The sequence below is a fragment of the Balaenoptera ricei genome, chromosome 19 (genome assembly GCF_028023285.1).
Source record: "Balaenoptera ricei isolate mBalRic1 chromosome 19, mBalRic1.hap2, whole genome shotgun sequence".
NCBI classification, from domain to species: Eukaryota; Metazoa; Chordata; class Mammalia; order Artiodactyla; family Balaenopteridae; genus Balaenoptera; species Balaenoptera ricei.
Window position 1 is genome coordinate 15,983,735 of NC_082657.1, and position 72,089 is coordinate 16,055,823.

The window sequence follows — 72,089 nt, forward strand, 5'->3', positions numbered from 1 at the left end:
CCATAGACATCACCAGCTGATCCACCCAAAATCTCTGAGCAGCTAGTCTGTGAAGGGTTTTCACTACTAAAGCCAGTCTGTAAAGACTGGAAGAGATGCCTCTTCTTCAAATGTGCAGACACCAATGCAAATCCACAAGGGCCACAAATAATCAGGGAAACATGACACCACCATAGTAACAAAATAAAGCATGAGTAACCAACCCAAAAGAAATAGAGATCTTTAAACCGCCTGACAAAGAATTCAAAATAATCATCTTAAAGAAGCTCAGTGAGCTACAAGAAAGCTAAACAAAATCAGGAAAACAATACAAGAACAAAATGAGACAGGACAAAGAGCTAGAAACCATAAAAAAGAACCAAATAGAAATTCTATACTTGAGAAACACAATGACTACATTTTAAAATGCCAGCACATCAGTAGGAGACTTGATCAAGCAGAAGAAAGAATCAGTGAGTTCTAAGACTTGCTGTTCATTTGAAATCACCCAGTCAGAGGACCAAAAGAAAGTCTACAGGAATTATGGGGTACCAGCAAAGGTATCAATATATGCATTATGGGAATCCCAGAAGAGGCAGAGAAAGAGAAAGAGGAAGACAGGTTATTTAAAATATAAAAATAGAAAACGTCCCTAATCTGGAGAGGGAAATGAACACCCATATCCATGCAGCCTAAATAACTCCAAATAATTATAATCAAACTCTTAAGAGTTGAAGACAAAGAGAATTTTGAAAGCAGCAATAGAAAAGCAACTCATCATATCCAAGGGCACCCCCCTAAGACTATTAACAGATGTCTCATCAGAAACCTTGCAAGCCAAGAGAGAGAGGCATAATATCTTCAAAGTGCTGAAAGAAAAAAGACTGCAACCAAGAAAACTATACCCGGCAAAGCTGTCATTCAGAAATGAAGAGGGAAAAAAAATTCCCATACAAACAAAAGCTTGAGGGAGTTTACCACTGGACCACCTTACAAGAAATGCTAAAGGGGGTTCTTCAAGTTGAAATGAACAGATGCTAAGTAACAACTTGAAAACATATGAAAGTATAAAACTCAGTGGTAAAAGTAAAGTCAGAATACTCTACTATAGTACAGTGGCATGTTAATAACAAAACTTTAGTATAAAGATTAAAGGACAAAGTATTAAAAATAACTGTAACTAAAATTTATTATTGATACACGAAATAAAGAAATGTAAATTGTGATATCAATTAACATTAAAGGTGGGGGGAGGAGAAGTTAAATCATAGAGATTTTGTATGTGGTCAAAGTTAAGTTCTTAGCTTGAAATAAACAGTTATGTTTTATGTAAGCCTCATGGTAACCACAAAGAAAAAATGTGCAGTAGATACACAAAAGATAGAGAAAGGGATCAGTGCATTGCACTATAAAAAAAGCATCAAATTATAAAGGAAGATAGCAAAGAAAGGAAAAAAGGGACACACACAAAAAACGAAAACAATGAACAAAATGGCAATAAAAAGACCTTACCGGGCTTCCCTGGTGGCGCAGTGGTTGAGAATCTGCCTGCCAATGCAGGGGACACGGGTTCGAGCCCTGGTTTGGGAAGATCCCACATGCCGTGGAGCAACTGGGCCCGTGAGCCACAATTACTGAGCCTGCGCGTCTGGAGCCTGTGCTCCGCAACAAGAGAGGTCGTGATAGTGAGAGGCCCGCGCGCACCACGATGAAGAGTGGCCCCCACTTGCCACAACTAGAGAAAGCCCTCGCACAGAAACGAAGATCCAACACAGCAAAAAATAAATTAATTGTGGTGGCCCCCAAGCTGTAAGCTTATTCAGCTTTCTGCTTTGTGGAGAACTGCTTGTCTCTTTCTTGGTATGCACTCCTGACGCTGCGGTATTGAGCGTAAAAAAGGAAAATGGCTTGCGGCCAGTTTCGTTCCAGGTGCCTGCTCTGGATCTAAGAGCCCCTGGTTGTTCCCCAGAAGAAGGACGTGCTGCCCTGAGGGGGAAGTCTGTATCTCCAAAGAACGGCCCATAAGGCATGCTGACGCATAGATAGTGGTGCATAGATAGTGGTGCATAGATAGTGGCGCATAGATAATGGCGCATAGATAATGGCGCATAGATAGTGGTGACAGAATTATGTGGAAATACAAGGTTTGCTGATTTGTTGTCTGGTATTCGTTCCGTACTAAACCTATATATACATTCATGCTCTTTGAATAAACTTGCCTTGCAACCATCAGTTGTCTTGGCCCTTCTGACCCCATACTGGTGCTTTTCAGTTCCTTACCCCTCACCGCCAGGAACTTCTAGCTTTCTGCAGCCGGTCTGCGGCAATTAATTAATTAATTATTTTAAAAAAGAGCCTCTTATAAAAAAAAAAAGACCTTACCTATCAATAATTACTTTAAATGTAAATGAAATAAATTATTTAATCCAAAGATAGTAGAGTAGCTGAATCAATCAGTAGAGTAGTTGAAGGGATTGAAAAACAGATCCAACTTTTTGCTACCAACCAGAGACTCACTTTAAGGATATCCATAGGCTGAAAGTGAAAGGATGGAAAAAGATATCCCATGCAAATGGTAACCAAAAGAGAGCTGGGATGGCTATACTTATATCAGACAAAATAGAATTTCAGTTGAAATCTTTCACAGAGAATAAAAAAGGTCACTATTATGATGTGGCCAATTCATAAAGAAGATATAATAATTGTAAATATATATGCACCTAACATCTGGGCACTTAAATATATAAGGCAAATATTAACAGAACTGAACAGAGAAATAAACAGTAATACAGTAGTAGTAGGGAACTTCAATACCCCATTATCAACAATGGATAGTTCATCCAGACAGAAAACACTACAGAACAAATGAACATAACAGACACACATAGAACATTCCATCCAACAGCAGCAGAATAAATATTTTTTCTCAAGAACACACGGAACATTCTCCAGGATAGATCATATGTTATGGCACAAAACAAATCTTAACACATTTAAGAAGACTGAAATCATATCAAGTATCCTTTTGACCACAATATTATGAAACTAAAAATCATTAACAGGAGGAAAATTGGAAAATTCACAGATAACATGAAAATTAAACACACTCCTTAACAATCAATGGATCAGAAAAGAAATCAAAAGGGAAATCAAAAAGTATCTTGAGAAAAATGAAAATAGAAGCAAAACATACAAAAGCAGATGGGATAAAGCAAATATAGTTTCAAGAGGGAAGTTTATAGAGATAAAAGCCTACATTTTTTTAAAAAAGAAAGATCTTAAGTAAACTACCTAACTTTATGCCTTAAGAAACTTGAAAAAGAAGAATTAAGGCCAAAATCTGCAGGTGGAAAAAAAGATAACATTAGAGCAGATATAAATGAAATAAAGACTAGAAAGACAATAGAAAAGATCAATAAAACTGAGTTGGTCCTTTGAAAATATGAAGCTGAAAAATTTTTAGCTAGTCTAATCAAGTAAAAAAAGAAAGATAGGACTCAAATAAATGTTATAAACAAGAGAGAAGAGTTCCAATATTGCAGAGCAGGCAATGAAGAATTTGGAGCAGAAAGGCAGTAAATAGTTGGTACAATGTTTATAAATCCCTCTAATACATTAAAATTAAATAAAAGTAGGCTAAATGTGGACTGATGAGAACATCATGAATCTTGGATTATGATTAATCCACTTTTGTCCAAAGAATTTTAAAAATTTAATTCCTGGAAGAATACAAAAGAAGTGACAGCTATAGTTACCCCTGTGTAGGGAAAGCAGATGGTTATAGGACTAGATATTAGGGAAGATTTTATTTTCAAGTTATTTTGGGTAATTTTTGGATTTTTATAGTATCTGTTTTTATTTCCCATTTTTTTAAACTACAAAATTAATGTAACATCAGAACATACACACACTTTCATGGTTGGGAATCTACCAATAGAAACATAAGAATGACAATCTAAGAATGTTTATTGCACGATCATTTCTGGTGAAAAAAGTAGACACAATTTGAATGTCTACAGTAGGGAATGGTTCAAAATACTGGCATACATCCCATACTAGAAATATTCTGAAACTTTAAAAAGAATGAGTCAGATCTACAGTATTGACCTGGGAAAATGTCCATGATTATTTAAGTGTAAAGGGCAAAATGCCACGAAATATGTCACTATGGGGGTAAAACCTTTCACAGACATGCAATAAACCCTTCACATGTGCAGATATGCTTGAGCACGAAGGAAGAAGCAACACACACACATATTGGTTATTTCAGGGATTTGTGGGAGGGGAAGAAATTGTTTTCATTTTATTTCTGCCCCACTTCACTGGTTTCAGTGAAAACAAATAGTTTTATAAAATTTATTTCCAGTACTGATCATTACAATAATTCAGAAACAGCACTGATACCAGAGCAATTTTCATTTTAATAACTTTTCCATTTTCTCACTTGAAAAAAAAAAGAGTTCAAAGATTACTAAAATAAATCAATACTAATGAAACCCAGTATTTTACCAACATTTTCCTTAAAGAAAAAAAAAAGTATATCTCCAAAAATAATTTCATGATGCTAGACTAGGATGGGGAGAGAGGAAAATTTACTGAAGTCTCAACCGTATAAAGTGTCTGATGTACATTAAATTGCAAGCCATCATTAATGGCCTTCCCACATTCATATGGTTTCTTCCCAGAATGAATTCTCTGATGGTGTGAGAAGCTCGAATGATAGCTAAAGGTCTTTCCACATTCCTTACATTCAAAGGGCTTCTCACCAGTATGAATTCTCTGATGTTGAATAAGGTGTGAATGAAGTCTAAAGGCCTTACCACATATCATACATTCATGAGGTTTCTCACCAGTGTGAATTATCTGATGTCTTTTGAGGTGTGAGCACTGTCTGAAAGTCTTCCCACATTCCTTACACTCATAGGGTTTCTCACCAGTATGAATCCTCCGATGTAGTGTAAGTTGTAAGCCATCACAAAAGGCCTTCCCACATTCACTACATTCATAAGGTTTTTTGCCAGAATGAATTTTCTGATGGTGAGAGAAGCTTGAGTGATAGCTAAAGGCCTTTCCACATTCTCTACATTCATAGGGTTTCTCACCAGTGTGAATTCTCTGGTGTATTGTAAGGTGTGATCGATGTCTGAAAGTCTTTCCACATTCTTTACATTCATAGGGTTTCTCACCAGTATGGAGTCGCAGATGTTCAGTAAGTTGAAAGCCACGAATAAAAGCCTTCCCACATTGCTTACATTCATAGGGTTTTTCACCAGTATGAAGTCTCTGATGTTGAGTAAGCTGTGATCGCTGCCTAAATGCCTTCCCACATTCCTTACATTCATAAGGTTTCTCACCAGTGTGAATTCTCTGATGTAGAATAAGTTCTGAGCCATAATTAAAGGCCTTCCCACATTCTTTACACTCATAGGGTTTCTCATGAGTATGAAGTCTCTGATGTATGGTAGGGGATGATCGATGCCTGAAAGTCTTTCCACATTCTTTACATTCAAAGGGTTTCTCACCAGTATGGAGGTGCAGATGTTCAGTAAGTTGAAAGCCACAAATAAAAGCCTTCCCACATTGCTTATATTCATAGGGTTTTTCACCAGTATGAAGTCTCTGATGTTGAGTAAATTGTGATAGCTGCATAAAGGCCTTCTCACATTCCTTACATTCATTGGGTTTCTCACCAGTGTGAATTCTCTGATGTAGAATAAGTTCTGAGCCATAATAAAAGGCCTTGCCACATTCTTTACATTCATAGTGTTTTTCACCTTTATGAATTCTCAAATGTTGTATAAGTTGTGAGTAATGAATAAAGGCCTTCCAACATTCCTTACATTCATTGCATTTGTTACTATTTTGAATTCTCTGTTGTTTAGTAAGGTATGATGTATCAACAGTTTCTGCACATACCTTACATTCAGGAAGTTTTTCTTTAGAATGAGTTTTGTGATGACTAAAGAATAAATGGTAACTGAAGTTTTTTCTACATTCTTTACATTCAAAGATTTTCTGTCTATTGTAAAATTCCTGAGCGAACAATATATGTTGGCTAAAAATGGGCATGTGTTCATGGTTGATAATAAATTGCCTGAAATAGCCCTTCTGTTTTCCCTGTTGTCTCTCAAACTGACTTTTGCATGCCCAAATATCTCTGAAAATGGATTTCTCAGGACTATGGCTTTTAAATGGTTCCATGATAGCCCATTGGGATGATTCTGTCTCATAAATGTTTCTTTTTGGAGATAACTTCTTGGACTCACACTTGGACACCAAGTCTGAAAGATAAGAAACACATTTTAATTGCTAGTTTTGTGTTACAAAGGAAATGAAATATCTCTGGTAAAAAAGAGAGAGAATTGAAAATAATTCACATAAGAAATGAAAGGCTTGGGGAGCTCTTAAATACCATCATGCAATTGAATGAAAATAGAGTAAGGAGAATGCAAAGAAATGAAAGCTCATGAAAGAAAAGTGAGGGAGTTAATTAACAAGTCAAGTCAGTGGTTCTGAAATTTTGATCCACTTCAGAATCACCTTGGGAATTTGTTGTAATTATGGATGTTTACAAAACATTCTAGGTCACCTGAATCAGAGTCTACGAGAGTCTGTATATTTTAACACTCTCCACCAGGCCAAAGGATTATGTGCTATCTGCTAGTTGTCCCCAAACATCTATTATTCCCCTTTTGTACACTGAACCCTTGGTTTTTAGTTGAGAACAGGCTGCCCAATATAAACATTGCACTTCCCAGGACCCTTTGCAGCAGAACATGCCATGTAACTGGATTCTGCCTAAAGAAATGCAGAAGTATTATGTAGTAGCTTCTGAGAACTTTTTTTTTTATTATTTTTAAAATTTTTTATTTATTTATTTTTGACTGCCTTGGTCTTCATTTCTGCCATGGGCTTTCTCTAGTTGCGGTGAGCGGGGACTACTCTTCGTCACAGTGTGCGGGCTTCTCAGTCCGGTAGCTTCTCTTGTTGCAGAGCACGGGCTCTAGGTGCGTGGGCTTCAGTAGTTGTGGAACGCGGGCTTAGCAGTTGTGGCTCGCGGGCTCTAGAGCGCAGGCTCAGTAGTTGTGGCGCATGGGCTTAGCTGCTCTGTGGCATGTGGGATCTTCCCAGACCGGGGCTCAAACCCGTGTCCCCTGCATTGGCAGGCGGATTCTTAACCACTGCACCACCAGGGAAGTCCTGAGAACTTTCTTAAGAGTCAGCTTGCCCACACCCTATATCCGTTATTCTTCTGATTCCTCAGCAAAGCCAGCTGCAATGTGCATTTGATGTCATGTCTGTCACAGATGGTTTTGCAGAACAGAGTTGCCACTCCAGCCTGGACTTTAATGAAAGAGAAAATTAACCCTCTATATAGTTTAAACTACAATTATTTGGGGGTCTCTGTCACATACAGCCAAACCTATATCCAAACTAATACAGCCTTCCATTGAACTGTTTGAGACCAACAGCTACATAAAGCATTCTATGCTAACACAATTTATTTTTCCATTTTCCTAACGATGATCATTTGGGTTGTTTCCAGTTGTTGGCTATTATGGTTAGTACTGCTATCAACATCCATGCACATTTCTTTTGGTGGAAACAGGACTGCTTTCTGCTAGGTGTGAAATTACTGCATCAGATGATATGCATTTGTTCAGCTTCAGTTGACACTATGCAACAGTTTTCTAATTTACAATTCCATCAAACTCTAAAAGAGTTCCTGTTCTTCATATCCTCAGCAACACTTGTTATTGTCAATCTTCTTATATTTAAGCATCCTGGCAGATGTGTTGTGATACTGGATTGTGGTTTAATTTGTAATTTTGCAAGCTGAATACTTTGCCATATGTTTATTGGCCAACTGGATATCTTCTTTAATAAGTTGCCTATGGAGGTATTTTGTCCATTTTTATTAATTTTTGGGGCAATAAAATACATATAAAATCCACCATTTTAACCATTTTGAAGCATACAATTCAGTAACTTATAGTACATTCCCACTGTTGTGCAACCATCTGATCTCTAATTCCAGAATATTTTCATCATGCCAGAAAGAAACCTCACACACATGATCATGTTCTATTCTCCTCCCCCCCCACCCCCAGCAACCACCAATCTGCTTTATGTCTCTGAATTTGTCAAGAAATTTCATAAATATGAAATCATACAATATATGACCTTTTGTCTCTGTTCTTACTCAGTATGTTTTCAAGTTTCAATGATGCTGTAGCACGTACCAGTATTTCATTTCTTTTTATGGCTGAGTTATATTTTATTGTACAGATAACCATATTTTGTTTATCCATTCTCCAGTTGAGGGACATTTGGGTAGTTTCTGGGTTGTATTCTTCTTTTTGATTTGTAGGAATTCTTAATTTATTCTGGATATAACCAACTACATAATGCAAGTATCTTTTCCCACTCTGGGGCTGGCCCTTTCACTCTCTTAATACTATGTTTTGATAAACAGAAATTCTTAACTTTAAGGTAGTATAATCCCAAGTTCATAAAAATATACTCATATAATCTTCTAGAAGCTTTTACTATTTTACCTTTCATATTTAGATCTATAATCCACCTAGTGTGAGGTAGAAATCAAGATTCTTATTTTTCAGTAGATATCAGCACCACTTACTGAAAAGACCATCCTTTCCCTGACTCTGTGTTATATCAAATGACTTTGTTTGTTAGTCATTTTCTCTGTAATCCACTCCAATAAATATTTCAACTCCCATAGCTCTGTTGAAACATTTCTAGCTAAAGTAACTAACAAAATTACTTTACCAAAATCAGTGCTCAAATGCCAGTCAACACTCTATTTGACTCATTAGTAGCATTTGACACAACTGATCAATCCCTTTGCTTCCTGTATACCATATTCTCCTGGTTATCCTCCTACCTCTCTACTTATATTCAGTTCCCCTTAATGCATTCTCCTCCACTTCCTGACCTCTAAATATTGGAATGTCCCAGAACTCTGACTCTGGCCAGCCCTCAATCTACACTCTTTCCCTTAATAGCAGTCTGGCTTAAATATCAATCATATAATGCTAAGTCTTAAATTTATACCTCTAAAAAAATTTTTTTAATTGTGATAAAATATGCATAACATAAAATTTACTATCTTACCCACTTTTAAGTGTTTAGTGCAGTAGTGTTAAGTATGTGCACACTGTTGTGCAACCAATCTCCAGAACTTTTTCACCTTGCAGAACTGAAACTCTGTACCCATTGATAACTCCCCATTCTTCCCTCTTCCAGTTCCTGGCAGCCACCATTCTACTTCCTGTTTCTATGGATTTGACTACTCTAGATACCTCATACCACTGGAGTCATACAGTATTTGTTGTTGTTTTTCTGAACGTGACTGACTTATTTCACTTACCATAACGTCCTCAAGGTTCATTCATGTTGCAGCATGTGTCAGGATTACACACACACACACACACACACACACGACCACCACCACCACATTCTGTTTCTCCATTTGTTTGTTGATGAAACCTAGATTGCTTCTACCTTTTGGCTACTGTATGTAATGCTGCTAAGAACATGGGTGTACAAGTATCTGTTTAAGTTTAAGTTGGTGCTTGTAGTATATATCCAGAAGTGGAATTGCTGGATCATATGGTAATCCTATTTATAATTTTTTGAGGAACCACCATACTCTTTTCCCACAGTGGCTGAACCATGTTACACTCCCACCAACACAAGGGTTTCAGTTTCTCCACTGCCTCACCAATACTTGTTATACTTGTTTTTTGACTGTAGTCATCCTAATGGGTGTGAGGTGATATTTCACTGTAGTTTGGATTTGCATTTCCCCAGTGGCTAGTGATGTTGAGCATAGTTTCATGTGTTTGCTGGTCATTTGCATATCTTCTTTGAAGAAATATCTATTCAAATCCTTTTCTCATTTTTAAAATTGAGTTGTTTGGTTTTTTGTTTTTGGTAGGAGTTCTTTATATATTCTGGATATTAACCCCTTATCAGATATGTGACTTACAAATATTTTTTCCTATTCCATAGGTTGTATTTTCACTTTATTGTGTCCTTTGATGTCTATACTTCTAGCTTTTATCTTACCCCTAAGCTCCATATTTATCATCTAATTGCCTAGTTGAAATCTTCATGTAAATATGTAATAAGTACCTCAACCATAACATGTCCAAAGAGAACTTTCAAATCCCCTTTTTAGATTCATTCCTACTCCAGCTTAACCCATCTCAGTAAATGCAACCATCTTTTACCAATAGGTTAAGCCAAAAGCCTAGTTTTTTTCTTCTTACTCAACTTATAGTCTATTAGCAAGCATGGTCAACTTGTTCTTTAATATATATATAATGACATAATCATCATCACCACTTCTATCACAGTCTAAGCTACTATTGTTATACTACTGCAGTAACTCTCAAATTGGTCACCTGCTCGCTTTCTTGTTCCACTAAACACATCATATCTTAGTGACAACACATAACTTTTGCTCTTAAATGCCTCTAATAGTTTCCCATCACATTTAGGAAAAAAAGATTCTTATAATGCTCTATAAGGTCCTATATCCCCTGGGCTCTCTCTACCCCTCTTACCAAAACGTGTAGGATGCAACTAAAGCCACACTTAGAGGAAAATCTACGGCCTTAAATGCAAATAGAAAAAAGAAATTCTTAAAGTGAATCATCTAAACATCTATTTCAAGAAGTTAGAAGAAGAATAGCAAACTGAGACCTCAAAAAGTAGAATAAAGTAAAAAACAAAGATAGGCAGAATAAATAAAACAGAAACAAATATATAATAGGATTTCTGGCAAGACTGGTCAAGAAAAATAGACTACCTTACAGATTAAACGTTAATTACAAAGAAAAAAAATACAATGGAGTAACCTAGCAAACACCACCCAAACCAAGTGATCAAAGGTAACAACACTAATGATGGGACAGAATGACATTATGTGCCTCCTTATATAATACACTGAGAAAGATATGTCACCAATGCAATAATCCTGCCAAAAATGTATAGCCCGAATTTAATCTGGAAGAACCAACAAACATACTCTAATTGAAGGACATTCTATAAAAGTGGCCAGTATTCTTCAAAAATACCAGCCATAAAATCCAAAGAAAGGCTGAGGAACTTTTCAGATTAAAGTAAAGAGAAATGTAATGTGAGATCCTGAGTCAGGTGAAAAGGACAATATTTGGATAAGTAGTGGAATATAATACAGACAATAAATGAGACAATAGATTTGGATAAATGTAAAATTTCCTGAATTTATGAAATGTAAGAGAATATCCTTCCTATTAGGAAAGATAACTATTTAGGGTAAAGAGACTTAAATGAAATAATAAGGCAAATATGGCAAAAATATTACCAACTGGTGAATCTAGGTGAACAGCATATGGGAGATATTTCGGGGGTTATTTTGCACCTCTTCCATACGTTTAAAATTAATTCAAAATAAATTTTTATTTCATAAAAGACAGAAAAGGTACAAATAACCAATCTTAGGAATGAAAAGGGAAGTATCATTACAAACAAAAATGCATCCCCTTATAGAGTTATATTCTACTGGGATAACATCTAATAAATGATTAGTAAATGAATTAGTAAGTCAGATGGCAAAAAAATGTTATAGAAAAATAAAGAGGAAAAGAGATACAAAGTTATAATGGAAGGTTTGAGATATGTGGCATCAATTTTCCTCCAAAAAGACTGCAGACTAAAGGTATCAGCTTTACCTCCTGAGAGGCTGGAAACTAAAGGTCAGCCACATGGGTAGCCAACAAGGAGCCCCAATAAAAATTCTGGACACTAAGGCTCAGGTGAGTTTCTCTATTTGGCAATATGCCCAAATGCATATTATTACACATAGTTGATGGGAAAAGTTAGCACTGTCCATGACTCCAATGGGAGAAGACAATGGGTAGCTCCACACTTGGCACTCTCCTAGGCTCTGCCCTATGTACTTCTTCCCTTGGCTAATTTTAATTTGTATCCTTTTGCTGTAATAAACTAACTGTGAGGATGATAGCTTTCAGTGAGTTCTATGAGTTCTTTTAGTGAATTATCAAATGTAAGGGTGGTCTCGGAAACACTTGAAATTGCAATTGATGTCAGAAGTGAGGGAAGACTCCTGTAGACAGCTCCCTCTAATTTTTACATGAGACCATAATAAAATCAAATTATAAAAGAAAGACAAGAAAATCTCCAAACACCTCCAAATAACACACTTCTAAATAATCTATGGGTGAAATTAAAAGTCTCAAAGAAAAAAAATTTTTGAAGGATTAATAAGGACATGAATATCCTTTATATACATGGATACATATATATATAATTATATATAGATAATCCACCATAATGATAATAAGAACACCACATATAACTTTACACTCATAACTTTGACAACTTAGAAGAAATGTACCAATTCCTTGAAAATCACAAACTACCAAAACCCAGCCAAGATGAAATAGGTAATCTGAATAGTCCTATAACTATTTTTTTAAATAAATTTATTAATTTATTATTTATTTTTGGCTGCGTTGGGTCTTTGTTGCTGCGCACAGGCTTTCTCTAGTTGCAGCAAGCTGGGGCTACTCTTTGTTGCGGTGTGCGGGCTTCTCATTGCGGTGGCTTCTCTTGTTGCAGAACACGGGCTCTAGGCACGCGAGCTTCCGTAGTTGTGGCACGCGGGCTCAGTAGTTGTGGCTCACGGGCTCTAGAGCACAGGCTCAGAAGTTGTGGCGCACGGGCTTAGTTGCTCTGCGGCATGTGGGATCTTCCCGGACCAGGGCTCGAACCCGTGTCCCCTGCCTTGGCAGATGGATTCTTAACCACTGCGCCACCAGGGAAGCCCCTCCTATAACTATTATAGAAATGGAATTTATAATTTAAAAGAAATCCTGAAAAAAGAAATATCCAGGTCCAGATGGTTTCACTGGTGAATTTTACCAAACATTCACATCAATTTCTTCCAAGAAAGGATGAAAAGGGAACACTTCCCAACTTACTTTATGAGGCCATTATTATTCTTATACCAAAACCAGGCAAAGGCAGCATGCACACGCACACGTGCACACACACACACACACAAAGAGAAAACTACAGGCCAGTATCTCCCATGAACTTAGATGAAAAAATCCTGAATTAAATTTTACAAATCAAATCCAGAAGTGAATAAAAGGAATAATATATCATGACTAAGTGGAATTTTTACAGGTGTGAAAGGCTGATTCTGCATTCAGAAATCAATGTAATCCATCATACCAACAACTAAGAAGAAAAATCACATGATCATATTAACATTCATTTAAAAAAAAACCCTCAGGGCATTAAAAAGAGAGGGGACCTTCCTCAACCTCATAAACAGCATATACAAAAAATCTACTGCTAACATCATACTTAATGGCAAAAGACCTTACCCCTGAATGCTTTCCCTCTACAATTAAGAAAAAGGGCAAGGATGTCCACTATTACCACTCTTATCCAACACAGAACATATTTCTAGCCAACAAAAAGGCAAGAAAAAGAAATGGCATAGATTGGAAAAGGAAAAAAAAAAAAACCTTCTACTTGCAGATTATATGATTGTCTACAAGAATGAATCTACAAGGAAAAATTAGTACTAGTTAGTATTAGTACTAACTAGTACCAAGAAGTGCATTGAGTAACGTCATAGAATACAAGATTAACATACAAAATTGGCTGAATTTCTGTACACTGACAAGGACCAAATAGAAACCAAAATAAAAATGCAATACCACTTACAAATGCTCCAAGATTAAAAAAAAGAAATACTTAGGTAAAAAATTAACAAAACATGTACAGATAATATATGATGAAAATTATAAAATGCTAATAAAAGAAATCAAAGGAAAAAAACTTGGAGAAATGCTGTGTTCATGGATTGGAAGACTCAACAGAGTAAAGATGTTAATTCTCTAATTTCATCTACAGGTTTAACATAATTCCTATTTAAATCTCAGCAAGTTTTTTTTGTACATAGAGACAAGCTTATTCTAAAATTTATATGCAAAGAAAAAGGCCCCAAGGATAGCCAAAATTTTTTTTTGGAAAATAATAAAGTGGGAAGAATCACGCTTTCCAATATTAAGGCTTACTATATAACTGCTGTAATCAAAAGTATGGTACTAGCAGAGGAATAGTTACAAAGATCAATGGTACAGAACATAGATCTCAGAAATGGAGCCACACAAATGTGCTCAACTAATTTCTGATAATGGTGAAAAAGCAACTCAATGGAGGAGGGATAAAACTTGTTGAAAAAAATGGTGATGGAGAATTAGACATCCATAGGCAAAAAGATAAACCTTGACCTGAAGTCTCACATCTTCTACAAAAAGGTACTCAAAATGGATTACAGATTTAAATGGAAAATGTAGAACTATAAAACTTCTAGAAAAAAACATAAGAGAAAATCTTTAGGACCTAGGACTAGGTGGTGTTCTTAGACTTAACACCAAAACCCAAAAACAAACAAAAAACAACAACAACAAAACCCCCTAACTATTCATAAGATTTAAAAAATGAATAAAGGCTAGACTTCATCAAAATTAAAGTTTTCTCTGCAAAAGACCCTGTTAAAAGGATGAAAACACAAATTATAGACTTGGAGAAATTATTTCTTTAAGTCACATATCCAACAAAGCCCTATCTATTGGGTTGGCCAAAAAGTTCCTTAGGTTTTTAAGTAAAAATAAAAGACACATTTTTCATTTTCACCAAGAACTTTATTGAACAACGTATTCACCATTTTGTTCCACTACCTTCTGCCATTTTTCAGGCAACTTCATAATTCCATCTTCCCAAAACTTTTTATCTTTTTGAGCAAAGAACTGTTCCAGGTGCCTTTTACAGTCTTCCAGGGAATTGAAATTTTTTCCATTAAGGGAATTTTGTAAAGACTGAAATCAATGGAAATCCGAAGGTGCAATGTCTGGTGAATACGGTGGATGAATCAGAACTTCCCAGCCAAGCAGTAACAGTTTTTGCCTGGTCATCAAAGAAACATGCAGTCTTGCGTTATCCTGATGAAAGATTATACGTTTTCTGTTGACTAATTCCAGATGGTTTTCATTGAGTGATGCTTTCAGTTGGTCTAATTGGGAGCAGCATTTGTTGGAATTAATCGTTTGGTTTTCCGGAAGGAGCTCATAATAGAGGACTCCCTTCCAATCCCACCATATACACAACATCACCTTTTTGGATAAAGACCGGCCTTTGGTGGTTCACTTCACTTGCCCCATGATCTCTTCCATTCCACATTATTGTACAGTATATATTTTCCATTGCCTGACACAATTTGTTTTAAAAACAGAACGTTTTCATTACGTTTAAGTAGAGAATCGCATGCGGAAATACGGTCAAGAAGGTTTTTTTTGCTTAACTTATGTGGAACCCAAACATCAAAGTGATTAACATAACCAGGCTGGTGCAAATGATTTTCAACGCTTGATTTGGATATTTTGAGTATGTCGGCTATCTCCCATGTGGTGTAACGTTGATCGTTCTCAATGTCTCGATTTGATTGCTATCAACTTCAACTGGTCTACCTGACTGTGGAGCATCATCCAGTGTGAAATCTCCAGCACGAAACTTTGCAAACCACTTTTGTCACCTTCGATCAGTCACAGCACCTTCTCTATACACTGCACAAACCTTTTTTGCATTTCAGTCGTGTTTTTACTTTTCTGGAAATAATAAGGCATAATATGCCAAAAATGTTGCTTCTTTTCTTCCATCTTCAATATCAAAATGGCTACACAAAAATTCACCAATTTTAATTTTTTTAAAAAATGTACTCTGATATGACAGGTATCACAATACAATCTAACAAAATTGTTTCGAATGAAGTTAAAGACAACTAAGCGCACTAGAACCATCTTACAGAAAAAACCGAACTGTTTGGCCAACCCAAAAGAATACATAAAGAACTTTGAAAACTCAACAGCAAAAAACCCAAACAATCAAATCATAAAAGGCAAAAGACATGAACAGACATTTCACTGAAGAGGATACACAGATGGCAAATAAACATGATTTTCTATTAAGGAAATTCAAATAAAAACTATAATGAAATATCATTACCCACCTATCAGAATGGCTAAAATGAAAACCTGATAACACCAAGTGCTGACTAGGATTCAGTGAAATGCATCATTCATACACTGCTGGTGTTTGGCAGTTCCTTTCAAAACTAAAAATGAGCTTACCTTACGACCCAGCAATTGCATACTTGAGCTTTATCCCAGACTTATTTTCAAGTACAAACTTTTACATGAATGTAAGGAACATATATATATATATATATATATATATATATATATATATATATATATATATATATGTTTACATATGTGTGTGTATATATATATTCCTTACATTCATGTTATAAATATATATATATATGATATAAGAAAAAAGCCAATCTCAAAAGGATACATACTGCAGGATTCCATTTACATAACTTCATGAAAAACATAGTTATATAGATGTAGCATAGATTAATGGTTACCAAGAGTTAGGAATAAGGGAGAAAGGGATGGGTGTAGCTATAAAGAGATAATAGGAGGGAGTCTTGTGGTGATGGTACTATCTATTTTGATTGTTGTAGTGGTGATACAAGGTTGTATATGATAAAACTACATAGAGCTATACATACGCACACAAACACACATACAAATAAGTGTGTATATAAGTAGTGAAATCTGAGTAACTTCTATGGATTATACCAATGACAATTTTTCAGTATGATATTGTACTATAGTTGTGTAAGATGTTAACACTGGGAGAGGCTGGAGGAAGGGTATATGGAACTTCCCTGTACATTTCTTTGCAACCTTCTGTGAATCTATAACTATTTCAAGGTAAAAAAAATTTAAAAAGAAATCACCACACCATATATGCAAAAGAAAAGGCCTGGCCAGGTATCAAAAATTAGTAAAAAGAATAACATCTTACATGAAAGCGAAACATTTAGGAAAGTATATATCATTTTTCCATGTTTCACCTCTGTATTAGTTTCTTAGAGTCAACGTAACAGTGTACCACAAACTAGGTGGCTTAAAACAACAGAAATATACTCTTTTCATAGCTCTGGAGTACTATGAGTTACATACATCATCAAAGACCTCTAATTCAGCGGTCCCCAACCTTTTTGGCACCAGAGACCAGTTTTGTGGAAGACAATTTTTCCCCGGGGGCGGTGGGGGATGGTTCAGGCAGTAATGCAAGCGATGGGGAGCAGCAGATGAAGCTTCACTCACTCTCCCGCTGCTCACCTCCTGCTGTGCGGCCCAGTTCCTAACAGGCCATGGACTGGTACCGGTCCATCAAAAGATGCAATCAACAGAGCTCAACCCCCGCAGCCCGGGGGTTGGGGACCCCTGCTCTAACTTGTGGAATGAACCTGCTCTTAGCCTTCAGGACCCTATACTTTCCTAAGGTCCTACTCCTTCCTTTCTAATCATCCCTCTACCATCTCTATCTCCTCAATGTAGTCATTTGCTTTAATTTTCACAATTTCTAATCAATTAATTTTTCTCAAATATTCTATTAGAAAATATATTCATATGTTCTTGATCCACTACTAGATTTTAAATATCTTTATAACATTTTAAAAATGTATTCTCATCACCTAGCAAAGCAACTTGTATGAATTTTTTTAAAAAAATTAATACTCTTGTTGATTGCATCTTTTGATGAACAGAAGTTTTTTAAGTTTGATGTACTCCCATTTGTCTATTTTTGCTGTGCCTTGGTATCATATCCCAGAAATTACTGCCAAATCCAATGTCATGAAGTTTTTCCCCTATATTTTCTTCTAGGCGTCTTATAGTTTTGGGTCTAAGATTAAGTTCTTTGATCCACTTTGAGTTAATTTTTGTATATGGCATAAGGAATTTTATTCCTTTGCATGTGGGTATCCAGTTTCCCCAACACCATTTGTTAAGAGTACAGTCCTTTCCCCCATAGAATGGTCTTGGCACTCTTATCTAAAATCATTTTGTCATATATCTGAGGGTTTATTTCTAGACTCTCTATTCCACTCATCTATATGTCTGTCTTTATGCCAGTACCACATTGTTTGATTACTGTAACACTGCAATAAGTTTTGAAATCAGATTTTCCCTAATTATTCTGTCTAATACAACTTTACATTAACTTTATAACCTTAATATAACCAACATTCTGACCAGTTGGCCTACTCCTCACAACAACTTTCTGCTTCCTGATTATAGCTCACTCACCTGGGAACCGTTCTCCTATCACTTCCCTCATAACCATCCAGGGCTCCTTCCCTTGCTCCAATGAAGAGATCACAGCCGGCTTAGAAATAGAAAGTCCTGGTTATAAGAAAAGAAATGGAGATGAGATGGAAATGAAAGTATTCAAATACTGTGTTTCAGAGTTTATTTTTAAAAACCTATAGGACAAGATGGTACTCGATTAGGTCTAGAGAAGAAAGAAAAGTCAAATTCTCATATACAGGTAAACTCAGGATCATAAGAAACAAAACAAACAAATAGATGGTAAAATGCTATTTAAGTTATATAAGCTTTCACTCCTTATTTTCCTTTGAGAAAAAAAGGAGTTTACTGAAATACTTATTCTCAGGTACTTTTCCATGTTAAATGTAAAGTTCTTAGAATGTAACTTCCAAATGCAAATTGTTTACATTTGTTGCAGTAAATAGAATAGTGTTCATATGAGCTGCAAATGTAAATGACATTTCTTGACTCAGTCCATTACTACACTAATTGGGAAGGCTAAAGAGCTTTGCACCCAGGACCCATGTGCTTAGTTTTATCTACGCTAGTGCATCTGCACATTTAGCACAGTGCAAGTGAAACAAAAGACAAAGCCTGGTTTCTTTGACTACGTTATGCTTTAATGGTACAGAAATTCAATTCTGCTCCTTAATTTTCAAGGAAGAAAGTCAATTATAAGAAAGGACCAGAGTAAGATGTGAGGATAGAGAAAATGAAGGTGCAACTCCACTTGGCTGTGCTCATTTCTACACAAAGAGAAAATTCATCTAGTTATTTGAAAGGTAGCCCTAAAATTCACAGTGGAGAAAGCAGAAATTCCAAGAAACAGATTCTGAATTATTAGAGGCAGATAACTTTACCCAGTGAAAGCAAGTTGCTATAGTTCTCCAACATCACATCTTTGTACAAATTCCTCTGTGCAGGGTTCAGACATTCCCATTCCTCCTGAGAGACATCTATAGCCACATCTTTGAACATCACCAGCCCCTAGAATGACAAATCACAGTACTGTTTTTGAAATTATAAGAAACATTTTTCAAAAGGAAGAAGCACTGCTAAAAGAAGGCACTGCAGGAAAGGGATGGTACAGTGAGTATATAGGCTAAGGCTGGAAGCTTGTATGGGTCAAAAATAAATTTAGTGAGACTAAAGCAGAATGCCCACATACTCTTAAACAATTCAATTTCTGCACACACATCCTCTAGCATAGGGTGGAAAACTTCTGTTAATCACTCATCTAGAAATTTAGAAAATAAATAGAGGTTCCCAACTAAGTTAAATAGTTGTAAATTTTTCCAGAATTTCTTATGAAAATCTCCATCTTCAGAAAAAGGACCTGATGATTTTTCTTCCTCCTTATGACTAAACATTTTTACTTTTTTTTTTTTTTTTTTTTTTTTAGTTGTTTTGTTTGTTTTTTTATACTGCAGGTTCTTATTAGGCATCAGTTTTATACACATCAGTGTATACATGTCAATCCCAATCGCCCAATTCAGCACACCACCATCCCCACCCCACCGCAGTTTTCCCCCCTTGGTGTCCATATGTCCATTCTCTACATCTGTGTCTCAACTTCTGCCCTGCAAACTGGCTCATCTGTACCACTTTTCTAGGTTCCGCATACATGCATTAATATACGATATTTGTTTTTCTCTTTCTGACTTACTTCACTCTGTATGACAGTCTCTAGATCCATCCACGTCTCAACAAATGACTCAATTTCGTTCCTTTTTATGGCTGAGTAATATTCCATTGTATATATGTACCACATCTTCTTTATCCATTCGTCTGTTGATGGGCATTTAGGTTGCTTCCATGACCTGGCTATTGTAAATAGTGCTGCAATGAACATTCGGGTGCATGTGTCTTTTTGAATTACGGTTTTCTCTGGGTATATGCCCAGTAGTGGGATTGCTGGGTCATATGGTAATTCTATTTTTAGTTTTTTAAGGAACCTCCATATTGTTCTCCATAGTGGCTGTATCAATTTACATTCCCACCAACAGTGCAAGAGGGTTCCCTTTTCACCACACCCTCTCCAGCATTTGTTGTTTGTAGATTTTCTGATGATGCCCATTCTAACAGGAGTGAGGTGATACCTCATTGTAGTTTTGATTTGCATTTCTCTAATAATTAGTGATGTTGAGCATCTTTTCATGTGCTTCGTGGCCGTCTGTATGTCTTCTTTGGAGAAATGTCTATTTAGGTCTTCTGCCCATTTTTGGATTGGGGTGTTTGTTTCTTTGATATTGAGCTGAATGAGCTGTTTATATATTTTGGAGATTAATCCTTTGTCCGTTGATTCATTTGCAAATATTTTCTCCCATTCTGAGGGTTGTCTTTTCGTCTTGTTTATGGTTTCCTTTGCTGTGCAAAAGCTTTGAAGTTTCATTAGGTCCCACTTGTTTATTTTTGTTTTTATTTCCATTACTCTAGGAGGTGGATCAAAAAAGATCTTGCTGTGATTTATGTCAAAGAGTGTTCTTCCTATGTTTTCCTCTAAGAGTTTTATAGTGTCCAGTCTTATATTTAGGTCTCTAATCCATTTTGAGTTTATTTTTGTGTATGGTGTTAGGGAGTATTCTAATTTCATTCTTTTACATGTAGCTGTCCAGTTTTCCCAGCACCACTTATTGAAGAGACTGTCTTTTCTCCATTGTATATCTTTGCCTCCTTTGTCATAGATTAGTTGACCATAGGTGCGTGGGTTAATCTCTGGGCTTTCTATCTTGTTCCATTGATCTATGTTTCTGTTTTTGTGCCAGTACCATATTGTCTTGATTACTGTAGCTTTGTAGTATAGTCTGAAGTCAGGGAGTCTGATTCCTCCAGCTCCATTTTTTTGCCTCAAGACTGCTTTGCCTATTCGGGGTCTTTTGTGTCTCCATACAAATTTTAAGATGATTTGTTCTAGCTCCGTAAAAAATGTCATTGGTAATTTGATAGGGATTGCATTGAATCTGTAGATTGCTTTGGGTAGTATACTCATTTTCACAATGTTGATTCTTCCAATCCAAGAACATGGTATATCTCTCCATCTGTTGGTATCATCTTTAATTTCTTTCATCAGTGTCTTATAGTTTTCTGCATACAGGTCTTTTGTCTCCCTAGGTAGGTTTATTCCTAGGTATTTTATTCTTTTTGTTGCAATGGTAAATGGGAGTGTTTCCATAATTTCTCTTTCAGATTTTTCATCATTAGTGTATAGGAATGCAAGAGATTTCTGTGCATTAATTTTGTATCCTGCAACTTTACCATATTCATTAATTAGCTCTAGCAGTTTTCTGGTGGCAGTTTTAGGATTCTCTATGTATAGTATCATGTCATCCGCAAACAGTGACAGTTTTACTTCTTCTTTTCCAATTTGTATTCCTTTTATTTCTTTTTCTTCTCTGATTGCCGTGGCTAGGACTTCCAAAACTATGTTGAATAATAGTGGTGAGAGTGGACATCCTTGTCTCGTTCCTGATCTTAGAGGAAATGCTTTCAGTTTTTCACCATTGAGAATGATGTTTGCTGTGGGTTTGTCATATATGGCCTTTATTATGTTGAGGTAGGTTCCCTCTATGCCCACTTTCTGGAGAGTTTTTATCAGAAATGGGTGTTGAATTTTGTCAAAAGCTTTTTCTGCATCTATTGAGATGATCATATGGTTTTTATTCTTCAATTTGTTAATATGGTGTATCACATTGATTGATTTGCGTATATTGAAGAATCCTTGCATCCCTGGGATAAATCCCACTTGATCGTGGTGTATGATCCTTTTAATGTGTTGTTGGATTCTGTTTGCTAGTATTTTGTTGAGGATTTTTGCATCTATATTCATCAGTGATATTGGTCTGTAATTTTCTTTTTTTGTAGTGTCTTTGTCTGGTTTTGGTATCAGGGTGATGGTGGCCTCATAGAATGAGTTTGGGAGTGTTCCTTCCTCTGCAATTTTTTGGAAGAGTTTGAGAAGGATGGGTGTTAGCTCTTCTCTAAATGTTTGATAGAATTCACCTGTGAAGCCATCTGGTCCTGGACTTTTGTTTGTTGGAAGATTTTTAATCACAGTTTCAATTTCATTACTTGTGATTGGTCTGTTCATATTTTCTATTTCTTCCTGGTTCAGTCTTGGAAGGTTATACCTTTCTAAGAATTTGTCCATTTCTTCCAGGTTGTCCATTTTATTGGCATAAAGTTGCTTGTAGTAGTCTCTTAGGATGCTTTGTATTTCTGCAGTGTCTGTTGTAACTTCTCCTTTTTCATTTCTGATTTTATTGATTTGAGTCCTCTCCCTCTTTTTCTTGATGAGTCTGGCTAATGGTTTATCAATTTTGTTTATCTTCTCAAAGAACCAACTTTTAGTTTTATTGATCTTTGCTATTGTTTTCTTTGTTTCTATTTCATTTATTTCTGCTCTGATCTTTATGATTTCTTTCCTTCTGCTAACTTTGGGTTTTGTTTGTTCTTCTTTCTCTAGTTTCTTTAAGTGTAAGGCTAGATTGTTTACTTGAGCTTTTTCTTGTTTCTTTAGGTAGGCTTGTATAGCTATAAACTTCCCTCTTAGAACTGCTTTTGCTGCATCCCATAGGTTTTGGGTCGTCGTGTTTTCATTGTCATTTGTCTCTAGGTATTTTTTGATTTCCTCTTTGATTTCTTCAGTGATCTCTTGGTTATTTAGTAACGTATTGTTTAGCCTCCATGTGTTTGTCCTTTTTACGTTTTTTTTCCCTGTAATTCATTTCTAATCTCATAGCGTTGTGGTCAGAAAAGATGCTTGATATGATTTCAATTTTCTTAAATTTACTGAGGCTTGATTTGTGACCCAAGATGTGATCTATCTTGGAGAATGTTCCGTGCGCACTTGAGAAGAACGTGTAATCTGCTGTTTTTGGATGGAATGTCCGATATATATCAATTAAATCTATCTGGTCTATTGTGTCATTTAAAGCTTCTGTTTCCTTATTTATTTTCATTTTGGATGATCTGTCCATTGGTGTAAGTGAGGTGTTAAAGTCCCCCACTATTATTGTGTTACTGTCGATTTCCTCTTTTATAGCTGTTAGCAGTTGCCTTATGTATTGAGGTGCTCCTATGTTGGGTGCATATATATTTATAATTGTTATATCTTCTTCTTGGATTGATCCCTGGATCATTATGTAGTGTCCTTCCTTGTCTCTTGTAACATTCTTTAATTTAAAGTCTATTTTATCTGATATGAGTATAGCTACTCCAGCTTTCTTTTGATTTCCATTTGCATGGAATATCTTTTTCCATCCCATCACTTTCAGTCTGTATGTGTCCCTAGGTCTAAAGTGGGTCTCTTGTAGACAGCATATATATGGGTCTTGTTTTTGTATCCATTCAGCCAGTCTATGTCTTTTGGTTGGGGCATTTAATCCATTCACGTTTAAGGTAATTATCGATATGTATGTTCCTATGACCATTTTCTTAATTGTTTTGTGTTTGTTTTTGTAGGTCCTTTTCTTCTCTTGTGTTTCCCACTTAGAGAAGTTCCTTTAGCATTTGTTGTAGAGCTGGTTTGGTGGTGCTGAATTCTCTTAGCTTTTGCTTGTCTGTAAAGCTTTTGATTTCTCCATCAAATCTAAATGAGATCCTTGCCGGGTAGAGTAATCTTGGTTGTAGGTTCTTCCCTTTCATCACTTTAAGTATATCATGCCACTCCCTTCTGGCTTGCAGAGTTTCTGCTGAGAAATCAGCTGTTAACCTTATGGGAGTTCCCTTGTATGTTATTTGTCGTTTTTCCCTTGCTGCTTTCAATAATTTTTCTTTGTCTTTAATTTTTGCCACTTTGATTACTATGTGTCTCGGCGTGTTTCTCCTTGGGTTTATCCTGTATGGGACTCTCTGCGCTTCCTGGACTTGGGTGGCTATTTCCTTTCCCATGTTAGGGAAGTTTTCGACTATAATCTCTTCAAATATTTTCTCTGGTCCTTTCTCTCTCTCTTCTCCTTCTGGGACCCCTATAATGCGAATGTTGTTGCGTTTAATGTTATCCCAGAGGTCTCTTAGGCTGTCTTCATTTCTTTTCATTCTTTTTTCTTTAGTCTGTTCCGCAGCAGTGAATTCCATCATTCTGTCTTCCAGGTCACTTATCCGTTCTTCTGCCTCAGTTATTCTGCTATTGATTCCTTCTAGTGTAGTTTTCATTTCAGTTATTGTATTGGTCATCTCTGTTTGTTTGTTCTTTAATTCTTCTAGGTCTTTGTTAATCATTTCTTGCATCTTCTCAATCTTTGCCTCCATTCTTATTCCAAGGTCCTGGATCATCTTCACTATCATTATTCTGAATTCTTTTTCTGGAAGGTTGCCTATCTCCACTTCATTTAGTTGTTTTTCTGGGGTTTTTTCTTGTTCCTTCATCTGGTACATAGCCCTCTGCCTTTTCATCTTCTCTATCTTTCTGTAACTGTGGTTTTTGGTCCACAGGCTGCAGGATTATAGTTTTTCTTGCTTCTGTTGTCTGCCCTCTGGTGGTTGAGGCTATCTAAGAGGCTTGATGGGAGGCTCTCAACATTTTTACTTTTAATGCAAATTCTTTAGTAAACATCCAGTGCAGACTATATTTTCCAAAGATGGGCAGAGCACATCTCCCTTTCATAACCTTGATATGCCCCACTCACTAGCAGGCCAGTAGTAGCTTTGGGCCCTGCAGCAAACCATGTCAGGAACTGGTCCCATCCACCAGCATGCCGACACTAGATCTGGGACCCTCAGTCCCACAACCACCTGGCTCCACTCACCAGTGGGCCCCACTGCCAGGAGTCTCGTGATCCAGCTCTGCCAACCAGTGCCCATCAGCCTCTGCATAAGACAGGGCCTGGCAGACAACTGGACCAGGAGCCAGCCACACCTACCAGACTGCCCACAGTAGTCAGGCCACCACAAGAGAAGGACCCACGCAGCCCAAATATGGGGCACCCCTAGACTATATAGCTCTAGTGACCAGAGGGGAGAGCACTGCTGGGACGCAGAGGACGTCTCCTACAAAAGGCCACTTCTCCAAGGTTGGGAAAGGTAACCAATCTATCAGAAACACAGAAATAAAAACAGCCAACTGGGCAAAATGAGGTGACAGAGAAACATCTTCCAAATGAAGGAACAAGATAAAACCCCAGAAGAAGAACTAAGTGAAGTGGAGATAGGCAATCTACCCTATAGGGAGTTCAAGGTAACGATTGTAAAGATGTTCAAAGAATTCAGGAGAAGATTGGATAAACAGAGTGATAAGCAATAAGTTACGTACAAGGGAACTCCCATAAGGCTATCAGCTGACTTTTCAGCAGAAATTCTGCAGTCCAGAAGGGAGTGGCATGATATATTTAAAGTGATGAAAGGAAAAAACCTAACCAAGAGTACTCTGCCTGGCAAGGCTTTCATTCAGTTTGATGGAGAGATCAAAAGCTTTACAAGCAAACAAAAGCTAAAAGAGTTTGGCATCACCAAACAAGCTTTACAAAAAATGTTCCTCTAAGTGAAAAAGAAAAGGCCACAACTAGAAACATGAAATTACAAAAAGAAAAATCTCATCTGTAAAGGCAAATATACAGTAAAGGTAGTAAATTAGCCATTATAAAGCTAGTAGGAAGGTTAAAAGACAAAAGTAGTAAAATCATCTATATCTGCATTAAGTAGTTAAGGGATATATATACAAAACAAAAAGATGTAAAATATGATAAAAACAGGAAGAGTTAGGGGAGGGTGTAAAACATGCAGAGTTGTTAAAATGCATTTGAACTTGAGAGGTCAGTAACCTAAAATAATGAGAGAAAGAGAGAGAGAGAGAGATGGAGGAAGAAAGAAAAACTGCTATGTACAGTGTGGGGAATATAGTAGATAACTCTGTAATATTCTTCTATGGTGACATACCGTAACTAGACTTATCATGGTGATCATTTTGAAATGTATAAAAATACGAAGTCACTATGTTGCGTAACAGAAGCTAACATAGTGTTGTAGGTCAGTTATACTTCAAAAACAAACAAACAAATTCAGAGAGAAAGAGATCAGATTTGCAGTTAACAGAGGCAGTGGGTGGGGAGGGGGATTGGATAAAGGTGGTTAAAAGATACAAACTTCCAGTTATAAGATAAATAAGTAATAGGGATGTAATGTACAACATGATAAATATAATTAACACTGCTGAACGTTATTTATGAAAGTTGTTAAAAGAGTAAATCCTAAGAGTTCCCACAAGAAAAAATTTTTTTTCTATTTCTTCATTTTTGTATCTACATGAGATGAAGGATTTTACTAACTTTATTGTGATACTCATTTCATGATGTACGTATGTCAAACCATTATGCTGTACACCTTAAACAGTGCTGTATGTAAATTATATCTCAATAAAACTGGAAGAAAAAAATGCTGAAAGAAAGCTGTTAGGCTATAATTCTATTTCCAATTAAAATCCCTCAAAATGAAGGTGAAATAAAGCTTGGAGTTTTATTTCTGTTGCTGTTGGTTTGTTTTTTTGAGAGTAACAAACCTGTGCTACAAAAAATGTTAAAGTAAGTTTTTCAGGTGGAAAAAATTTATACTAGGTAAAAACTTCTATTGACAGAGAAATGAAGAGTGCCAGAAATGATAAATTTGGAGGTAAATAAGAAAGATATTGTTTTCATCTCATAATTTCTTTAAAAGATAATCGACCATTTAAAGAAAAAAAAAAAGCTGGGAGTTCCCTCGTTGCCCAGTGGTTAGAATTCTGGGCTTTCACTGCCATTGCCTGGGTTCAATCCCTGGTCAGGGAACTGAGATCCTATAAGCTGCATGGCACACCACACTCCCCCCCAAAAAAAGGAAGAAAGAAAAAAGAAAAATAAGCATGTGTGGTTTAAAAGTATTTAGAAATAAAATATATGATAACAGTAGTAAAAAAAGATGGGAAGGGGAAATGGAAATATCCAGTTTTAAGATTTTTGAATTATGTATGAAGTTGTGTAAAATTATTGGAAGGTCCAGTAAGATTTTTTTGTTTTTAAAATGTTCCTATAAATTTTGCTTTCACAAAAATGTTCCTATAAAAGGGTTTCATCTTCAAGGAATTCATGGAAAAGACTGACAAGTACAGGTTTCTGGTAACTGATTATACTGCTGAACTAAATGAATAAGCATTTTCAGAACTCTAATGGAAAACTGATGAATTCATAAAAGTGTTAACAAAAGATCAAGATAAAAAAATTAATTACATGGGACTGAGTGAACTGATGAGGATGATTATAATTTTTGTGACTTTCTGTTTGAATAAAAAAAAAATCCCACAAGGACTCAGAGGCAAAAAATATACAAATCAATTTTCAATGCAAAGTAAAGGAGCTGTTACAGTGGAGGATTACTGGACTGAATGTCAATATTATGACATAGTATGAGTGTGTTTCGTGTTTGGTAATTGCAATCATTGTTGCTTTTGTTGTGGTCATCCATTTACAATGCTAGGTGTCAGTTTATTTATCTCTTGTAAAAATAAAATACAGTGTGTGAAAAAAAAAATCACATTGGAAACCTTAGAACAACCCCCAAAACAATAAACAAAACAAAAATGGTACAGCTAATAATCCTATAATGGAGATAAATGGAATACTAAAAAATACATGATTAGTCCAAGAGAAGGCAGGAAAATAGGGAAAAAAAAAGGAAGAAAGAATAGATGATAAGATGATAGATTAAAACATAATCATTACATTTAATTTACACAGTCTATCTAGAAGTCAGCAAAATTTTTCTGAATAGGGTCAGGTAGTAAATATTTTAGGCTCTGTGGATCACATATAGTCCCTATAACATATTCTTTTTTCTTTACTTATTTATAACCCTTCTGAAATGCAAAACCATTCTTAGGTTGAGGGCCATAGGAAAACAGGTTGTGGGCTGGATTTGGCCAGCATGCCATAGTTTGCTAAACCCTGTGTAGATACTTGAAGGCAGTGACTGTCAGACTGGGTAAAAAAGTAGAACCAAAGTATATGCTGTTATATGATACACTTAAAATAGGTTAAAATAAAAGGATGGAAAAAAGATATGCCATGAAGAAAATGGTAAAAGAAAGCTGAATCAGTTATGTTAATAAAGAGAACAGAATTCAAGACAAAGAATATTACCAAAAGGAATATTTCATGATCAAGGGGTCATTTTGTCAAGAGGATATAGCAATCCTAAATATGTATGCACCTAATAACACAGCTTCAAAATACCATAAAGCAAAAATTTACAGAACTGTAACAGACCCACCATTGTATCTGGAAATTTCAACTGTCCTCTCTCAGTAATTGATAGACCAAGTGACAAAAAAAAAATTAGTAAAGATATAGAAGAGTTGATCACCACTACAAACATTTGACCTAACTGATAAACACTCTACCCAACAGTATAATACCCTTTCTTTAAAAAAATTGCACATGGAGCATTAACCAAATTGTCCACATTTTGGGCCATAAGACAAATCTCAATAAATTTAAAAGGATAGAAATTACAGAGTATGTTCCTTGACCACCACAGGATTAAATTAAAAATGAACTATCAGAAAGAACTGAAAAAGTTCCCAAATATTTGGAAGTTAAAGAGCACTCCTCTAAATAACCCATGGGTGAAAGAAGAAAGGGAATTTTAAGCTAGAAAAATAAGAGAAAATTAAATCTAAAATATACAGAACAAAGGAAAGAATAAATAAGATCAGTAATCAGTGAAACAGCAAGGGCAAACTAGAGAGAAAAACCAGTAAAACTAAACGCTGGTTCTCTGAAAAGACCAATAAAATTGACAAGCTGCTAGTATACTGATCAAGAAAAGAAGACAGGGCTTCCCTGGTGGCTCAGTGGTTGAGAATCTGCCTGCCAATGCAGGGGACACGGGTTCGAGCCCTGGTCTGGGAAGATCCCACATGCCACGGAGCGACTAGGCCCGTGAGCCACAATTGCTGAGCCTGCGCGTCTGGAGCCTGTGCTCCGCAACAAGAGAGGCCGCGATAATGAGAGGCCCGTGCACCGCGATGAAGAGTGGCCCCCACTTGCCACAACTAGAGAAAGCCCTCACACAGAAACTAAGACTCAACACAGCCATAAATAAATAAATAAATAAATAAATAAATAAATAAAATTTAAAAAAAAAAGAAGACATAAATTATCAATATCAGGAATTTAAAAGTGTGCATTACTGTAGATCTGACAGGCATTAAAATGATAATAAGGGAATATTATGAACAACTTTATGCCAATAAATTTGACATCTAAGTTGAAATAAACTAATTCCCTGAAAGGCACAAATTACTGAACTAATTCAAGAAAAAAAAAAAAAACCCAAAGCCCTTTATCTATTAAAGAAATTAAAGTCTCCCCATGAAGAAAATTCTAAACTCAGATGGTGTATTAGTTTTCTACTGATGCTGCACATATCACCACAAATGCAGTAGCTTAAAACAACAAATTTATGATCTGTTGGTTACAAGTCCAACAAGGGTTTTACTAGACTAAATCAAGGTGTTGGCAGGGCTGTGCACCTTTCTGGCAGCTCTAGGGAAGAGTTCATTTCCTTGCCTTTTCTAGCTTCTAGAGGCTACTTACGTTCCTTGGCTCGTGGCCCCCTTCCTCCATCTTCAAAGCCAGTAATGTTGCATTTTTTTAACCGAAGTATGCATATTCTGTACTCACATCCTCTTTTGACCCTGACTCTTCAGATAACACAACATAATCTCCCCATCTCAAAAGCATGAATTTGGGGGACTTCCCTGGTGGCACAGTGTTTAAGAATCCGCCTGCCAGATTCAATTCGGGACACAGGTTCAATCCCTGGTCCAGGAAGATCCCACATACTGCGGAGCAACTAAGCCCATACGCCACAACTACTGAGCCTGCGCTCTAGAGCCCACAAGCCACAACTACTGAGCCCACATGCCACAACTACTGAAGCCCGCGTGCCTAGAGACCATGCTCTGCAACAAGAGAAGCCACCATAGTGAGAAGCCCATGCACCGCAACGAAGAGCAGCCACTGCTCGCTTGCCGCAACCAGAGAAAGCCTGCGTGCAGCAATGCAGACCCAACACAGCCAAAAATAAATAGATAAATAAATAAATTTATTTTTTAAAAAGCATTAATTTAATCATATTTGCAAATTCTCTTTTGCCATGTAAGGTAACCTATTCACAGGTTCTAGGATTAGCACGCAGACAGTTTTTTTTTTTTAGGGGGGCTCATTATTCTGCCTACCACAGATGTTTTTTGCTCGTGAATTCTATCAGACAATTAAGGAATAAATAATACAAATTCTATAAAAAAACTCTTCCAGAAAATAGAGGAGGAGGATGCAAGTCCTGACTTATTTTATAAATAAAGGAGGAATAAAGACATTTTCACATAAAGAAAGCTGAGAGGATTTGTCACCAGAAGATACAAACTACAGGAAATGCTAAGGAAATGTCTTCAGGCCAAAAAGAAATGATACCAAACAGAAATTCAGATCTCAAGAAGAGAGAGCAATTGAAAATGGTATATATGTGAATAAATAAAATTCTTTGCAAAGAATCAAATAAAGTATTTTTTTCAAGAGCCTATTGAACTTCCTTTGTTTCTGTGGATTTTCCCCTTTTCGTTTTGTGTATTTGTGCTTTCTCCCTTTTCATTCATGATTCAAAGGTTAGCGATTTAACTTATTGATTTATCTTATTAGTTATAATTTTTTCCTGTTTTGTAACACATGTAATTTTTATCTTTGTAAATCCCTTCCAGATTTCTTTCTACTTATTTTTAACTTACGTATTTTCATTATTTTTTGTTAGAAGCATTTAAATCTATGACTTTTCCCTTAGAGTCCTGCTTTAACTAAATTCCATGGGTTCCAATATGTAGTGCTATCACTGACATTAGAAATTTTTCACTTTTTAGATTATATTTCTTCTTTGATTCAGCAGTTACTAAGACAGATTTTATAAACTGCTGGTAAGAATAATAATTTTTCTGATTCTGTAATTAAATTCTAGTTGTATTTCACTGTGTTTGGAGAATATTATCTATCATTTGTACTTTTTGGGCTTTACTACAGCCTAATATTTTGTCATTTTTTTCTGAATGGTCCATGGATACTTAAAAAATGCATATTCACTACTATTAGCATTTAATGTATATCAGTAAGATAGATTTGATGGAGTATGTGATTTAGTACTTTAATATCCTTACTAAATTTTGTCCACTTGTCTTGACTTTGACTAAGAGGGTCAACTAATGTCCCCTACTGCTGGCAAGTATCTATTTCTTCTTCTATCTGCTCTTCTATTTTTAGGAAAGTTGCTGCTGTAATATTTTATATGTAGGTAATTCATAACTATTTTAGCTTCACTTTGAAATTTACACCTTAGAATTATGTAGTGTCCTTCTTTGCCATGTTTTTTAAATATATATTTATTTATTTATTTATTTATTTATTTATTTATTTATTTATTTTCAACTGTGTCAGGTCTTAGTTGCAGCACGTGGGGTCTTTCCTTGCAGCGCATGGGCTCCGGAGCACATGGGCTCTGTAGTTGTGGTGCACAGGCTCCAGAGAGCATGGGCTCTGTAGTTGCAGCACACGGGCTCTCTAGTTGTGGCACGGGCTTAGTTGCCCCACAGCATGTGGGATCTTAGTTTCCCAACCAGGGATGGAACCCACGTCCCCTGCATTGGAAGGCGGATTCTTAACCACTGGACCACGAGGGAAGTCCCTCTTTGCCATGTTTAATGGTGTGATGTGGCCTGAAGTTTAGTATGTTTTCCTTTAGTTTCCATTTGCCTGGTATAATTGGTCCATCCTTTTATTAAACTTTCTGAATCACTGAATCACTTAAGTGTCCGATGCAGAGAGTTGAATTTTTCTTTGTGACTCAATCTGAAAGACTTTTTCTCTTAATAGGTATGTTAAAACTCATATCCAGGGACTTCCCTGGTGGTGCAGTGGTTAAGAATCCGCCTGCCAATGAAGGGGACATGGGTTCGAGCCCTGGTCTGGGAAGATCCCACATGCCACGGAGCAACTAAGCCCATGAGTCACAACTACTGAGCCTGCGCTTCTAGAGCCCGTGAGCCACAACTGCTGAGCTCACGTGCCACAACTACTGAAGCCTGCGTGCCTAGAGCCCATGCTCCACAACAAGAGAAGCCACCACAGTGAGAAGCCCACGCACTGCAACGAAGAGTAGCGCCGCTCACTGCAACTAGAGAAAGCCTGCACGCAGCAACAAAGACCCAATGCATCCAAAAATTAAAATTAAAACAAAACAAACAAAAAGAACTCATATACAGTTATTGATTGATAAGACATATATTTTGCTCTTTCGTCTTAGTTTTACCATACAATTATTTTGTTCATTACATATACATAGTCATCCCTTGCTATCCACAGGGGATTGGTTCCAGGACCCCCACAGATACCAAAAGCTGCAGATGCTCAAGTCCCATGTAAAATGGCATAGTATTTGCGTATAACCTACACACATCCTCCCACATGCTTTAACTCATCTCTAGATTACTTATAATACCTAATGTAATGTAAATGCTATGTAAATAGTTGCTAGCATGAAGCAAATTCAAGTTTTGCTTTGTGGAAATTTCTGGAATATTTTTTCCTGAATATTTTCAATCTACAGTTGGTTGAATCCATAGATGTGGAACCCACAGATATGGGAGTTGACTATATATATATATAATGTATACACATACATACATATGCACATATATATATTTGTGTGTCTTAAGTCTTGTACTATATAAGCTGATTATTTACTTTCTGTCTCTTTCATTACAAGTCAAGTTCCACAAGGAATGATTTGTATGTGTCTGATTTTTACCCCCCACTGATTTATTCCTAGTTACCTAAAAGAATGCCTATCACATAGTAGGTATTCAGTAAATATTTGTTAAATCAGTTCATCAAACCAAAGTTCTGACAAGAGAAACATCAATATTTCCCTCAAAAGGATACTATTTCTGTTCTTTCCTTATTCTGGCAGAAGACTCAGCATAGGGGAAATAAGTAATGATTTATTGAATGAGTATATAAACTGGTTAGAGAGATGAGCAAAAAAGGAAGATCCTATATTTTTGGCACAATCACTTACTCACTCACTGGCAAGTTACTGTATGATATTCAGTTAGGTAACAATATCAGGATGAAGAATGCAAATATTGACATGACCTATAGGAAAAAAAGAGGACTACTTCAATAAGGAACAAGAAAACAACAACTTACATGGGCCATGGCTTTTTTTTTTAGAATTCAATGTATTTATTAGCTGTCTTCTTAGTTCCACTTTAGAATAAATTCACAGTCCAAAGAAAGTGTTGCTGAATGAGAGGGGTTTAAAAGTAAACAAAAAACAAAAACAAACATGAGATGATCTTGCCTCTGAGCTCCCAATGTGCTAATTTAGAATGACATTTCCCCCACTTCACGTCACCTACTCCCAGACCCCATACACACATACATAAAAGATCAGAAAAAAGCTGAACAAATCCCAACCTTACTCAAAGCAAGGAGGGAATCCAGCTATGGAGTCAAGAAAGACTGGGCCCAGGCTCTTTAGCAGGAGGGATCTAGAGAGGCAAATCAGTGTCCCAACACTATGATAAAATCGACCCAATTGGCCTGCTCAGACCTACCCTGACCAGATTCTCACTGAATTAAAAGGAAAAAGAAAAGGACCTTATGAAAAGGTCAGGGAAAGAGAAAATGACTCAAAAGATCTAACAGATCTTTGGTTATAGCTAACATTCCTGTGTAACAGGAACTTCAAAAATAGACACTAAAGCAACACTGAAAAGAAGAAACAGAACAAAGATGTCCAGAGCAAAATAAATACTTGAGTCTTTAGTTTGAAGTACCGGTGAGAATTAAAAAAACCACATCCTGGAAAATCTTCTGAAATTTATCCCTAAATACAGGCAAAAAAGACCTAAATATCGTTTAATAAGGAATTACAAAACAATGTGTACTGTGTTCTAATCTTTGGGGAAAAAATACTCATGAACATAAGCATATATGTATGTACATAAGGAGGGTGAAAGCATTTGCAATAAAATGTTCAGAGCGGTTGAAGAATTATAGATAACTTTTACTTTAAATGAAGTAATATAACAAAGGAATTTTGAAGGTTAATGTGAAAATTTCAGGTAAGATGCAGCACCAAATCATCTTAGACACTGTTTTTGGATGTGCAACAGTGCCATTCTTTCCTCCAATTCGAGGTGTTTCTAAGGGGAATGGCAGAAGTTGTGAGGTAGAGAAAAATTATGAGATACTAGGCTTTTCTGGAAGCTCAAACTTTGTGTGACCTTGAGTGTGATGTGGAGTAGATGTTGTCTGTGACCATGAAGACTATGTTTCTCTGATTCTTGGTGGTATATGAGCTCTTCAGATAACTGTGGAGGACACCGACTAAGTGGGCATATGGTTAGTTTTTTGTTGTTGTTTGTTGTTTTCTTTTTTTTTTTTTTTTACTATATAAGTCACTTTGAGGTTGTGTGATGATGATAAACACGGGGGGGATGGTGGGATTATGTGACTTTGGCTTTATGACGTGAGTATGAATCTACAGGTGACTACTGGAATGTCTTCCTAACTGCCTGATTACGGTGAGCCTGGGTTTAGAGGTTTGTGTAAATGTGCTTTTCTTTTATGTAAGTAAATGGGGCTTACACAAATAGTCACCTGCAATCATGATCATAAACACATACAAATTCCATTTACACATATGGCCATGCACAAAATTACAATGGTTACAAAAGCACGAATCCAGTTGCTGTCACAACAAACAGCCAAATACCCTTAGTCATTAGACTAATTTCCGTCACGCACGCACAGACTAATCTACTCTCCCCAGGTCAGCTCCCGCACTAAGAGGCCTAACACTCCAGATACTCCTCTTGCCCGGTCCTGGGGCTACAGGATTCCTCACCTTCAGCATCCTCAGGAGGAGCTCTGGTCCAAGTTCTGATTGGACTTCCCGGCGAAGCTGCACGCCGAGCCCTGCCTACTCTACCCGTAACGGGAAGCCCTCGACTGCCTCTGCTGCCGACTATTCAACCGCCGTTCTGACCGGAAGTAGCTTTGGAAAGCCGTGTCCTCTGGGAAACTTAGTCCTAGAGGAAGGAGCCCGGGAGGCTAACGAGGTAGGTCTTCCGCCAGACTTCCGGCCGCACCTGCGCTGTTTCACTCGGGTTTGGAGTGACGCCGCAACCACCCAGTTTGCGTGGCTCACACCCGGGTTTGGGGTCTGAATTCGGAACCTCAGATTTCTCTGAGGACGGATTTCAAGCCTGACACGGTGGCTGTCCCCACCCTCCCAATGTGCACGTTCGCGGGCAGCTGGCTTAAGAGAACTGTTGTCTGGTGCGGAGAGATCCAGCCTCTGGATGGTTCTCTCCGCGGTTGCGATGCGAGATGTATTTTCTGTGAGTCCGTTACGTACGCGTCTCATCGAGAGGCAGATGATTATGTGACAGCGACTGTGAGGGTGTCATGCGTGAGGAACTCTGTATGTGGAAGTGGATGTGCTACATATTCGTGTAGGTTCAAGCAGTGAGCTTGGCCACGTGCAGTGATTGTGAGGTGGCATAATGTGATGTGACTTAACCAGTGAGTGGTGCTTTGAGACCGTGTGATTGATTACGCATGCTTGCGGGTGGCGCGGCCAGCTCTGCTGGCAGTGACCTCACAACATTCGGTGGAAGGCTGTCTGTGCTGGGTCCACCTATGACTACCGGGAGGGTTTGGGTGTGGCGAGTGTCCGCAGGTAAATTTCACCAGCGAAGGGAGGAAGCTGGTCTGTTGAAACTAGGAGGGACCCAGTGGATGAATCAGATCCCTGGGGCAGGCGAGCTGGTCCTGAGCCGTTCGTGTGTGTGTGTGTGTGTGTGTGTGTGTGTGTGTGTGTGTGTGTATGTGAGAGAGAGAGAGAGGTGTGAGGTGACATTGTGTGTCTAAGTGTGTGTGACAGGCTGGAATTAATCCAGAGGGGTGGAAACTAGTACGATTATCTGCGATAAGGGACAAATCTATGGTAAAGATTTTTAATCTTGCTGAGGCCAGAAGCTCCATCTCTTAAGTGTGAGGAAATATAGTACCTGTGAGAACATGTGGTTGTGTTTCTGTGTCTGATTCTCTGTTATGTATATGAGATGGTTTGCACTTGAGCCTATCACTGGGAGAGGGTGTTGAGTGAAATATATGAAGTATGTGAAAGTGGTTTGTGACTGTACCCAAGTCTCTGCATATGGCAGTAAAAGGGCTGGTGATTATAACGTTGTGACTTTGATGTTTTGAGTATGATTGAGCGGGAGGTCATGCAAGAGATTTGGTAAAGGTGTTTTTGTGTGTGTTAGAATGCAACTTATGCAAGTTAAGATCTGGATGGAAGACAGTGTGTGGTTGTGATCTGAATTTAGTAACTGAGAGACTGCAATATTATGTGTGTGAGATTGAGTATGAGGTGATACCTACTCTGAACCTCACTTATCTCTAAAAAGATAATAATGGCTAAGCTTCCTGAAGCATCAGAGTTACTTGAAAATTTAAATTTCCAATGGAAATTGTTTTAAATCTAAGAAGAATTAAAACATGACTTTAAAAATATGAAATAATTTATTGTGATGAAGAATGCAAAATGACCATGAAAGGTTTTTTGGTTGGTTGTTTTTTAATTTCTGTTATGTGGTTACTGGGAGTATGGCTGATATTCTTTGGTGGAAGTGAAATAGATGGGAAGTCTACTAAATTCTTAACTTGATCTGTATAAGTGGAAGAGTTCTAGGTCAAGAGTACAAAAGCTTAACTTGAATAATAAAAACAGAGAGTCATGGCCGCTCAATTCCCAGACTTGACCCAGTGTGCTAACTTAGAACCCCTTTAATGAGAGACGCTGCTACATTGCCAAAAATGTATACTGTTAATTTTTCCTGGTAAGGATAACTGTATGTTGAGGAAAAGGAAAATAATCAGACCTTTCAGGGATTACTGGACGATGGCTCTGAATTGACAATAATTTCAGGAGACCCAAAACATCATTGTTGTCTACCAGTCAGAGTAGGCGCTTATGGAAATCAGGTGATCAATGAAGTTTTAGCTCAAATCCATCTCACAGTGGACCCTGAACCCATCCTGTGGTTTTCCCCCCAAGTTCTGGAATGGATAATTGAGATAGACATACTCAGGAACTGTAAGAATCCCCTCACTGGCTCTCTGCCCTGTTGAGTGAGGGCTGTTATGGTGGGAAAGGACAAGTGGAAGCTACCAGAATTGCCTCTACCTAGAAAAATAGTAAACCAAAAGAAACACTGCATTGCAGAGATTAGTGCCACTATTAAGGGCTTGAAAGATGCAAGGGTGGTGACTCCCACCACATCCACATTAAACTTGCTTATTTGGCCTGTGCAGAAGACAGATAGATACTGGAGAATGACAATGGATTATCATAAGCTAAACAAGGTAGTGACTCCAATTGCAGCCGCTGTACCAAATGTGGTTTCATTCCTTGAGGGAATTAGCACATTCCCTGGTACCTGGTATGCAACCATTGATCTGGCAATTTTTTTTCCCTCTCCATCCCTGTTAATAAAGACAACTAGAAGCAGTTTGCTTTCAGCTGGCAAGGCCAGCATTACATCTTCAGTGTTCTACCTCAGGGCTATATCAACTCTCCAGCCCTATGTCGTAATTTAGTTCATAGGGATCTTGATTACCTTTCCCTTCCACAAGATGTCACACTGGTCCATTTCTTTGATGGCAATATGCTGATTGGACCTAGTAGCAAGAAGTGGCAACTACTCCAGACTTAACTGGTAAGACATTTATTTGTGTGTCAGAGGGTAGAAAATAAATCCAACAAAAACTCAGGGGCCTTCTACCTCAGTGAAATTCCTAGGGACCCAGTGGTGTGGGGCATGTCAGATATCCCTTCTAAGGTGAAGGATAAGTTGTTCTTATCCTTATCTGGCTCCTCCCATAACCAAAAAAGAGGCACAAACCCTAGAAAGCCTCTGGATTTTGGAGGCAACATATTCCTCATTTGGATGTGTAACTTCCATCCCTTTACTGAGTGACCTGAAAAGTTGCTAGTTTTGAGTAGGGCCCAGAACAAGAGAAGGCTCTGGGACTCTGCAACAGGTCCAGACTACTGTGCAAGCTGCTCTGCCACTTGGGCCATATACCCCAGCAGACCCAATGGTGCTTGAGGTATCAGTAGCAGATAGGGATGCTGTCTGGGGCCTTTGGCAGGACCCTATAGGTGAATCACAGCATAGGGCCTTAGGGTTTTGAATCAAAGCCCTGCCATCCTCTGCAATTAACTACTCTCCTTTGGCAAAATAGCTTTTGGCCTGTTACTGGGCCTTAGTAGCAACTGAACACTTAACCATGGGCCACCAAGTTAACACGCGATCTGAGCTGCCCATCATGAACTGGTTGTAATCTGACCCACCAAGCCATTAAGTTGGGTGTGCACAGCAGCAATCCATCATGAAATGAAAGTGGTATGTTGGTCGGGCCAAGCACACCCTGACAGCACATGTAATCCTCCTGTTGGGCAGAATTTCGAGCAGTGCACCTGGTTACTTATTTTTCTTGGAAGGAGAAATGGCCAGATGTGCGATTATATATGGATTCATGGGCTGTGGCCAATGATTTGGCTGGATGGTCAGGGACTTGGAAGGAACATGATTGGGAAATTGGTGACAAGGAAGTCTGGGAAAGAGGTATGGACCTCTCTGAATGGGAAAAAATGAAGATATTTGTGTCCCATGTGAATGCTCACCAGAGAGTAACCTCAGCAGAGGAGGATTTCAATAAAGTGGATAGAATGACCCATTTTGTAGATACCAGTTTCTTTCCTCAGTCATCCTTGTCATCACCCAATGGGCTCATGAACAAAGTGGCCATGGTGGCAGTGATGGAGGTTATGCATGGTCTTCCATTCACCAAGGCTGACCTGCCTATAGCCACTGCCGACTGCCCAATCAGCAGAAGAGACCAACACTGAGTCCCCAATATGGCACCATTCCCTGGTGGCTGGTTGATTACACTAGACTGTTTCCATCATGGAAGGGGCAGCATTTTGTTCTTACTGGAAGAGACACTCTGGATACAGACTTGCCTCTATTGCACATAATGCTTCTGCCAAAACTACCATCTGTGGACTTGCAGAATGCCTTATCCACTGTCACGGTATTCCACACAGCATTGCTTCTGATCAAGAAACTCATGTCACAACAAATAAGTGCAGCAATGGTACCATCCCCATGGAATTCACTGGTATTACCATGTTCCCCACCATCTTTAAGCAGCTGGCTTGAAAGAACAATGGAATGATGTTTTGAAGACTCAGTTACAATGCCAGCTAGGTGGCAGTATCTTGCAGGGCTGAGGCAAGGTTCTCCTGAAGGCTGTATATGCTATGGATCAGTGTCCAATATTTGGTGCTGTTTCTCCCATGGCCAGTATTCACAAGGCCAGGAATCAAGTAATGGGAGTGATACCACTCACTCTTACCCCTAGTAACCCAAAAGTAAAATTTTTGCTTTCTGTCCCCACAACTTGTGTTCTGCTGCCCAGAGGTCTTAGTTCCAAATGGAGGGATGCTTCCACCAGGAAACACAATGATTCCATTGAACTGGAAGTTAAAGACTGCTACCCAGCCATTTTGGGCTCCTTAACCCTCTGAATCAACAGGCAAATAAGGGAGTTACTGTGTTGGCTGGGGTGGTTGATCTTGACTACGAAGAGGAAGTTGGATTGCTACTCCACAAGGGAGGTAAGGAAAAGTATGTCTCAAGTACAGGGGAGCCTTTCCAGTATCTCTTAGTATTAACAGGCCCTGTGATTAAAGTGAATGGAAAACTACAACACCATTCAGGCAGGACGACTGACGGGCCACATTCTTCAAGAATGAATATTTGGGTCACTCCACCAAGTAAAGAACCATGACAGGCTGAGGTGCTTGCTGAGGGCAAAGGGAATATGGAACGGGTAGGGGAAGAAGGTAGTTATAAATGCCAACTACAACTGTGTGATCAGTTTCAGAAATGAGGACAGTAGTTGTCATCAGGATTTCTTCCTTATTTTGTTGTATTTGTGTATGTGTGTAGAGTAGGTATCTTTGTTTTCTTCCCTTTTTTATCCCTTTATCATTGTAACATAAGATGTACTGACCTTTTATCATTGTATTTAAGTATTATTAACTTTACATCATAATATTTAAATTATGAGGTATCAAAGAGAAGAGTAAATATCAACCAAGGACTTTGCAGCCTCTTCTGGGCAGAGGATTAATGTGTTTTTTGGTTATCTGCAAGATATTTCTATGATATTAGGTGGAAGAATGACCTTGTTATTGTCTTTATTCGGAGATTAAATATGGCTTAAGGAGATGCATATACGTGCCAGGTTGTCACGGGGTAGATTTATGATGGCTAATTTTATGTATCAGTTTGGCTGGGCACAATGCCCAGATATTCGGTCAAACATCATTCTGGATATTTCTGTGAAGATGTTTTTTAGATGAGATTAACATTTAAATCAGTGAACTTTGAGTAGAGCAATTACCCTCCATAATGTGGGTGGGCCTCATCCAATTAGTTGAAGGTCTCAACAGAACAAAGACTGACCTCTCCCAAAGCAACAAGGAACTCTGCCAGCAGACAGCTTTCAGATTTGAACTGCAGTTGTTCCCTGGGTGTTCAACCTGCTGGCCTGGCCTGCAGATTTTGGATTTAACAAGCCTCCACAATCTCATGAGCTGATTCCTTAAAATCTCTCTCTCTCACAACCTTATGAGCCAATTCCTTAAAATCTCTCTTAATCCCCCCACACACACACAAACACACACGCGCGTGCACACACACGCACATACACACACATCTTGTTGGTTCGGTTTCTCTGGAGAACCCTAATACACTAGTCTAAGTATTTTACATATTGTCTCATTTAATCCTCATGAGAGCCCTCTAAGGGAGGTATCCTTATCATTCCCAGTAAACCGATTTGTCAAGTGAGGCACCAAGAGCTGAAATAACTTGTGAAACGTCAGAGTTCCTGAGAGATAGAAGCAGAATTTAAATTCCAAAGCCCTCAGCCTTTAACTGTTTAACTACTAGATTCTACCATTTTCCAACTCTATATCTTCTGCTCTGTATCCTGATTCCATTTCCTAATTATTGTGAATTCACAGGAATTCTGGGTATAAATGAATTTTTTCTAGTCAAGTTTATAGTTTTGAATCTCTTGATATTGGGTCCAAAAGGAAACTAATGGAGCAAGGTGGTTTTCTCACAGGATACAAGGAATTATGGCTAATATTTCAGAAGTGAGATAAATCCCCCATCAAGAAAACAAAAAACAACGCAGCAAGACCAAGCTGTGAGCCTCTTAGCTCTTCTTCTCTAGGCAGAACGCCCACAGCCATGCTTAGAAACCACGTTTGTTGGAAGGAAATATAAATCATTCATATTCGACTGTGTTTAGAATACGCTGAGCTGTAAATCTAACCTAAAGACTTACAACAGTGAGTTTTTTTCACCTATTTTTGAAGAAGTTCCCTTTAACAAAATTCCTTAAAGCATATATTCTAAAATCAATACATTGTTCTTATAAAGAAATTATACTTAAGTTTAAATTTATGTAAGTTATCTCATTGTGAGGAAGTTCTGGAATTTATTAAACTAGTATATCCTTGCTGAACTCAGAAAGCTGAGCCATGGGAGAGAAATTCCTTGTATATGCTGCCTAGCTCTTGTGTCTGGTCCACCCTCCCTTTTTTCCCAGGGTCATGTGGGATTAGGCTTTGTAGAGTTGGAGTGTTTTTGTCATTTGCAGGACTGTTGCTTCTGAAGATGTCCATCAAGTTCTCCCAGGTGGAAAGTAAGTGCCTGAACTCTGCTCAGAGGGATGTAACCACAAGGATGTGATGTTGGAGTCTGGTTTTGCCAGTTTAGAGTATTTCCCCTGATTGTTTATAATCTGCCTGCTGGAAGTATTCTCCTTCTGGAGGAAATCTCTGGAGAGCCTTTGAAGAACTGATCTGACATTTGTATAACTGGAAAGAAATAACTGCATTTTGTTTTTACTGAGGCTTCATTTTCTTGACACCTAAGGTGACCTTATCTTCCTCTGGCCCTTCTCTTCCTCTTCCTTGATTGACATCACCACCACAGACCCAAGTCCCACACCTTTTTCTATATATAGCACTTTATATCGCTAAGCCAGATGTGATTTCCTCATTGGAAAAAAGGAGATAGCCCTGAATGGTAGAGAAAGCAGTGAGTAAACCAGCTCCAGAAAGAGAGATGCCATTGCAGGTAAAAGTTCAGCTGATGTGAAGAATCAGAACTTTAAGCTGAATCAAATGTTGAATTCCTAATTCCCAGTACTTTAGAAAGTGACTGTATTTGGAGATAGGGCCTTTAAGGAGGTAATTAAGTTAAAATGAGGCTGATAGGGTAGGCCCTAATCCAATCTAGCTAGTGTCCTTATAAGAGGAGACTAGGACATATAGAGAGACACACCACGGATGGGTGTGTAGGAGAAAAGGCCATATGAGGACACAGCGAGAAGGTAGCCATCTGCAAGCCAAGAAGAGACCTCAGGAGAAACCAGAGCTGCCAACTTGTTGATCTTGGCCCTCCATCCTCCAGAACTGTGAGAAAATTAATTTCCGTTGTTTAAGCTACGCAGTCTGTGTTATTCTGTTTATGGCAGTCCTCTTAAACTAATACAGGAGTATTAGCCCTTTATTTGTGATAAAGATATTTATTTGTAAGTTGTCTTTTGATTTTATGTGTTTTTAATTGTAGTCAAATCTTTGAATATTACAAAATTTTCAATATTTTCTTTTACTGCATCTATTTTCTGAGTCATAATGAGAAAGTTCTTCCTTACCCGGAGGTTAAACTGGAGTTCATCGATGCTTTCTTCTAGGACCTATATGGTTTCATATCTTTATGTTTACCTCCCTGATCTATTTAGAGTTTATTCTTGTGACAGGATGTGAGGTATGGATATAATTTTATTTTTTTCCAAATTGCAAACTGCTTGTCCCAGCTATGTACTTATATTTTAACTTTTTATTTTGAGATCATTGTAGATTTATATGCAGTTGTAAGAAATAATATAGAGAGATCCCACATAAACATCACCCAGTTTCCCTCAATGTTAACTTCTTGTAAAAAAAAAAATCATGACCAGGATATTTATATTGATATAATACACAGTACTTCTTCACATTTTGCCAGTTTTACATGCACTCGTTTGTATCTGTGTTTCTGTGTATATTTGGTTCTATGCAATTTTATCACATATGTAGAGTCATGCTATTATAGATACTATATTGAGTAAAAGAGGCCAGACACAAAAGAACCTACTGTATGATTCCACTTATACAAAGTTCAAAAACCAGACAAAACGAATCTACTGTGATAGACATCAAAATAATGTTAACTTTGAGGTATACTGATTGGGAAGAGACATGAAGGGAGCCTTCTGGGATGTTGAAAAGTTTCTTTATCTTTATCAAATGGTGGTTGTATGGGCTTATAAAACAAATCACCAGGCTAGGATTTTAAGGTCTGGGCTCTATATTGTGCAAAAGTCTTATTAAAAACAAAGGAAAAGAAATCATTCCTGGGACTACCCTGGTGGTCCAGTGGTTAAGAATCCTCCTTCCAATGCAGGGTATGCAGGTTCGATCCCTGGTTGGGGATCCCTGGTCAATCCCACACGCTGTGGGGCAACCAAGCGTGTGTGCCACAAATACTGAGCCTGCCTGCCACAACTAGAGACCCCGCACGCTACTACTGAGCCCACATGCTCTGGAGCCCACACACCACAACTAGAGCACCCGTGCACCGCACCTACTGAGCGCCACAACTAGAGAGAAGACTGCACACTGCAACGAAGAGCCCACGAACCACAATGAAAGATCCTGAGGGCCACAACTAAGACTTGAAACAACCAAAAATTTAAACATTTTTTAAATTAAAAAAAAAAGAAATCATTCCTGTTCAATAAATGGCAGATCTATGTTTTGAATCCACATTTCTTTAACTACAAAACCAGTTCCCTTTCAATTCTGCCTTTTGTCCAGAAGCCCAGATTTCATTACATTGAGTGAAACCTGAGCATGCATAATTCATTTAAACAAACAATTTCCACCAGATTGGTAGATTTAAAAGACTGACGATGCCCTATATTAGTAGACCAGACACTCTCATACTGTGTTGTATATTGGTGAAAATTTAAGCAGGACAATTGATAAAGATGTATAAGCAGGTTTTAACTATGAAAGCCTCATTGTCAATAATATTTCTGAGACTGTCAAAAAGATATAATTACACATGTGCACAAAAAGGAGTGTGCAGTAAAACACTGTACAATAATGAGGAAAAGCTGGAAAGAACTTAAATATCCTACAATAGGGAAACAGTTTAAAAAATTATAGTATATCCAAACAGTGTACTCAAAAAATTATGACCGTTTGTCATTTGATGACATGAAAAGTTGTTCACTATATTAGGTTAGATGAAGAAGATAGATGACAAAACAGTATTACAGTATAATTCTGTTTTGAATTTCAAAATCCTATATGGCTATATCCATGTGTTAATTCACAGAGAAATAGGTGAGATGATTTGGAAAAAATAAGCTGTTTCTAGATGAGCTTTACTTTAAGCTTTTCTGTATTCTTCAAATTTCTGAATTAAGAATCTACTAATTTTATAATCAGAAAAAAATAATAGAGCTAATCCCTCCCTCTTTGAGAACAAAAGAAATGATAGGAGATATGAATATAATACATGGAGTGTATTGTTGTAGTGGTTTGAATTCTGTCTTAAGAAGCCTGAACTTTCTTCATAGACATGAAGCATTTCAAATGAGTGACTCAAATGCCACCTTAAAGGTCCTAAATCTTGACTCCTAAGATTTTATACACAACGAATTCCTCTTACTGGTTGCCCCTCACCTAGGCTCAGATTTGCTGGCCGACCTCTCCACTAGCCTTAGAAACTAACAAGGAAACCACATTTGCCTTGGAAATCAATTAATTAATAATAAAACCTGCGGGGCTTCCCTGGTGGCGCAGTGGTTAAGAATCTGCCTGCCAATGCAGGAGACACGGGTTCAAGCCCTGGTCTGTGAAGATCCCACGTGCCGCGGAGCAACTAAGCCGGTGAGCCACAACTGCTGAGCCTGCGCATCTGGAGCTTGTGCTCCGCAACGGGAGAGGCCGCGACAGTGAGAGGCCCGCGCATCGTGATGAAGAGTGGCCCCCGCTCGCCGCAACTGGAGAAAGCCCTCGCACAGAAACGAAGACCCAACACAGCCAAAAAATAAATAAATAAAAAATAAAGTAAATAAATAAATAAATAAATAAATAAATAAAAATAATAAAACCTGCACATAGGAGAAGAAATGGGATTTAGGCCTGATGTGGTTAATTCAGACCATTCCCTTTGTCATCAGGCAGAAAAGGAAGTTGAAAAAGTAACCTGAAGTATTAGGAGGATGACACTTTTGAAACAACACAGCAGAGATGCCCATTTCCATCTCCAGGAATCATACCAATCCTTCAAATAGCTAAGCACCCTAAAGAGTCACATTCCCCAATGAGTCACAGTGATGAAAGTTACTAGATGGCTCCAGAATGCAGATTCTGAATTGGAAAATGGAAAAGAGATATTGTAATCAGGGAGACCCAGTTTATTAGTTAAATAAATGTACATTGGTCCTATATCACACCTATATTGAACAAATTCTTCCGAGTGGGGTGAGTCACCTATACACACTCAGCAGAAGTCAATGCCACATTCTTGAGTCTACATACCCCTGAAATGACAGGAACCCATGTTCCCCTTAAGGTCCTGGAAGGGAATGTAAAGTTGGTGAAGACGTGGGAGTTGGACAGGAAGAAGAAGGAGTTGCTCGGGAAAGTTATTGGTTAAATAAATTATAAAATAACCATGTAATAGAACACTTAGATACACAAATGCAAAGTTGTAGAAAATTTAGGATATGGAATCTTTTCAAGGTATAACATCAGTAGAGAAATCACTTAACAAAGCAGGTTGACCAATACAATTATATCAGTATAGGGTGATAGAAAATGTCTAGAAGTTTAAACAGCAGTTTCAGTTATATATTGCTATGTAACCGCCCCCAAAAGTTTGTGGCTTAAAACAAAACCATTAATTAGCTCATCATTCCGGGGGTTGGCAATTCGGGCTTGGCTTGGCTGAGTGGTGCTTCTGCTGATCTCACTCATGTGACAGCAGCCAGCTGGTGGCTTGGTGGGGGCTGGATGGACCAAAACGGTCTCACTGAAACATCTGGTAGTTGTTGCTGTTAGCTTGGCCTCTGTCTCCAAGTGATCTTTTGTCTTCAAGCAAGCTAGTCTTAGCCTTTAGTACCTCGTGGTCTCAAGGCAAGAAGAGGGAAAGAGCAAAAGCTGCAAGACCTCCTAAGGCTTTATCTTGAAAGTCTCACTTCCACCACATTTTATTAGTCAAAGTACATCACAAGGCCCTGCCTAATTGTAACCTAACCATTTCAGGAGGAGAGCAAATACTTTCCTTTTCTGAAAAACTAAAACAAAGAGAATAACAGCAACAACAACAAAATCCCTGACCTTGAGCTTGGTTTTTCAGATATGCTCTGTAACGTTTTCCTTTCCCCAGGGCTCTTCTTTCAGAGAGCTGCACTGCAGGGGAAGGGTGAAGAGAAGGGGAGTAAGGACTCATGAGACACCAGACCTTTCTTAGAGCATGAACTGGCTAAACTGGAAGAAATTCTTCAACACCACCCAAGCTCAGTCATCTACCACACACATACTCAGATGGAAGTAAAGGGGAGATGGGAGTACTACTGACCTTTCTTAGTATCGAAGGGAAAGGCCAGGGTCACTGATAACCAGAGCTGAAACTTTCTCTAAGTTCACAGCAAGTTTCCTGGGGAGACAGCTTTGGAAATGATGTGGTTTTGAAACATGGAACTTGACCTCAGCTCCCAAAGGAGATCCTCTGAGGAAGGAATCCTACTCCTAGGCTCTCTACAGGTCTTCCTAGGACTCTGTCTAAGGGACACTCCCAGCCCCAAAACTCATTCCAAAAACAGGTTTGTGCTTTCTTGCTTGCATATAACCTTTATCCCACCACTCAAATATCTGACTCCCCGTTTGGTGGCCATTTCTCTGCAGCTGGTGTCCTGGCTATAAAGTGGGAGAAAAGAGAAAGCAGTGATAAAAGGATACAGATACTAAGAAACAAGAGAACCTAAAATTGGCCCCTAGGCGGGCAACACTCACTCCACTGATACCCACTTGTGTGTTAAGCACTGGAGTCTGGGCACTGGAGGTGGAGGTGCTGACAAAAGCAGCTCAGGCCGTGCTTCAGTGCAACACCGGTTAATACAGGCATCGTCGTCTTGACAGGCACAGATACACTCTCAGGGAGATCTTCAACAGATTGCCTCAGTCCCGACGTTAAACCAGAACCGCAGAAATGAAGCTCTACCCCGTGACACAACCAAACTCCCACCCGGTCACAGAATTAAAAGCCTCTTCCACCACACTAGGTAACAACAGCATCGTCTTCTGAAGGGTGGTCTCAAGCCCCACAGTGTCACCTACCTCAACATCACAGCCGATCACGGTCACCCAAAGGGTCCCGCATCTTGCACCAGTCACGGCCTCATCACCGCACACACACCCCGCCTCGTTACTGCCACAAACGCTCACACACTCTTATACACGCCTACACAGGCCTGAGCTCCAGGCTCCACACACCCTGTGTGCGCCAGAGGGTGGGGGCTTCCTCACCGTGAGTGCCCGCCGTGCCCAGACTCAGGTTACCACTCGGAGCGCGACAACCGAGAGGACCTCAGAGGGGAATCAGAGATGAACCAAAGATCAAAATTCTTTTCAAAAGCAGCCCAGGGGCTGTGGGAAATGTAGTTCAAGGCCGCAAAAACCCGGATGTCGAGAAGGCGCGCCTAGGACGCGGCGGCGAAGAAGGAGCCGCGGAGACTCTTGGGAGGTAGAGCCCGCGCCGGAGTGCGCAAGCGCAGATGGCTGGCCAGTAGTCGAAGGTGAGGCTGGTGGGTCCTGCTGGCGCTGGGCAGGCTGGTGATTGTGGTACCCGGTGGGGATTGCTGAGCAGGGAGGTGGGAACCAGCACTGGGAAAAGCGACGAAAGGAGAGAGAACCTGGGCTGAGAGAAGGCCGGGGAAGAAAGCGAGAGTCCGGGCCCTAGAGAAAGCGAGGAGGGAAGCGAGAACCTAGGCAGGGGAAGGATTTGGGAGCCAGGGCTGGGAACGCCGAGAAGGGAACAGGGAGCCCGAGGCGGGTGTGAGCTCGGCCTGGCACACACAGGCGTTCTGTTTGGGTAGCTTTTTGTGCCTGGTCTTGTGTGTGTGTGTGTGTGTGTGTGTGTGGAACGTGTGTTATTCTGTGTAACATTATGGAACCTATTGTTTATGAAAGTGAGAGGGTCTCTGCGTGTGTCTAATTTTTAAATTAGGTGCGAGTAGATTTGTGTTTGAGACTGTATGCGACTTTGGAGAGGCAACAGTAAGGGGTTTGTGAGTAAAATTTTGCAGCTTTCTGTAGAATTATGTAATGGGCTCTGAGAGATGCATGAATTGTGTCTATGGGATTGGGATTGTGTAGTGGATGATATAACTGTGACTATGTCCAATTTTGAAGTATTTGTGCACACAAGTAATTGCACAATTCACGGTGACTAGGAATGTGTCTGGCTCGTTGTGTGACTGAGATGGAGCGTTTGAGAAAGTAGATGCAAGACTAGTTAAGTACTATGTATTGTTTAGATTGTCTGAATATTGTCCATTTTATATGCCTATAGAATTTGACTCTGGCAATTAGACAAGTAAAAAAAATAGAGATTTTAAAAACGGAGAGGAGGAGGTAAAATTAAAATAATTTTCAGATGGAACAATTGTATATTGCGAAACCCCATATTGACTAATGACCAGTATGTTGACATAAGTAGAACATCATTAGGAATACACAAAAAACTCTCTCCCATAACTGCTACTCTCAGAATTTCTATTTGGGTGAATTCCTGGACAATAAAGTTTCAATAATTTCTTCAGTCATTGTGAAGATAAAAAATCGAACATTTAAACACAAGATCAGTCTCATTTAGCTGAATAAAGTGTTCACTGTAGAAATCAATACTTCTAAATTGTTTTTTTAATTTTATTTTATTTATTGTTTAAAATAAATTTATTTATTTATTTTTAGCTGCATTGGGTCTTCGTTGCTGTGTGTGGGCTTTCTCTAGTTGCGGCAAGCGGGGGCTACTCTTCGTTGCGGTGCGCGGGCTTCTCATTGCGGTGGCTTCTCTTTGTTGCAGAGCATGGGCTCTAGGCACACGGGCATCAGTAGCTTTGGCATGCGGGCTCAGAAGTTGTGGCGCACAGGCTCAGTGGTGGCGCTAGAGCTTAGTAGCTCTGCGGCATGTGGGATCTTCCCGGACCAGGGCTCAAACCTGTGTCCCCTGCATTGGCAGGTGGATTCTTAACCACTGTGCCACCACAGAAGTCCCACTAACTTGTTTTAAAAGCAAAAACTCTCCCTCCTGTTGGAAATGTGCTGTGCTAAAGAAAACATGATCAGTTTCTTCTCTAATTCCTCAACCTCTATTTTGTCCCCTCTTTACTCCCTCTAGGTTGATAGTCCCCAGCTGGAATGGATTGGGAGCTGGAAAAGAGAAGTCAGAAGTCAGGGACAAGAAGAGGCTAAGATGACTGGTACCGTTATAATTTAGTGTAAGTCATATTTACCTTCTGAGAGACCCCACTGCTGGGAACTTCCAAATACAGTTCCCTTTTCATGGGCATGGCCACTTCTCTAGATGCCTCCTCTTGGCATGCAGTGGCCCACCTACTCTGGTAGGTCTTGTTCTCTCCTGTCAGTCCTCTTGGACAGGATCCAAACCAACCTAGGCATGCTCCATCCGTGGGTTCCCCATCTGGAGCTCAGGTGATAATTAGCCACTTTAGTCACCACCACCCTGCCCCCCCCCCCTGCCGCCCAAATCCTGGAAACATGTACATTTCCCCACCAAATTCTCTCACCACTTTGATTTATAGTGGCATCAGGGTCTGAGGAGCCCCTTGTTTATTATAAGGGAGTGAGAAGCACCTACTTTTCTTCCCCCTAGAAAACTATGTTCTAAAAATAATTTGCTCTCTTAAAGAGACATTCCCTTTTCTCAGCCTCTCGAAGTAGGAGGTAAATTAATGGTAGCAAAACTTTACAGTCAGCTGCTTTACAAGACTTTATCTTAGAATGAGGGACAATTGAAAGATTGTTTTGCCTACCATCTTTGGGACATCTGCTGAGTCTGAGGCAGAAAAATTTCTAAGTTACCATCCTGTTCAAAACAATGACAACAGTTAGAAAACTCAGGTTTGCTGGAAAAGACATTAACAAATCAATAGGTTTCATATATGTGTCTGTGCGTATGTGTATATATGCATCAAAAAACTATGGAAAGTTGCCAGTGGCCATCAAAATATAAGATACAAAAGACAGCATGATGTATAAAAAAAATTTTGATGTTCCTAAGGGACTCAAAAATTAAAGACTTAAATAAAAGGACCAGGGACACATGATAAATTGTCAAAACTCCCTAACATTTCATGGAGTTTCATTGAAATTTCAGTAAAATTTTTTAACTTTCTGAAGTTCTTAGGAGAAAATGAACAAGACAGAAATTGTTAAAGAAAAATAATGAAGGGGGAAGTAAGCCTACCTGATACTAAAATATGTTTTAAAACTATAATAACTGCAGAGTAATCCTGGTAACTAAATGAACAGATCAGTGGAACTAAATACGAAGTCCAGATACACTCAAATATATAAAGGAAATAAAGTGTATGATAAAGAAAAACTATAACAAATTATTTTAAGTAATTACAGAATTAATTTCCTTCCTTTAAAAAAGATCTAATATCAATCCAGAAAATAAAAATAAGTTAATAGAAAAGTGAAAAAATTGAGACCTTTCACAGACAAGAAACTAAAGATGGATGGCGGTGGTGGCTGTCGTGGGGAGTTGGCTGCCTGGCTTGGCCTGGCTTTTATTTAAAAAACAAACAAAAATTAAGGTGCTTTTTAAACTTGTGAATAGAAGCTTATCTTATCTCATACTAAGAAAAATAAGAACTAGAATCACAGTGTATACCTTGGTAAGCATCAGGAAGTTTGTATCAGTGGTACTCATGAGGGTATGGAGTGACAAGAATTTTCACGTGTTGCTGCTCATGATGTAAATGGTAGAGCCTTAATAGAGAATAGCTTGGAAGTAGTTAATAATAGTAGGCAGTTTAGGAGAGAAAAGATAGTGCTAGAGAGGTGGGGGCTTGCCCAAAATCTAACCCATTGCCCCAGGAGCCTGTATCTCTGGCTTTGGGGATAAAATCATTTTTGTCTAGCTTATTCTCCCCCCGTATTGGTGTGGGGTGTATAGAGTGGACAAGCACCAAAGCAAGGGAAATGGAGTCAATCTTGAGTCAATCTCGTAAGTCATAAGAGAGCTTAAAAGCATGTGTAGTGGCATGTGGCTTCTTTTCATCTTGGTTTTGCCTTCTTAGGAACCGCCCCTTTTCTAAAGAGGAGCCCAAAGGAAGACCGGTCATCTCTTGCAGATCTCAAAACCATGGCTCAGGTGAGGTGATGGTTCCTTTCTCCTTTCTGAAATAGTTTTTTGTTGTTGTTTTTAAGAATATTTGAGCATTTCCCTTTCTTGTACTAAAATCCTCCTGTTTATCTTCCCCTTCAGGAAAGTAGCCCCCACTTGTTCCTATAGTGGTCAGATAAGCTTTTACCTTCCACAAGTGCTCCTTCTAATTTTAAGCAGTGTTCACACATTAAGTGGGTATAATCATTCAACATCTTTTCTCAGTGTTCTCCCAGAAGCAGTGCTAGAACAAAAATGCATTTCCTCAAATTAAATGAGAATATATTACTTCATGAACCTGTCTTGCAAAGATAAAAACAGTCAAGATGGAGATGGAATTGATAGATTGCTATTAGTTAAGTGGCAAGAAGTCCTGTCTTGAGGCTTTGAGACTAGAGCTATGCTTTGGCAGATTGTACAAAAACCAAGATCCTGTATTTCTCCTCTCCGCTCCTTGAGTTCTGCTCATAGCTGCTAATAATTCCTAAAAATCTGTGGTATGTGTTATAGATTTATTCCTATTTTTAAATTTCTTCTAATTTTATGTTCAGATGCAAGAGAAGTAAATGAATATACTTAGATCACCATACTGAACTAGGAGTGTAACTCATGAAGTAGTCTGCTCTTGATTTCAAAGACATTATTCTGGTTCTTTCTTTCAGAAAATTCATCTTTATACCTGGACCTCTTTTTTTTTTTTTTTTTTAATTTTTATTGGAGTATAGTTGATTTACAATGTTGTGTTAGTTTCAGGTGTACAGCAAAATGAATCAGTTATACATATACATATATATATCCACTCTTTTTTTAGATTCTTTTCCCATATAGGCCATTACAGAGTACTGAGTACAGTTCCCTGTTCTAGACAGTAGGCTCTTATTTGTTATTTTATGTATAGTAGTGTGTATATGTCAGTCCTAATCTCCCAATTTATCCCTCCCCCCCTTATCCCCTGGTAACCATAAGTTTATTTTCTGTATCTGTGGCTCTACTTCTGTTTTGTAAATAAGTTCATTTGTACCCTTTTTTTAGGTTCCACCTATAAGCGATATCATATGATACTTGTCTTTCTGTGTCTGACTTACTTCTCTCAGTATGACAATCTTTAGGTTCATCCATGTTGCTGCAAATGGCATTATTTTGTTCTTTTTTATGGCTGAGTAATATTCCATTGTATATATTGGACCTCTTAAATACTGGTGTTCTCCAGATTCTGTATCAGTTCTCTTCACTGTATAGTCTCCTGTTCTTATTCACAATCTACCACTATTATTCTAATGATGCTCAAATAATTTTAATCCTAAATCTCTGTTGTGGGTGTCAAAACCGTATCCAACCTCCAACTAGATATCACCACCTGTGTCTTCCACAGATACTTCAGGCACATGCCCAAGATTTACCTTATTATCGCCTACCATTCTAGTCTTTTTTTTCCCCCTCAATCTGCTTATGGGCCCAGCCCCTACCCACCTGCTAACACAGCTAACTTGAGAAGTGTCTCTTTTCCACTGCACGACCATTTAGTGGTGAATCTTATTCCTTATATTTCAGTTCCCTTTATCTCCACTGATATCATCATGGGTGTCTCTCTCATACTGGTAACTTATCTTCCCATTTAACACCTTTGCTCCTTTTCCAATCCTCCAAGTGCTCACCCCAGTGCTCCCTTATGGATGTTTGTGTTGCTTACACTTTTCTGTTTGTGTGTGTGTGTGTGTGTGTGTGTGTGTGTGTGTTTTAAAATATACATGACATAAAATTTTATCATTTTAACCATCTCTAAGTATATAATTCAGTTCCATTAAGTACATTCACAATGTTGTATAACCATCACCAGTATCTATTTCCAGAACTTTTTCACATCCCAAACAGAAACTCTGTACCAATGACATTAAACAATTAGCTCTTATCTTACAGTTTTCATAGAATTAGACCCAAAGCACATTAGAAGAATGTTTAAGACAATCTATTAGGGGAGAGGAAAATATTAAAATATGCATTAATAGTTTAAATTCAAGAATAGTAATCAATAATGATAATATAGTTTTCTAATTCATGAATATGAGGCACATCTCCTTTTATTTAGATCTTTAAATTCTCTGAGTAATGTTTTGTTGTTATCAGTGTACCAATCTTGCAAATGTTTGTTATATTAATCCCTAGGTTTTTTTTATGCTATTGTAAATACTATTCATTTTTATTTCAAATTCCCATTGTTTATTGCTAGTATATGAAAATGCAATTGATTTTTTTATATTAACCTGCATTCTGTCTAAACTTATTCTAGTAATTTTTTGGTAGATTCTTTAGGATTTTCTGCATAGATAATCATGTCATATGTGAATAATTACTGTTTTCCTTCTTGCTTTCCAATATGTATTCCTTTTATTTCTGTCTTGCTTTATTTACTACATTGTCTAGAACCTTCAGTGCAAGGTTGAATATAAGCAGTGAGAACAAACATTTATGCCTTATTCCTGACTGAGGGGAAAAGCATTTAGTCTTTGACAAAGTGTAACATTAGTGACAATTTTTACTTAGATGCTCTTTATCAGATTATCAGGTTGAAGAAGTTCTAGTTTGCGGATCATTCTTATCACAAATGGCTGTTGAATTTTGTCAAAAGTTTTTTTGCATCTGTTGGTTTTTCTGCATTATGTGGCCTTTCCACTTTTTAAATTAACATGGTGAGTTATATTGATTGATTTTGAAGTGCTAAACCAGCTTATCCCTAGGATAAACCCCACTTGGTCATGATAGATTCTTTTTTCATATATTGCTTGATGAACTTACAAGTTTTTCTTGTAATATCTTTGTCTAGTTTTGGTATCAAGGTAATGCTGTCTTACAGAATGAGTTGGGAAGTATTCTCTCCTTTTATTTTCAGAAAGAATTTGTGTAGAGCTGCTGTTACTTCTTCCTTCAGTGTTTGTTAGAATTCACCAGTGAAGCCATCTGAGCCTGGAGATTTCTTTGTGGGAAGGTGTTTAACTAGAAGTTCAATTTCCTTAATACAACTATGGCTATTCATGTTATCAATTTTTTTTTTCTCTTCAGTGAGCTTTTATAATTTGTGTCTTTCAAGGAATTGTCCATTTCATCCAAGTTATAAAATATATTGGCACAAAGTTGTTCAAAAATCTACTCTTTTTATCCTCTTGATGTTTGTACAGTTTGTAGCAGTGCCATTGATTCATTCCTGTTATTGGTAATTTGTGACTCACCTTTTCCCTTTGTCAGTTGGCTAGAGGTTTATCGATTTCACTGATCTTTTCAAAGTACCAGCTTTTGGTTTCATTGATTTCCTCCATTATTTTTCTGTTTCCTGTTTCTTCATTTCTGCTCTTATATTTTTATTTCCTTTCCTTTTCATTACTTTGGGTTTAATTAACTCTTTTTCTTGTTTTGTATATGGGAGCTTATATCATTGATATGAGACTTATTTTTTCCAATAGAACATTTAATGCTATAAATTTCTCTCTAACAAATTTAGACATGTTGTATTTTCATTTTCATTCAGTTGAAAATATTTTCTAATTTCTCTCATGATTTCCTTTTTGACCCATTGGTTGTTTAGAGGAAGTGTGTTTAATTTTCAAATATTTGGGGATTTTCCAGATAGCTTTCTGTCATTGATTTCTAGTTTAAGTTTGTTACAATCAGGGAACATGCTGTATATGATTTCATTCTTCTTAAATTTATGGAGACTTTTTTTGTACCACAGATTATAGTAGCATCTGATGGATGTTCTGTGTGCACTTGTAGAGAATGTATATTCTAGTGTTATTGGATGGAGTATTCTCTAAATAATCAGGTCAAATTGGGTGATTAGGATGGTAAAGTCTTCTGTATCCTTATTGATCTTTCAGTCTATTTGTTATAGCAATGACAGAGAAGAAAGTCAAAATCTTAAATTGTAATTGTGGATTTGTCTATTTTTCCTTTTCAGTTCTATCAGTTTTTACTTAATATATTTTGAGGTTCTGTTTTTAGGTGTATTCACATTTAGGATTGTTATATCTTCTCATGAATTGATCCCCTCTATCATTATAAAATACCTTACTTGGGACTTCCTTGACGGTCTGGTGGCTAAGACTCCACGCTTCCAGTGCAGGAGACACGGGTTTGATCCCTGGTTGGGGAACTAAGATTCCCACACCCTGCACAGTGCGGCCAAAAATAAATAATTAAATATAAATAAAATAAAATGCCTTGCGTAATCCCTGATAATATTCTTTGTTCTGAAATCTATTTTGTTTGATACTATTGTAACCATTCTGGTGTTCTTATGATTAGTGTTTATTTTTATTTTTTTGTTGGCTGCGTTGGGTCTTCGTTGCTGCATGTGGGCTTTCTCTAGTCGCAGCCATTAGGGGCTACTCTTCATTGCAATATGCGGGCTTCTCATTGCAGTGGCTTTGCTTGTTGCAGAGCACAGGCTCTAGGTGCGCATGCTTCAGTAGTTGCAGCACGTGGGCTCAGTAGTTGTGGCGCGCAGGCTCTAGAGCTCAGGCTCAGTAGTTGTGGCACACGGGCTTAGTTGCTCCGTGACATGTGGGATCTTCCCAGACCAGGGATTGAACCTGTGTCCCCTGCATTGGCAGGCAGATGGATTCTAAACCACTGTGCCACCAGGGAAGTCCCTATTTTTAATTTTTAATTTTAATTAATGTAAAATGAATTAATTTTAATTAATTAATTTCCAAAAAATGTCTTAAATGTCTTTTAATCTAGAGCATCTCCCTCCATTTCTTTCTTGTTTTTTTTTAGTTGCAGTGTAGTTGATTTTACAACATTACATACATTTCAGGTGTACAACATGGTGATTCACAGTTTTAAAAGGTTAAACTCCATTTATAGTTATTACAAGTATTGGCTATAGTCTGTGTGCTATACAATATATCCTTGTAGCTTATTTATTTTATACCTAGTAGTTTGTACCTCTTAATCCCCTACCTCTATCTTGTTCCTCCCTCCTTCCATCTCCCCACTGGTATCCACTAGTTTGTTTTCTATGTCTGTGAGTCTTGTTTCTGTTTTGTTGTATACATTCGTTTTATTTTTTTAGATTCCACGTATACATGATAATGTACAGTGTTTGTCTTTCTCAGTCTGACTTGCTTCACTGAACATAATACTCTCCAAGTCCATCCATATTGTTGCAAATGACAAAATTTCATTCTTTTTTATGGCTGAGTAATATTCCAGTGTGTGTGTGTGTGTGTGTGTGTGTGTGTGTGTGTGTGTGTGTACACACCACATCTTCTTTATCCATTCATCCGTTGATGGGCACCTAGGTTGCTTCCATATCTTGGCTATTGTAAGTAATGTTGCTGTGAACATTGGGGTGCATGTATCTTTTCGAATTAGCATTTTTATTTTTTTCAGATACATACCGAGGAGTAGAATTGCTGGGTCATGTGGTAGTTCTATTGATAGTTTTAGTTTTTGTTTTTCCTAGTGGCTGCACCAATTTACATTCCCACCAACAGTGTATAAGGGTTCCCTTTTCTCCACATCTTTGCCAACATTTGTTGTCTGTGGTCTTTTTGAGGACAGCCATTCTGACAGGTGTGAGGTGATTGATATCTCATTGTGGTTTTGATTTGAATTTCTCTGATGTTAGTGATTGTGGGTATCTTTTCATGTGCCTGTTGGCCATCTCTGTGTTTTCTTTGGAAAAATGTCCATTTAATCTAATGCCCATTGTTTAATTGGTTTTGTTTTTGTTTTTGTTTTTGTTTTGATATTGAGTTGTATGAGCTGCTTATATTTTGGATATTAACCCCTTATTGGTCATATCATTTGCAAATATTTTCTCCCATTCTGTAGGTTGCCTTTTCATTTTGTTGATGGTTTCCTTTGCTGTGCAAAAGCTTTTAAAGTTTAATTATGTCCCGTTTGTTTATTTTTACTTTTGTTTCCTTTGACTTAGGAGACAGATCCAAAATAATATTTCTACAAATTATGTCAGAGTGTTTTTCTGCCTATGTTTTCTTCCAGGAGTTTTATGGTTTTAGTCTTACATGTAGGTCTTTAATCTATTTTGAGTTTATTTTTATATATGGTGTTAGAAAATATTCTAATTTCATTCTTCTACACATAGCTGTCCAATTGTCCCAGCAACCCTTATTGAAGAGACTGTCTTTTCTCCATTGTATATTCTTGCCTCCTTTGTCATAGATTAATTGACCATATGTGCATGGGTTTATTTCTAGGCTCTCCATTCTGTTCCATTGATCTGTGTGTCTGTTCTTATGCCTGTAGCATACTGTTTTGATTACTGTGTTTGTAGTATAGTCTGAGGTCAGGGAGTGTGATACTTCCAGATCTATTCTTCTTTCTCAAGATTCTTTTGGCTATTCGAGGTATTTGTGTTTCCATACAGTTTTAAAATTATTTATTCTAGTTCTGTGAAAAATGCCATTGGTATTTTTTTTGGCTGCGCCACACAGCATGTGAGATTTTAGTTCCCTGACCAGGGATCAAATCTGCACCCCCCTGCGTTGGAAGCACAGAGTCTTAACCACTGGACCACCAGAGAAGTCCCGCCATTGGTGTTTTGATAGGGATTGCATTGAATCTGTAGATTGCCTTGGGTAGTATGGTCATTTTAACAATATTAATTCTCCCAGTCCATGAACCTGGTACACCTTTCAAACCTGTTTCTGTCATCTTCGATTTCTTTCATCGGTGTCTTAATAGTTTTTCAAATACAGGTCTTTTACCTCCTCAGGTAAGTTTATTCCTAGGTATTTCATTCTTTTTGATGTGATTGTAAGTGGAATTGTTTCCTTAATTTCTCTTTCTGGTAGTTCATTGTTAGTGTATAAAAATGCAACAGATTTCTGTATATTAATTTTGTATCCTGAAACTTTACCAAATTCATTGATGAATTCTAGTAGTTTTTTGGTAGCGTCTTTAGGATTTTCTATGTATAGTATCATGTCATCTGCAGTGACAGTTTTACTTCTTCCTTTCCAATTTGGATTCCTTTTCTTTCTTTTTTTGTCTGATTGCTGTGGCTAGGACTTTCAATACCATGTTGAATAAAAGTGGGCATCCTTTTCTTGTTCCTGATCTTAGAGGAAATGCTTTCAGCTTTTCACCATTGAGAATGATGTTTGCTATGGGCTTATCATATATGACTTTATTATGTTGAGGCATGTTCCCTCTATACCCACTTTCTTGAGAGTTTTTTTTTTTATCATAAATGGATATTGAATTTTGTCAAAAGCTTTTTTTTGCATCTATTGAGATGATCATATGGTTTTTATTCTTCAGTTTGTTAATGTGGTATATCACATTGATTGATTTACGAATATTGAACCATCCTGGCATCCCTGAGTTAAATCCTACTTGGTTATGGTGTATGATGCTTTTAATGTATTGTTGAATTCAGTTTGCTATTATTTTGTTGAGGATCTTTGTATCTGTGTTCATCAGTGTTATTGGCTTGTAATTTTCTTTTTTTTGTGATGTCTTTGTATAGTTTTGGTATTGGGGTGACACTGCCTTATAGAATCAGTTTGGAAGTGTTCATTCCTTTGCAATTTTTTGGAATAGTTTGTGAGGGATATGTGTTAACTCTTCTTTAAATGTTCGTTAGAATTCACCTGTGAAGCCATCTAGTCTTGGAATTTTGTTTGTTGGGAATTTTCTTATTATTGATTCAGTTTCATTACTGGTAATTGGTCTGTTCGTATTTTCTATTTCCTGGTTCGGTCTTGGGAGATTGTGCATTTCTAAGAATTTTTCCATTTCTTTTAGGTTGTCCATTTTATTGGCAGAGTTGTTCGCAGTAGTCTCTTATGAGTCTTTGTATTTCTGTGATGTCAATTGTAACTTCTTTTTCATTTCTGGTTTTATTGACCAGATTTATTAGACCCTCTCTTTTTTTCTTGATGAGTCTGTCTAAAGGTTTATCAATTTTGTTTATCTTTTCAAAGAAACAGATCTTAGTTTCATTGATCTTTTCTATTGTTTTTGTTTGTTTGTTTTTAGTGTCTATTTCATTTATTTCTGCTCTGATCTTTATGGTTTCTTTCCTTCTACTAACTTTGGCTTCTGTTTGTTCTTTTTTAGTTCCTTTAGGTGTAAGTTTAGGTTTTTTATTTGAGATTTCTCTTGTTTCCTGAGATAAGCCTGTATTGCTATGTACTTCCCACTTAGAACTGTTTTGCTGTGTCCCATAGATTTTGGATCATTGTGTTTGTGTTTTAATTTGTCTCCAGGTATTTTTTTAATTTCCTCTTTGATTTTTTTCACTAATGCATTGGTTGTTTAGTAGTATATTATTTAGTCTCCACGTTTTTGTGTTTTTTGCAGGTTTTTTTCCTTGTAGTTGATTCCTAATCTCATAGCATTGTGGTCAGAAAAGATGCTTGACATGATTTCAATTTTCTTACCATGCCTTGTTTTGTGGCCTATGATGTGGTCCACCCTGGAGAAATGTTCCATGTGCATTTGAAAAGAATGTGTATTCTGCTGCTTTTGGATGGAATGTTCTGTGTATATCTGTTAAGTCCATGTGGACTAATGTGTCATTTAAAGCCCTTGTTTACATATTGATTTTTTTTCTTTGTATAGACACATTGATGTATGTTAAAGTACCCTACTATTATTTTGTTACTGTCAGTGTCTTCCTTTATATCTTAATATTTGCTTTATATATTTAGGTCCTCCTATGTTGGGTGCATGTATTTTTACAATTATTACATCTTCTTGGATTGATCCCTTGATTATTATGTTTTGTCTCTTATAACACCCGTTATTTAAAAGTCTATTTTGTCTGATATAAGTATTGCCACCTCAGCTTTCTTTTGATTTCCATTTCCACGAATGCCTTTTTCCATCTCATGTTCAGTCTGTGTCTTTATATCTGAAGTGAGTCTCTTGTAGGCAGCATATACACAGGTCTTGTTTTGTATCTATTCAGCCACTCTGTCTTTTGATTGGACCATTTAATCCATTTACATTTGAACTAATTATTGATATGTTCAATATATGTTCTCGTTGCCATTTTGTTAATTGTTTTGGGGTTGCTTTTGTAGTTCTTTTTGTTCCTTCTTCTTATCTTCTCTTGTGATTTGGTGACTATCTTTAATGTTATGTTTGGATTCCTTCCTCTTTTTGTGTGTGTATCTATTATGGATTTTTGCTTTGTGGTTACCATGAGGTTTCTATATAGCAATATATGTACGTGTGTGTGTATATGTATATGTATATATGTATATGTGATTGTTTTAAGTTGCTGATCTCTTAATTTCAAATGCATTTTAACAACCTTGCATTTGTTCTCTTCTCCTCTCACAATTACTGGTTTTGACATTATATTTTACTTTTTTTTTGTTTTGGATCTCCCTTAACTGCTTATTGTGGATATAGATAATTTTACTACTTTTGTTTTAATCTATTAGCTTTGTGCATGGACGGTTTAATACCTTTACCGTATGAGAGTTTTCCTTTCGTAATTTTCATGTTTCTAGTTGTGGTCTTTTCTTTTTTGCTTAGAGAAGTCCCTTTAACATTTCTTGTAAAGCTGTTTTGGTGGTACTGAACTCTTAGCTTTTCCTTGTCTGTAAAACTTTTGCTCTCTTCACTAAATTTGAACAAGAGCCTTACCAGGTAGAGTATTCTTGGTTGTAGCTTTTTCCCTTTCATCAGTTTAAATATATCGTGCCACTCCCTTCTGGCCTGCAGAGTTTCTGCTGAAAAGTCAGCTGATAGCCTTATGGGAGTTCCCATGTGTGTAACTTGTTGCTTTTCCCTTGCTGCTTTTAATATTCTCTCTTTATCTTTAATTTTTGCCATTTTCATTACAGTAAGTCTTGGCGTGTTCCTCTTTTGGTTGATCCTGTTTGGGACTCTCTGTGCTTCCTTGACTAGGATGTCTGTTTCCTTTCCCAAGTTAGGGTAATTTTCAGCTATTATATCTTCAAATATGTTGTTAGCCCCTTTCTCTATTCTCCTTCTGGGGTGCCTGTAATGTGAATATTAGTGTCCTGATGTTGTCTCAGAGGCCTCTTAAACTGTCCTCATTTCTTTTCATTCTTTTTTCTTTTTTCTGTTCAGTGGCAGTGATTTCCACTACTCTGCTTGTAGCTCACTGATCTGTTCCTCTGTATCATTTAGTCTACTGTTGATTCGTTCTACTGTATTTTACATTTCATTTATCATATTCATCATCTCTGTTTGGTTGTTCTTTATATTTTCTAACACTCTGTTAAAGACTTCTGACTTCTCACTCTATGCATCCATTCTTCTCCCGAGTTTTTGATCATCTTTATGATCAGTACTTTGAACTCTTTCTCAGGTAAATTGCCTAACTCCCCTTCACTTAATTCTTCTTCTGGGGTTTTATCTTGTTCCTTCATTTGGAACATGTTCCTCTCTCACCTCATTTTACCTAACTTGCTGTTTTTATTTCTGTGTATCTGGTAGTTTGGTTACCTTTCCCAACCTTGGAGAAGTGGCCTTTTGTAGATGTCCTGTGTGTCCCAGCAGTGCACGCCCATCTTATCACCAGAGCTGTATGCTCTAGGGTGCCCCCTGTTGGGTTGCATGGGTCCTTCTGTTGTGACAGATTGCTTACTGTGGGCGGTCTTGTAGGCTTGGTTGGCCTCCGTTCTGGTTGGTTGCCAGGCTTTGCCTTGTGCAGAGACTGCTGGCCGCTGGTTGGTGGGGCAGGTCTTAAGGCAACTGGCTGGGAAACCCCAGGTGACCCCAGGGCTAGTGCTAGCTCACTGGTGGGCAGAGTCCAGGAGACCCTGGGGCTGGTGTCCACCATTGGTGGGTGAAGCCAGGTCCTGGGGTCTGGCAGCCGAGCCCAGGGGTCCCAGAACTGGTGTCTGACCACTGGTGAGAGGGGCCATTTTCTGACACTGCAGCATGAGGCATGTCCCAAAGTTTGTGTTGGCCTGCTAGTGGGTGGGGTCAGAGCCCAGCCAGTCCCAGGGTAGGTGCTGGCCTGCTGGTGGGTGGGCTGGGTCTACAGGCTACAGGGCTGTGGTTGTCCGACTGATGTCCACCTGCTGGTGGTTGAGACTGGTCCCAACTCTAGAGCAGGCTCACTGGTGTGTGGGACCATGGATGCTGGGGCTGGTGCCTGCCCACTGGTGAGTGTGCAAGGTCTGGTTGCAGGGCCCTGGGGGCCCTGATTCTAGTGCCTACACACTGGTGTGTGGGGCTAGGTCCTGGGACCTCTGGTGGGCAGGACCATGTCCAGGGTCGGCTGTGGGGTTAGGAGGTCTTGAGGCAGCCTGTCTGCTAGTGGGTGGGGCTTTGTCCCTACCAAGTTAGTTGCTTGTCTTGAGGCATCTATTTACTAGGACCTTTGGGCTGTTGGGTGGAGGATGGGTCCTGAGGCTGATAAGCTAGAGGGAGGAATCCAAAATGGAGGTTGCTAGCACAGTGTCTGCATTGTAGAACAAGCTCCCCAAAATGGCTGCCACCAGTGTCTTGTCCCTAGGGTGAGCTGTAATTGCCTCTGGCCTCTTTGGGAGACTCTCTGAGATGAGCAGATAGGTCTGACCCAGGCTCCTTTCAAATTACCACTTCTGCCCTGGTTCCTGGAGCATGTGAGATTTTTGTCTGTGCCTTTAAGAGTGGAGTCTCTATTTCCCCTAGCCCTCTGGGACTCCTGAAAGTAAGCCCCACTTGCCTTCAAAGCCAAATGTTCTAGGAGCTTGTCTTCCCGGCACAAGACCCCTGGGGCGGGGGAATCTGATAATGGGGCTCAGATCCCTCACTCCTTGGGGAGAGCTTCTGCAATTATAATTAGTCTCCCATTCATGGGTAGCCTACCTGGGGGGGCTGGAACTTGACTACATCACAACCTCACTCCTACACATCTTGTCGTACCTTCTTTATCTGTAGACCTTTTCTTGTAGGTGCCACTCATTTTCACTGATGGTTGTTCTGTAAATAGTTGTAATTTTGGTGTGCTTGTGAGAGGAGGTGAGCTCAATCAAGGTCTTTCTATTCTGCCATATAGGCTGATCTCTTTCAATTAGTATTTACATAGTATACCTGTTCTCCATTCTTTATACTTTAACCTACCTATGATTTAATATTTAGAATGAGTCTGTTACAGAGAGTATATATTTTGGTATTACTTTTATCTCCAGTCTGATACTCTACCTTTTTTGGGGTGGGGGGGATGGGGCTGTACCGCATGGCTTGTGGGATCTCAGTTCCCCAACCAGGGATTGAACTCAGGCCATGGCAGTGAACGCCCAGGATCCTAACCAGGTAACTCCTGATACTGTACCTTTTAATTAGAGTTTTTAGTCCATTTTCATTTAATGAATTATCAGTAAGTTGTGTTTAAATATACCATCTTGCTATTTTTTTGTTTTCCCATTTGTTTTTTGATTCTTGTCCCTGTTTTTCTTTTGTTTACTTTTTGTTTGTTTGTTTTTTGGCTGCATTGGGTCTTAGTTGTGGCATGCGGGATCTTTTGTTGTTGTTGTTGTGGCATATGGGCTCTTTGTTGTGGCACATGGGCTTCTCTCTAGTTGTGGCGCATGGGCTCCAGGGTGTGTGGGCTCTCTAGTTGTGGTGCGCGGGCTCCAGAGTATGTAGGCTCTGTAGTTTGCGGCACACAGGCTCTCTCATTGAGGTGTGCAAGCTCAGTAGTTGTGGCACACGCAGGCTTCGTTGCCCCGCAGCATGTGGGATCTTAGTTCCCCAATCAGGGATCAAACTCATGCCCCCTGCATTGGAAGTGGACTTCACTGGACCACCAGGGAAATCCCTCAGTATCTTTAATAGTTAAGGGTTTTCAGATTTTTTTCTTTTGGTAATATGTTTTTTAAGTTAAAATATTTGTCCATTTCATCTACATTGTCTAATTTATTGCCTTTAATTTGTTTATAATTCTCTCTTATCTATTTAATATCTGTAGAATCTGATAATGGCAATGTGTAACATCCCTCTTTATTTCTTAATCCATCTAACTAGAGGTTTCACATTTTATTGACACTTTCAAGGATTTGGCTTTAGGTTTCATTGATTTTTCCCTATTGCTTATTTATTTTCTATTTTACTGATTTTTCCTTTTTTCCTAACTATTTCCTTTACTTGCTTTGGGGTTAGTTTAACTTATTCTTTTTTAAAGCTTCTTAAGATAAAAGTTTAAATAATTGATATTAAATCTTTCTTGTTTTCTAATATAAGCATTTAAACTTATAAGTTTCTCTTTTAGCCTATTCTAATTGCATCTTCAAAATTCGATCTATTTGCATTTAGTTTAATATATTTTATGAAAAAAAATTTTTTAATTTTTCTTTGACCCTAAATTGGTTACTTGGAAGTGTATTGTTTAATTTCCAAACATTTGGGGCTTTTCTAGATATGCTATTTTTATTGATATCTAATTTAGTTCATGTGTAGTCAGAAAACATACTTTGTATGATTTGTCTTAAATCTGTTGAGACTTGTTTGTGTTCTATCTTGGTGCATAGTCCATTTACTCTTGAAAAAAATGTGTTGTGAAATTATTGAAAGTGGTGGTCTAAATATCAAATGCATTAGGTGTCAGTATTCTTTAGAGATTCTAAATCTCTACAGGTTTTCCCCCTTTTGTCTAGTTCTCTCAGTTACTGACAAACATTAACACCAACCATGATTTTAGACTTTTTAAAATCTCATTTTAGTTTTGTCAATTTTTGCCTCGTGTTTTGAAACTGTTATTTAAGTACATATACATTTGTAGTTGCTATATTTTCCTCATGTATTTACTCATTATCAGGAAATGTTCTTCTTTGTCTGTAGTGGTAATACTTCTCAGCTTCTTTTACTATAGCCCCATCAGCTTTCCCATGCTTAATGTTTTTATGTTTTTTTTCCCATCCTTTTATTTTAAACCTATTTGTGTCTATGGTATTTAAAGTATGTCTCTTGAAGACAGAATATATTTTGAGTCTTGGTTTTTTATACATTTTAATAATCTCAGTCTTTTTGTTGGAGTGTTTAGTCCTGTAGTTGGAGTTAGGGCTGCCATTTCACTCTTTGTTTTCTGATTGCCTAACCTGTTTTATTTTAATCTTTTAACTATACTTTATATTTTAGTGCAGTTTTAGGTTTAGACAAAATTAAGCAGAAAGTACAGAGAGTTTCCATTTATGCCCTTACCCCCTGACACATGCATAGCTTTCCCTACTATCAGTATCTTACACCAGAGTGGTATGTTGTTAAAATCAATGAACCTACATTGATACATCATTATCATCCAAAGTCCATAGTTTTTATTAGGGTTCATTCTTGGTGTTATATATTCTATGGATTTTGACAAATATATAGTGACATGTATCTACCATTATAGTATTATACAGACTAATTTCACTGCTCTAAAAATCTTCTGTGCTCTGCCTATTCATCTCTCCCTCTCCTCTATAATATGTGGCAATGGCAACCACTGATCTTTTTTTTTTTAATTATTTTTTTATTTTATTTTTATTTTTGGCTGCGTTGGGTCTTCGTTGCTGAGCTTGGGCTCTCTCTAGTTGCAGCAAGCAGGGGCTACTCATCATTGCGGTGCGCGGGCTTCTCATTGCGGTGGCTTCTCTTGTTGCAGAGCACGGGCTCTAGGCGCATGGGCTTCAGTAGTTTTGGTGCACGGGCTCAGTAGTTGTGGCGCGCAGGCTCAGTAGTTGTGGTGCACGGGCTTAGTTGCTCGTGGGCTTAGTTGCTCGTGGGCATCCACACGGCATGTGGGATCTTCCCGGACCAGGGCTCGAACACATGTCCCCTGCATTGGCAGGCGGATTCTTAACCACTGCACCACCAGGGAAGTCCCACCACTGATCTTTTTATCATCGCCATAGTTTTGCCTTTTCCAGAATGTTATATAGTTAAAATCATATATTATGTAGCCTTTTCAGATTGGGCTTCTTACATTTAATAATATGCATTTAAGATTACTCCTAACCTGTTTTTGTGCATCTGTTCCTATATCCTGTTTTATTTTGTGTCAAGCAATACATTTTCATAATTAATTTTTATTTCTCTGTTGAGTTTGTAGTTATATGTTTGCATTATTTTTTTTGGTTGCTTTAGGGATTACAGTATGCATCTTTAACTTATCATGTTTTACTTAGAGATAGTACTGAATTACTTAAGGTAAAATATGTCAACTTGCAACATTGTATTTTCATTTACTGGCTTCCCCGTGGTTTGTTTTTTTGTTCGCCATGTATGTGATATTTATATTTGTAATAAATGGTGTTAGAATGCCTATTTAAACTAAGGGTCTACAGCCCAGAGGCTAAAAACAGTCTGCTATGTGTTTTTGTATAGATTGTGAGTTTAAAATAGTTACAGTTTAAATGTTTGAAAAAGTGCAAAATCAAAATATTTCTGACCTACGTAATCAAAATATTTCTCACCTACATAAGTTTTATGAAATTTAAATCTCAGTGTCCATACATGAAGTTTTATTGAAACACAACTTTGCTCATTCATTTTATATACTGTCCGTGGTTGCGTTCATACTAAAACAGCAGAAAGTGTTCACCAACCCCTGCTTCAAACACTCATGTTTTTTAAATAAGGAAGGAAATGAATATTTATAGTCTTTTATATACAAATTTTCTTAACCTCTTCATTCTTTCCTAAAGACCTTGTTTATCATCTGATGTCATTTTTACCTTCAGCCTGAAAACCTTCCTTTACCATTTTTGATGGTACAGTTTTGCTAGTGATGAATTCTCTCAGATTTTTTCTGAAAGTAGCTTTATGTTGACTTTATTTTCAGTAGGTAATTTTGCTCAGTACAGAATTCTTGGTTGATGTTCTCTTTGGCTTTTAGCAGTTTGATTAGGATTTCCTGAGTGTGGTTTTCTTTTGTTTTTATCCTTTTGGGGTTCATTAAGCTTTTTCAGTATGTAAGTTAAGTTTTTGCTTACTTTGAATGTGTTAGGCCATTATTTCCTTAAAAATTATTCAGACCCTTTTTTTTTTCCCTATTTTTCTGGGACTCCAATTACACCTCTGTTGGATTACTTTGAAATTGACCCACTGCTCTCTGTGAGTGTATTCATTTTTTTTCTTTTTCTTTCCCTTTCTATTCAGATTGATTAATTTCTGTTGATCTAGTTATATATAGGCATACCTAATTTTATTATGCTTTTATTTCAGTTTGCAGATATTTCATTTTTTACAAATTGAAGGTTTGTAGCAATGCTGAGTTTAACGCAAGTCTATTGGTGCCATTTTTCCAACAGCATTTGCTCACTTCATGTCTCTGTCACATTGGCTATTCTTCAGTATTTCAAACTTTTTCGTTATATTTGTTGTCATCTGTGATCAGTGATCTTTGATGTTAGTATTGCAAAAAGATTACAACTCACTAAAAGCCCTGGTGATGATTAGCACATTTTAGCCGTAAAGTATTTTTTAATTAAGGCATGTTCATTGTTTTTTAGACATAATGCCATTGCACATTTAATAGACTACAGTATAATGTAAATGTAGCTTTTATATGCACTGGGTAACCAAAAAATTCGTGCAACTCACTTTATTGCAGTGGTCTAGAACTGAATCTGCAATATCTCTGAGGTATGCCTGTATTTACAAGGTTACTGACTGCTCCTTTTTCTATTTCTAGTCTGCTACTGAGCCTACATAGTGAATTTTTCATTTCAGTTACTGTACTCTAGAATTTTCACTTCATGCTTTTTTAGCAGTTTATGTTTCAAGATTCCATGCCAGGTTTTTCATTTCTTCTTTGGATACATTTAGAACAGCTGTTTTGAAGCCTTTGGGGCAAAATCCAATACCTGGGTCCACTAGAAATTAGTTTCCATGAACTTTTTCTGAATATGGGTCATATTCCCTCTTTTTCTGTTTTGTTTTGCTTACATGTCTAATTTTTGCTAGAAACCAGAATGTCATGAGTAATATAGTAATCTGAATTCTGTATGTCTGTTTTTCTGAGGATTATTGTTTTTTGTTGTTGTTCTAGCAGACGATTAACTTGCTTGGAATCAAACTTCAAACTCTGCCCTCCCTGCCCCTCCACTTCCACCCCAAGTGTGAAGCAGCTGATAGCTAGGTCCCTTAAGCTTCCACCTGCTGCTTTTTACCCTGGTCCCATGATGGGAGGTAGATTCCCACTGTGTTCATGTACTTTAGCTCTCAAAGAATTTGGTATATATTTATACTTAGATTTGGGGGCTGACTTTCTGCAGTTCTCTTTCTTTCAGTGTTTCACCCCTTATACTTCCTGCTGCTTTTTGTTAGCTCCAGCTTCTGACACCTCAGTCCAATAAGGCTTCAGTTTTCTTCTGCTTAAGCTATGAGCAGGTTGTGGAACGCTGTTAATCAAAAATGCAGAAATCTCCAAATCTCACTAGGTACACTTCTGTTTTTCAAAACTCTTTTCTGGTGTCTTTCTGTTTGCTCTTTGCTAAGCCTCCTGTTATCTCTCTAACAATTGCTTAGTTTAACTATCAACCTGGAGTTATGGCAGAGTTTATACTCAGATTTGGGGTGTCATTTTTCCTGTAGTTCTTTCACTTCCAGAATTTATCGCTAAATCTCCAGCTCATCTGCCAGCCCTCAATTCTGTCCCCTGTCACCTTTGAGGAAGCTCTTCACCTGAAGAGCTATGGGCTTTGGGGTACCTTCATGCAAAAAAGCCACAAACCTAACAATTCTTACTCATTGCTGCCCTTTAAGGATAAACTCTCCTCCAATTTTTGCTTGACCAATTCACTCTATTTTTACTGGATGCCCAAAGTCATTCCCATGCATTTTAAAACTATATTCTTCCTGCATAACACATTAATCTTGAAGAGGAAAAAATTTACTTCCTCAGTGAAGCCTGAAAAATTGTTCTGCCCTTGTAATACACTGTTATCTTGTACATACTTCTGTTATAGTACCCATAACACCTTGTAGATTTGTGTTGACACATACTTTCTTGAAGGTATGTGTTACATGCTTTGAGGTTGTAACTTCTTGTGAACAGGGACAGTGTTTTGTATATCTTGGCACCCTAGTAAACTAGTCCAATTTGGGGTTACAAAGTGACTTCACAATAAACATTTTTAGAATGAGTTATTAAATAAATTTGGTGGCAAGTACTTCTACCTTGATTTTTGTTTCCCTTACTATTTAAATCACAAAACAAGAAAAATGGTAGGCATTCTTTACAAGTTTCATAAGAATGCCACAAAGGAACAGGATCAAAACTAGTCCCCAATTTCTCGTCAATTTGTTCTGATCACAGTTCCAAACTATTACAGGGATCAGTGTCATTCAAAGATGTGACTGTGGACTTTAGTCAGGAGGAGTGGCAGCACCTGGATCCTGCTCAGAAGATGCTATACATGGATGTGATGTTGGAAAACTATTGCCACCTCGTTTCTGTGGGTAAGAAAAACTCTCTTTGAAACTTTCAGTAGCATGCATTTCCTTTCAAGATGCCTAAAATATGTGTGATCTTGATTTCAGGGATAAGAGGTGATGCATTCTTTTTGGTTGACAGAAAGGATGATTGTGTCTTCACTTGCATAGTGCAAGGTGTTAAATTTACTGTTACACAAAGGAGTATCTTAACTTGCAGTACTGAAAATTACCTTATTGATTTTTCAAAGGTATTGACGCCTAAGCAACTTAATTCAAATCTTCCCTTAATCAGGGTGTCACATGACCAAGCCTGACGTGATCCTCAAGTTGGAACGAGGAGAAGAGCCATGGACATCGTTTACAGGTCATACCTGTTTAGGTGAGTTTCTGACTCTCAGGAAGATGAAATTTAGTGGAAAATAAATTTAAAGTGGTCACGTGGTGGGTGACACCTTTGAAATATTTTGGTAGTGTCTTTTTAAAGGTTCCTAACCATTGAAATGACTATTGTGCCTGCAAAAAATTTAAATCACTTTCAAATGTCATTCTCCCTATATAATAGACTTTCTTAGTTTGCTTGGTGTTATCAAAGATAGTTGCCACTGTTAATCAAAATTAAGTCTTCCTTCTTTTAGATCTTTTTCCTTCCTTCTTATAGATCTTTTTTCTTATTTGTATCCTTTTTTAGCTTTCTAGGTCCCTTATCTTTTAGCCATTGAATAGATTTCTTTTAGGCATTTTTAAATCTATCTTTAAGAAAGAAAAACTTCGGGGCTTCCCTGGTGGCGCAGTGGTTGAGAATCTGCCTGCCAATGCAGGGGACACGGGTTCGAGCCCTGGTCTGGGAAGATCCCACATGCCGTGGAGCAACTAGGCCCGTGAGCCACAACTACTGAGCCTGCGCGTGTGGAGCCTGTGCTCCGCAACAAGAGAGGCCGCGATAGTGAGAGGACCGCGCACCGCAATGAAGAGTGGCCCCCACTTGCCCCAAGTAGAGAAAGCCCTTGCACAGAAACGAAGACCCAACACAGACAAAAATAAATAAATAAATTTTTTAAAAAAAAGAAAAAAAAAATTCTTGGCTAATATTTCTCTTCTTAGTTGCTTTTTCTTTCCCTTTCTTTTACAGTATTTCAGATTTGTTTGCTATGCTAACTCTAAGTTCCCATTCTCACCATGAGTCTAGCTATTAATTTTAAAGCTCACTCTTCTTGGTGCAGACTGATAATTCCATAGTTACCATTTTCTTCCATTAAACTTTCATGGTTCATTGTTATATGGCTGATCATCTTTCCTGAAATCATCCCTTGGTTTGGGTAAAACACTGAATCATTCTTATCCTGATTCTCTAAGTGATTATTTATTTCCAACTTAGTCTGTTTTTTTTACCACTCTGGCCATATTGCCTGGAACAGTGCCTCATACATAATAGTCACACAACTTTTTTTTTTTTTTAATGTATATTGTTTCATTGGACTCTCAGTCTTATTTCTCTAATTTGTCCTCAAGAGATCTACCTTTCAATTATAGTAGTCTCATCCACTCTCAGAACATAAGCTCCTTGTTTTATGTGGAGAACCTCTAACACCAACATACTCGGCACAGTCCTCCCACCTTCACTCTAGTCCTTCACAGGTTCTGCACTATGATGCCTCACCTGTTTTGTGATAATAAGTTGAAAATGAAAATCACCAACTTTCCTAGCTCTTAAATTCTTTCCCATTAACTATTTCCAAATTATTTTGTTCCTG

At 37.9% G+C, this 72,089-nt stretch overlaps 2 protein-coding genes across 4 annotated transcripts in view; one reads left to right on the forward strand and one right to left on the reverse strand.

Moving 5' to 3' along the window:
• Nucleotides 1-4,484: 4,484 nt before the first annotated feature.
• On the reverse strand, nt 4,485-35,323 carry LOC132354340 (zinc finger protein 461-like). The gene is made up of 5 exons (XM_059906248.1): nt 35,196-35,323; nt 33,491-33,585; nt 19,133-19,259; nt 18,252-18,347; nt 4,485-6,260 (listed from the first exon to the last, which is right to left on the reverse strand). Exons 2-5 carry the CDS (start codon nt 33,497-33,499, stop codon nt 4,549-4,551), a joined length of 1,944 nt encoding a protein of 647 aa, XP_059762231.1. The 5' UTR covers nt 33,500-33,585; nt 35,196-35,323; the 3' UTR covers nt 4,485-4,548.
• Nucleotides 35,324-48,318: 12,995 nt separating this feature from the next.
• ZNF567 (zinc finger protein 567) overlaps nt 48,319-72,089 on the forward strand; it is a 28,174-nt gene continuing 4,403 nt past the window's right edge. Inside the window, exons 1-5 of one of the 3 annotated variants that reach the window (XM_059906245.1) lie at nt 48,319-48,364; nt 49,969-50,068; nt 51,899-51,972; nt 70,236-70,362; nt 70,631-70,717. In XM_059906245.1, coding sequence (XP_059762228.1) covers nt 51,964-51,972; nt 70,236-70,362; nt 70,631-70,717 — 223 coding nt within the window. In that variant the 5' untranslated portion in view covers nt 48,319-48,364; nt 49,969-50,068; nt 51,899-51,963. The other 2 variants (XM_059906246.1, XM_059906247.1) reach the window with 2 other exon arrangements.

What these genes read in the sequence shown, in the direction of transcription:
- LOC132354340 (XM_059906248.1), bottom strand. An exon ending in TAGCAACTTGCTTTCACTGG is followed by an intron (nt 18,348 to 19,132) that starts GTAAAGTTATCT and finishes TCTTATAACCAG; the next exon opens with GACTTTCTATTTCTAAGCCG. An exon ending in GATAGGAGAACGGTTCCCAG is followed by an intron (nt 6,261 to 18,251) that starts GTGAGTGAGCTA and finishes CTTATCTTTCAG; the next exon opens with ACTTGGTGTCCAAGTGTGAG.